Below are 71,636 nucleotides of genomic sequence, written 5' to 3'. Positions count from 1 at the left end.
GCTCCCTCAGCCTATAGAGCGAGATGAGCGCCACAACCCCAGAGTCGATCACGACTGGACCTAATGGTCAGGGGTCCCTTTACCTTTACCTTTATGACCTTCTGTATGACCTTCTGTATTCAGGGATTTGGACTAGATGCTCTTAGGGGTCTTTCCCAATGCTACAATTCTAAGAGTGACAGCCCCTACCACTTTGAGTCTTCAGTTTCCAACAAAAATCCTATACAACTGATTTACACATTACCCTGCAACCATTCTGGCTTTACCCCTGAATGCAGCTGCAGCTAATTCCTGTTCTTTGATGGGCAAACCCGTTCTATAACCCAAGGGTGGGAGACCTGCACCCCCTGCAACCACTTTCTGGACTCTCACCTCCCATCAGCCCTGACCAGCATTGCCAACAATCAAGGAGGATGGGAGCTGTAGTCCAGCTTCTCCAGTGCCACAGATCCCCCATGCCTGCCATAACCTAAACTGGCATTCATATGGACTTCTTTGCAACTTATGCATTTGAGGTGTAACAAACTGGTGAGTCAGACACTTGCTTGTCACCCTCTTAAAAGCGCAGTGTGGGACGTCTCAAACAACACCTGAGATGATGGGAACCATCCACAGAGTACGGAGGTTTGGGTGCATTTACAGAGTTAAAGTCAGCAAGGCCAATTTTTGTATTGTGACTCATGCAGAGTTTATTATTATTATTTATTTATTTAGGTCAGGTGGAGTGCTGAACAACGGCCAAAAAGACTGGATAGAAATTGCAAATCAGAATGGAAAAATAATTACATCTTGCATGATCCATAAAGTTACAGGAGAAGCCTCCTAGCTACCACTTCCTTTAAAGTCTTTTTTTATTATTATTTCCTTTTATTGTGAGGAGTATTTGTTTCCTGGCAAGGGATCAAGCTAGTCAGTTTCATCCTTCTGCGCAATTGTGCTGGATTCCCAATGAGAAGACACCCTGCCTCCCTTTTCCCAAACGGCTGAGCGTGTCACCCAAAAGGGAGGCTAGATTTCCTCCCAAATTACATTTCATTAATAACTGCCGTTGTTATTGCAAACCGGGATTCCGCGAGGGATTATTTCTTAATCTGGAAAAGCAACATTTCAGAAGCAGTGGAAAAGTTCCCCATTATCAGCCCTGAGGAGGTTCAGAGAGGAGAGATTAGCCTGAACAACACAGAGATCTTTTGCTCGGGAAAGAAAAATAGAGAATCGCTAGACTGGAGTTATGCGAAACAGGCCCTGGAGGGGACAAAAAGAAAACAGTTGCATCTGGTTGAAAGATCAACAACAGTCAGGTGTTTATCTTGTAGTCAGTCCTGATATACTTTCATGTGAATTCTTAAAAAGAAATCAGCTGAATCTTTTTCTCAACAAGCCATCATTGGACTAGCACATATTTATATCTAAATATGATGTGCATCAGTCTACAAGGCAGAACTCTTTCCTAAAGTTTGGAATCCAAGCAAAACACTGACAAAAAGAGGAATGTGGGGGGTGGGCAGGCTCACATTGTTTTGCACGCAGGAGGTCCCAGATTCAGTCCCTGGCAGCTCCAGGTAGGACTGGGTGAAATCTCTCTCTGAAACCCTGAAGATTCACCTCCAATAATGATGCCCAATATTCAGCTAGATGGACCAACAAATAAACACAGTTGCTAGCTGACTGCTGGAGGGAGGAAACCCAAAAAAGTGTGCGGGAAGGCAGTGGTGGAGCTTCTTGCTCTGGCACCGGGGGGGGGCGGAGAGCAGGTGGGGGCGGGGCTGTCACGCATCCTGGGGGCGGGGCACACCACCTGCAGGGGTGGGGCACCCAGCACGGGTGTGGGGCAGCCGTGGTGGCACCCTACCGGGATTGCGCTGCCAGGGGCGGTGCACTCCCCTCCACACTCCTCTTCCTCCGCCAGTGCGGGAAGGAAGCATGGAGCAGAGGACTCTCAGAGGAGGCGCAGCTGAACAGGAGCGTTCCATGCTGCAACATTTTGTTGCTGGTTTCACTTGCGTCAATAACAACTCGTTTCAAGATGTAATCCCAAGCACTTCAGTAACATTTCAGTTCCAGTTTCTTGGCGGTGGGGTGGGGGAGACATCAGGCTGAAAATGTTATAGGCACTTTACAGGCACAGCCGAAATGTTATCCTCTTGGCCAGTTGCCAGATTTAGAGAATGGAAAGAATGGCTGCAATTTCAAGCCGGGCCATTCTTGAACTTGTGCGCGCTATGCTGTAGCTGAGCATGCTTGTGCACTGAGACATCGCCTGGGGTGAGGGGGTTGCACAGTGCGTTCATGTAATTCTATGGTTCCCAAATTAGCGGTACTGCCCCCTGGGAGGGCTGGGTTACCTAGGGGGACTCTAAGAGGCAAGGGGGCAGCAGGGGGGCACTGAAGATGCAAATGACGACCAGACCCTGAAAAGTTGGTATCACTGCATCAAGTTCACCCATTTTAGTTTTAATTGGATTTTGAATAAATGTGCAAATAATTGTTACTGGTTCCTCGCCCCACCCAAATAATTTTTATTGATTTTCATGTAAATACAAGAGCAATATATAACTACAATAACTTGTCCCATCTTATTCAGTTTCATATGCAGTACACAGTACACAAGCGATACATTTATTTATGCTCTATCAATTCAGCTACCCTCTCTGCAGATATTTTGGAATAAAAGTATCTTCTGACTCATTTCTAAAGGAAAAGACAGGAAGCCAAGTCTTGCCAAAAGTGTCTATCCTTCAATTACCCGTCTGTGGCGAATAAGGCATTCCAATGGAGCCACATTCCAAATATTATTCAACCAGATTTCAATGGGGATTTCTATAGGTTGTTTCCAGTATCGGGCTATTGTTAATTGGGCTGCTGATAATAGAAGAAATACTAAATCTCTGCATTTAAAGTAATTGTTTAAATTTGAGTCTAATGATAACAAGGCAAGAGCCAAATTGGGATTGCTGTGGAATTTTAGAAATAACGTGAAACACCTTTTTCCCAAAAGGAGTATATTTTTACAGTTTTGAATCTTGCTGTGTTTTTTTAGATTTAAAGAATCTTCTTTAACCACAATTCTGAATGGTGGTTTTGATAGGGTAGGAGGCCCTTGGGATGGGGAAAATGCCCAGAAAAGGCCTGGGAACCAATGAGCTCATGGCCTGCCATCCCGGTCCCTCCCCTCCTACCTCCTGACAGCAGCTACTGGCAAAGATGTGGTACAGACACTTAGGCCACAAGCACACCATGCATTTAAAGCACTACAGTCTACTTACAATAGACTTAGCAGGCACACAGGTCACTTGGTCACAGTCTTCCCCACTATGGTGAAATGTATCAGATTGCTACTTAATTCTGCACCTAGGAATTAGGATATGCATTCTGTTTTGACCTGTTTTAGACTAGGGCTTGCCAATCAGAAGGTCAGCGGTTCGAATCCCTGCAATGGGGTGAGCTCCCGTTGCTCTATCCCTGCTCCTGCCAACCTAGCAGTTCAAAAGCACGTCAAACTGCAAGTCGATAAATAGGTACTGCTCCAGCAGAAAGGTAAATGGTGTTTCCGTGCGCTGCTCTGGTTCGCCAGAAGCAGCTTAGTCATGCTGACCACATGACCCAGAGGCTGTACGCCGGCACCCTTGGCCAATAAAGCGAGATGAGCGCAGCAACCCCAGAGTCGTCCGCAACTGGACCTAATGGTCAGGGGTCCCTTTACCTTTACCTTTTAGGACAATGCAGAAGAGCTTGCCCAGGATGCTCTGCTTAGGTCCATCAGTATTTTTTGTAATAATTTCTTTCCCTTTGAGCAAAGCAACTCTGCAAATGCTCAGAGGCCCTTTGTCCTAGGTGTGCAAGTTTCTTTAAAGCAAGAGAGTAGGTGGCAGATTGTTGAATCTTCAGAAAAGGAGAGCGGGAAGGCCAAGTCTCATGCATCTTTGTAGATCACACATCATAGGTGTCCTTACAGTCTCTGCTTCCTGTTCTCCCCAAGACATTCGCCACCATCTCCATCTGCCTTTCCTTGACTTTGCCATACCCAGGGGTGGAGGAAGGGGGGCTGGTGGGGGTGGTCCACCCCGAGTGTCACCACTGAGGGGGGGTGTCACTCATTGTGGGGCCTGCAGCGTGCCCGAGCCACACGTCTCTCCTGGGAGAGAGGCAGTGGCTTGGGCGCGTGTAGGCTCCACGCTGCCCAAACGGTCCACCCGCTGCCTCCCCCGCAGCTGTAGGGCGGCTGAGTGGGAGGAGGCAGGCAGATTCCAGAGGCCCTGTGGTGCACCCCGCCCCATGGCTTCCTCCAAACGGCTTCCTCCACCACTGGCCATACCCTGGAAGACCAAGGGATTTTTTTTTTTTGACCTCATTGCATGCAGCACCGAAGGCTGGCAGGGAATGGAAGCACCCAGCTTCTTATTGCTTGCAACACTATGACGCAGCACAAGACGAGTGTTTTTGCAGATGCTAAGAGGCAAATCTGTTCAAGTGGCAGAAACAGATTGCATTTGGGCACTCTGCAAAGTGCGGAGACTCCCTTACATACCCAGCCCGCCTCCTCGACTTTCCCCAACACCGCACCAGTCCTTTCCAATCTGCTAAACCACTGAATTGCACTTGATAGCTATTACATGTGCAGCCCTGCCAAAACTAGCTCCCGAGGGTGACCAATTACACACACTTTCTCAGACTCGCAGAAACTTTTTATCGGTTTGACCTCGCTTTAACAGGCATGGCCCAACCTTTCCCTTGATTCTCCAGAGTTTTCCTCAACCTCCTGTATCCCCTTTCCCCCAGACCTACATGTTCCTCCTCTCAACAAGACTCCCAGTTTGGGCCCCCTTCAGCCCCCGGGAAAAGCCTGCGCCTTTGGCCCGCTGAACGCACGAAGGGTCTCTCCTCCCTTGTAAAACAGCTTCCTCCACCCTCTCATTACTCATTCCGAGCTGTCTCAGGCGTCACCACTGAGGCCATTTAACTGCTCCCAGTTGAAAGCAAATTAGTCAACCCAAAGTAGCTGGACTTTCTGACACCCACAACAAGGTCAGCACAGCCTACAAATCCTTACATGTGAGACACTCTTCCTGGAGCTTAGATTTTGGAGGGTTTTTGTTTTAAAAAGGTGGGTCTCACCTTTCATGGGGTGGTCGTGTGTCCTGCTTTGCAGGGGACATTCCTCTGTCTGAAGGGCTGCCCAGTGTCCAAGTCCAGTTTAAGGTTAATGAGCCCTGTGAGGATGAGAGAGAAAAGGTAGGAGCCTTGAAGTTGCCCAGGTGAGCAGCACCTGGGCAGGAGACCCAGCATGTTTCTAGGGACAGACGTGTTTGCCACCATGGCGAGATGCGTTTTTATTTAAATGGCAGTCATTATTTCCAAAAACTGACATCTATTTATTAGATTTGCATCCCAGCCTTCGTCCCAAAGGAGACCAGGACAGCACCTCTACACCTGGTTGCGTCTGTACAATTTCCAGAGTGTTTTAACAATCAATCTCTCTTCTCAAGAAACTCTGGGAAATTTAGCTCTGTGAGAGGGGAATCTGCATCTCCTAGCCATTCTCAGCATGCTTAACAAACTACAATTCCCAAGATTCTTTGGGGGGGGGATCATAGCTGTTGATATTGGTATGGCACTGCTTTAAACATATGGTGGATCAGGCTACCAGTGGCTCCCAACCACAATGGCTATGTTCTAAAGTGGTATAATAGTCTTGTTTTGTTTTTAATATTTTTTATTTGCTTCTCAAAAAGAAATAACAGAAAAAAGAAAAAAGATTATATATATATACATCCAAAACCATATCAAATAAAAAAAATTGAGATTCTATGAATCTCACAACTTTCCCCCGTCTTGTCCCTGGGTCCTTCAAATTTTATTTTCAACTGCATATCAATACTATTCCAGTTTTTCACAATCCATATTATCTATAAATCCTCCTTAAATTACAAGTGTTCCTAAAATCCTACTAATGTTTCAACAGGTTTACAATAATTTTGTAAATACATAATAAACATTTCCCATTCTTTTTTGTTGTCATCTTGATTTCTGAGCTTCCCAGTTAATTTTGCCATTTCAGCATAGTCCATTAACTTGGTTTGCCATTCTTCTTTTGTCTGGACTGCTTCTTCCTTCCGTTTCTGGGCTAAAAGCATCCAGGCGGCTGTTGCAACATACATAAACAGCTTCCTTTGATCTTTTGGGATCTCTGTACCTATAATTCCTAACAGAAAACCTTCTGGGGTTTTTTAAAATAAAAGTTACTTTAAGCATTTTCCCCCCATTTCATTATAAATCATTTCCCAGAATGTTTTGACTACCTTACATTTCCACCACATGTGGTAAAAGGTTCCTTCTGTCTCTTTACATTTCCAACATATATTCTATATATTTTTGCTAACTTAAATGGGGTCAAGTGTCACCGGCACATCATTTTCATGTAATTTTCTTTCAGTAAAGTACATGCCGTAAATTTCAGATCTGTCTTCTCTAGCCTTTCCCAGTCTATCATTTGAATATCTAAAGCGGTATAATAGTGATTTACATCTATGGTGCAGATGTGGCCAGATCTGAGCTTTCTGGACGCATCCCATATCATAAACTCCCATTGCTTTTCTGGTTGTTTTGGCCTTTTGCCCTTCTGGTATCTGTCACAGGAGTCTGAAAGATTTCTGTTTGCCTCGTTGATCATGCCTGGATTTTTGCTTTATTCTCTTTATCACCGGTTCCTTTGTGTCTTGCACAGGCCATGTGGGAAACCGTGGCTTTGAGTCTTATCTGCTCTCTGCATTCACTTGTGTTTGCTGAGATAGTTGCCAGATGGATATGGGATGCCAGTGCTGAGATTCCTGCAGGCCACTTCCGGGAGGTGTTGGGTGTTCCCATACGGCAACAGGCGATCAGAGCCCCTCACGTGTGCACTGCAAATATGCAGTGAAAAGCTTCTCCATAGAGAAATCCATCTCTGGTAAGTGTCTGGAGCTGTATATAAGCCAGCCTTCATAGCAAGGTGATATGAGGTCAACACACTTTTACAGGAATCAGATAGCATTGTATGACCTCCCTATTTCCTTCAGAGGCAGGTAGCTCCAGCTTTTCTACAATCTTTCCCCTTGCAATTCTTTTCCTATCAGCCAGGCAACAGGCGAGTATCCAGAACAGGTTCAGAAAAGGTCAACCCAAATGATGAAAGGGATGGGACAGCTCCCCAGAAGGAAAGGTTGCTGTTTCTGGGGCTTGAGAGCGGGGCAAGTAAGAGGTCAACCAGGCCATCTGCTTGGCCACTGTGAGAATAGGATGCTGAACTAGGTGGGCCACTGGCCTGATCCAGAAGGCTCTTCATATGTTCAGTCCATGCAGACAGTACTCATCAATAGTATGACTGAGTAAAAGGTGGCTTCCTGTGGCTTTTAAAAAAAAAACTTTTGTTGATAAATGCAATACTTACAAACAGAAACCAGAACACTAAACACACGCATTATACATAGATACATTCCTGTGGCTAGGTTGCAATTAGGCCATCCCAACTGCTTAGCAGAGGGCTATTGTGTTAACTCGGTGGTGCAAAAGCAAGACTTCATCCTCCACTTCCTATCTTTTTCTTTTCTAAACAATTGACAACATGGGGGGGGCTATTTCAGTGGCATGGGGGGGGGCTGGTGCAAATTTATGAGGTGGAGCAACCAGGTGCTCGCATGACAGGCTCCCTCACTGACACCAGAACCGCAGGGAGGCAAGCTGCATCTGGGCCGGGCCTTTGGGGCTGGGGAGCTACCACCTCCTTCTTCTCTTTGTGGCCAGCGAAGGGATGCCCATGTTTGCCCCTCCCCTGGGCTGGCCGAGAGGGAGGGAGGCTGAGGCCATTGCCCCCCCATGGACAGAGGGAGGAAGAAGAAGGTAGGAAAGCACTGCTGGAGCCACATGCATCGCCAAAGCACCTTGCTGCAAGGACAGGAAGCTGAGACAACACCACGGCTCTCCTGGCTTGGTGTTTCCCTGTTTTATCTCTGCTCCCAAGTTTGAGCTGTTTTGGAAGGAGAGACTCCCTTGATTAGATGCTGGTCCCAGTGAAAGGACTGACTACTGCCCAGTCCCCTTGCCCCGCCCTGGGCACAGGCAACCCACGCTATGCCCCAGAGCTGGCTGCTTGCTGGTTCAGATGCCCATCTACCATCAAAGATTCCAGGTCTCATTTATGCTCCAGGCCTCCCTGATTCTTTGTAGCCTTCCGTCTGGCACCTCTTGGGAGTGCTGAATTCATTTACACTCTCTCTCTTTATCTTCCCCCTCCCAATATCAAACATTTCAAAAATAAATGGCTGAACCAAAATTAAATTACTCTCACGCCTCCTTTACATGCATTTAACAGCCTCGAGGGCTCGGCATCTCTCTGCTGAGGTCAGTGTTAATTACACTAAATGGAAACCCCTGGCAACCACATGGCAATGGGGGCGTCCATCAAAAAACCTACCACAGTCAGCCTTGACCACAACAGCAGGAAGATTTACCTAGCTAAAAGAGTTATAATCTTTCACAGCTGTTTGCTTTTCTCCAGTCCTTTGATTCCCCCAATATGCGGAGATTCAGACATAAACTTTGGAAGCATGTAATAATCTCTTATCATGACAACAGTCACTTGTTGATCAAATCCTGGTCAACAAACCAGGTGGTTTAGTAGTAGAGCACGTGTTTTGCATATAGAAGGTAACCTTTCAACAGTTTGTTTTCAGCCCCAAAGGCACATTCCTCCTGTGATGGGACGATGAGCTGCTTGTGTGTAAAATCCTAGTCCCTCAGAGTTTGGTCAAGTTTGCAAACCTCTGTCTGTAACGGAGCCCCTTAAACATGGCTCCGTCAGTCGCTGGCAGATTCCGACAGTGGTTGCTTTCGGAATCGCTTCCAACATAAAAGCTCCTTAACGGAAACACGTCTTCTGGACTCTCTGCGTGACAGTTTCCGGCGAGGAGTGGGTGTCCCTACAGGAGGTCCTGAAACCTCCCCACTGTTTTCGCTGGAAGTGTCTCTGAGCCATCCCTCCAGCTCCCTTTCCCTCAGCCCAGCTCCTCTCCCCCTACTGGTTCCCTCTTCAGCTGCTGAGTCTCTCCCAACCTGTGTGAGCCCTTTCACTTCCCTTCCTTCCGATGGCAGTTCCCTGACATCCACCTCCCCTCCAGGGCCCCCTTCATCCCCTCTCGCCCCCTCCTCTACGGGCGGTGAGGAGGCAAAACCCCGGAATGAACTTCCTTCATCTTCCGATGTCCCGAACACTTCTCTCCACCTGTTGCGGTTCCTGGTCTCGAAGTACTCCTCCTCCTCAGAGTCCATCTCCCCTTCCCCTTCCGATTCCGAGAATCCTTCCAACTCCTCCTCCTCATCGGTGGTCCCAAAGTATTCCCTCCGGAACCTCTCCACAGGCTGAGGTTTCCTTGGGAACCTTTGATGGAACGTTTCTATCAATACCTCGTCATTGATATCTTCTGCCATTACCCAAGTGTTTTCTGACTCCGGTTCTCCTTCCCACGCTACCAAATACTCCACCTGATCCCCCTTCCATCTGGCGTCGAGGATTTCTGCCACATGGCTGCTGCATTCCCTTTCTTCTATGACCGGTCCCCGAGTGGCCATCCCTTCTCGTCCCCCCTCATACGGTGACAGTAACGACCTGTGAAATACTGGGTGCAGTTTCATGTGGTTGGGTAACCGGAGCCTGAAAGCCACTGGGTTGACCTGTTGAATGACCTCAAAGGGACCCAATCTCCTGGGTCTTAATTTCTTACACCCTCCTTTGAACGGCAACCCTTGGGTTGACAGCCACACCCTATCTCCCACCCTTATGGTTTCACCTTCCCTTCGGTTCTTGTCTGCCTGCCTCTTGTATTCTTCCTTCGCCCTTTCTAAGTTGAGTTGGAGCTGACGATGGATTGCTTCCATTTCTTCTACAAAATGCTCGGCTGCCGGGACACCCCATCTCTCCCCTTCTCCCCCTGGGAAAGCCCTGGGATGACACCCATAATTAGCCAAGAAGGGGCTCATCCCTGTGGACACATTCTCGGCATTGTTGTAGGCAAATTCCGCCAGCGCCAACTTTTCTACCCAGTCATTCTCTCTGTCATTGACATAACACCTCAGGTATTGCTGGAGGACCCCGTTTGCTCTTTCCGCCTGCCCGTTGGTTTCAGGGTGCCGGGCAGTCGAAAAGTTGACCTCCACCTGCAGTAAGCTCATGAGCTTCCTCCAGAACCTGGAAGTAAATTGTTTTCCTCGGTCTGAGACCACCCTCAATGGCACCCCGTGCAACCTAAAAATGTGTTCTACAAATAACTTCGCTGTCTCTTCCGCCGTGACTGCATGCGAGCAGGCTACAAAGTGGCACATCTTTGTTAGTAGGTCTACCACCACCATGATGGCTGTTTTCCCCTTGGACTTCGGCAGATCAGTCATAAAATCTATCGACACTGCCTCCCAAGGTCGTTCTGGGGTTGGTAAGGGTTCTAATAGCCCCGCCGGTGCCCGCCTCTCCCCTTTGGCTCGCTGGCATTGCTCACACCCTCTTACATACTCCCGTACATCTTCCCTCACCTTAGGCCACCAAAATTCCCTGGTGACCAACCACATGGTTTTGTGTTGTCCAAAATGCCCCGCCGTGGGGCTGTCGTGCAACTGCTTGAGTACCCTCCCCCTTAAGTCTCCTTCAGGGATATACAGTGCCCCTTTGTAATACAAAGCTCCATTTCTTTCCTCGAAACCCCCTGGTTCCTCTCCCTCACCCCTAAGACCTCTGAGCTTATTCTGGGCGTATTCATCATTCTCTGTTTCCTCTACCAGTTCTCTTTGTCCCACCAATGCCGCCCCACACACCCAGCGGTCCTCTGGAATGACATGTCTCTCTTCGGGTGCTCCCTCCTCCTCCAAATATTCAGGTTTGCGTGAGAGAGCGTCCGCCCTAATGTTCTCTGGGCCTGGCACGTAACAAATCTCAAAGTTAAATTTGGAGAACTCCTGGGCCCATCTCACTTGCCGTTGGTTGAGCACTCGTGCCGTCCTCCAATACTCTAGGTTCTTGTGGTCAGTGCACACTTGCACCTTATGTTGTGCGCCAATTAGCAGGTGCCTCCATCTCCGGAACGCCTCATGAATGGCTAGTAGTTCTCGGTCATACACCGTGTAGTTCCTCTCGGATTTGTTCAGCTTTCGCGAAAAAAAGGCACACGGTCTCCACTCTGACTCCTCCTTCCCTGGCTGCAGAAGCACCGCCCCAATCGCTCTGTCTGATGCGTCAGTTTCCACTCTCATCGGTTTTTGTAAATCCACATGCAGGAGTTGTTGTTCCGAGGCGAAGGCCCTTTTTAGTTCCTCAAATGCTCGCTCCGCCTCCTCAGTCCAAACGAACTTCTTCTTACTGCTGAGACAGTCCGTAATGGGCGCCGTCAGGTGGGCAAAGTTTCGGATGAACTTACGATAGAAGTTCCCAAATCCTAGGAACCTCTGCACATCCTTCCTTGTTTTGGGTGTTTTCCATTCCAGCACCGCCTGGACCTTGCCGGGATCCATGGCCAATCCCTTGTCTGACAGGCGATACCCCAGGAATTCCACCTCCTTGGTATGAAACTGACACTTCTCCAGTTTCACCCACAGCTGGTTGGCTTGCAGCCTGCTCAACACTTCTCTGACGTCTCTCACATGCTGCTCCTCATTCTCAGAATACACCAACACGTCGTCTAAGAAGGCCACACAATTCTTGTAAAGCAAAGGCCCCAGGACGTGGTTCATAAACGATTGAAAGCACGCGGAGCCTCCTTGTAGGCCGAAAGGCATAACTAAATATTCAAATGCCCCCAAAGGGGTGAACATGGTGGTTTTCCATTCATCCCCCTTCCTTATTCGTATCAGGTTGTACGCCCCCCTTAGGTCCAGTTTAGTAAAAATCTTTCCCTTCCTGACCCTTGTCAAAATGTCGTCAATCCTGGGCATAGGGAAAGCCACTGGTTCTGACACTGCATTTAAGGCCCTGAAGTCACACACAAGCCTCGGCTTGTTCGTGTTTTTTTTATCCACAAAAAACACTGGGCTGCCCCCCACCGCCCTGGACTCTCTGATGAACCCTCTCTTCAGGTTCTTGTCAATGAACTCTCTTAGCTCCTGCATCTCTCTGTCTGACATGGCGTACAGCTTGCCTACAGGGAGCTGTGCCCCAGGGAGTAAATTGATTTGACAGTCAAAGGGTCTATGCGGGGGTAATTGGTCAGCTTCCCTTTCGCTGAAGACGTCGCGGAGATCTGCGTATTGTCGTGGTACCTTCACGTTCTCCGTTACTTCAGTCCCTGCTAGTGTGGCTTGGGCCCCTGCCAAACCCTTTCCCTCTTTGCAGTGTTCTAAGCAATGTGCTGAACCAAAAGAAACCACTCTCTGATGCCAGCCCACCAGCGGATCATGTAACGCTAGCCAGCTCATCCCCAATATAATGGGAGCTCCTCCCAAGGTGGCCACATTAAACGCTATCAGTTCTGTGTGCCTTGCCACCTTCATTATCATTGGGACGGTCTGCAAGCTGACTTCTCCTCCCAACAGCTCCCTGCCATCGATCGTGGTCACCTGCAGGGGGTTGCTTAAAGGGATCGTCTGTATCTGGTGTTCAGCTGCAAACTCTTTGCTCATGAAATTGCAGGAGCTGCCTGAGTCCAACAGCGCCTTTATCTTTAGAGGGTGTCCGTTTGGCAGCTCTAGCGCCACTTCTATCACTAGGGCGGGTTTAGGAGGTTCTGGCGTGGGCACTTTCACTGCTCTTTGGCCTGACTGCTGTGCCCCGACGGTGGCAGCCAGGCGTTGGCTTTTACTTGCTTCGGTATTTCTTCCTCTCTTCCCTCCACAGCTCCTACCATCCCTTGCCATTCCTTCCTCTGGGGGCAGACTCTGGCAAAGTGACCTGGCTGTTGGCAGAGATAGCATTTCCGGGCGCCTTTTCCCTCCTTCTTTCCCCCCTCACTGGGCTTTGAAACTGCGCGCGCGCGCGCTGTTCCGATTTCCATCGGCTCTGCCGGCGGGAAAGTTGGCTCTGGAATGTCTGGAATGCGGAACTCCTTCCAACGTTCCCCCTTCCCTTCCCGCCTCTCCAATGCTCTCGCCTCCTGGCGCGCTCCTATGGTCAGCGCTGATTTGGTCAGCTGGTCCATAGACTCCGCCCTGGGCGCCCGGGAAAGTTCGTCTTTCACAGCCGAAGAAAGCCCTTCTTCAAAAAGCATTTGAATGGGTTCCGCCGATAGATCCCACCCCAATTTATGGATCAACATGGTGAATTCAGTCCAGTACTCACGGACAGATCGGCTACCCTGTTTGCAAGCCATTAACTGTCTGCGGACCACTCCCTGTTCAATATCGCTGGAAAACATCAGATCCATGGCGCGAAAGAACTTCATCGTGTCCTTTAGGACGTCACTATTCGCTGCCATCAGGGGTCTAACCCAGTCTCTCGCCCCCTTTTCAAGATGCCCAATCACGAAAGCCACTCTTGATTCCTCGTCAGGGAATTCATCAAACTGCAGATTGAGGGCATATTGCATCTCTGTCCGAAAGCCATGATAGTCTTTGGGCTCCCCCCCAAACTTCTGCACCAATCCTGGTACCTTTCTGACGAGCTGGGTGTCTTTCCCCTTTTTGTCTGCATCCTGAGCCCTCCTCTCCTCAAGCCTCGCCGTCTGCAGCGCTAGCTGGACCTCCAACACCCGGTACCTTTCTTCCAGGCTTGGACCCGCTCCAGCTCCTGCTTCTCCGGTTCCGGCTGGGTTGCTCATGATGCCTTCTCCTGCACAAGCTGCTCACGAAGACTGTCGGAATGCTGTGATGGGACGATGAGCTGCTTGTGTGTAAAATCCTAGTCCCTCAGAGTTTGGTCAAGTTTGCAAACCTCTGTCTGTAACGGAGCCCCTTAAACATGGCTCCGTCAGTCGCTGGCAGATTCCGACAGTGGTTGCTTTCGGAATCGCTTCCAACATAAAAGCTCCTTAACGGAAACACGTCTTCTGGACTCTCTGCGTGACAGTTTCCGGCGAGGAGTGGGTGTCCCTACAGGAGGTCCTGAAACCTCCCCACTGTTTTCGCTGGAAGTGTCTCTGAGCCATCCCTCCAGCTCCCTTTCCCTCAGCCCAGCTCCTCTCCCCCTACTGGTTCCCTCTTCAGCTGCTGAGTCTCTCCCAACCTGTGTGAGCCCTTTCACTTCCCTTCCTTCCGATGGCAGTTCCCTGACACCTCCATTGTCTCCCGAGACAGGCAGATGCCAACAGTACACCAACAGGATCACAGGATCATAGAACTGTAGAGTTGGACGGTACCATGAGGATCATCTAGTCTAACCCCCTGCAATGCAGGAATCTTTTCACCCTACATGGGACTCAAACCCACAACCCTGAGATTAAGAGTCTCATGCTTTATCAGCTGAGCTATCCATAGACCACTTGATTGTAATAAAAACTTCAAAGAGGTTTACATAAAAAAATAAAACAATGAAATTATTGGTAAAAACAGTTAAAACAACTACAGTGGACCCTCTAGTTACGTACCGCTCTGTATATGAAACTTTCAGGTTATGAACGTGTATACTTCTGGGTTTTGCCACGTGCTCGTGCGCAGAAGCACTCAATAGCACCATGCACATGCGCAGAAGCGGCGCCTCTGCCTACAGACTTTTCAGGTTGCGGACGGACCCCCGGAATGAATATAATTCGTATCCGGGGGGTACACTGTATTTAAAACATGCTGAATACTTAAAATCAGCAATAAACAAAAAAAATCAACACAACATCATCAGACTTAGGAAAAATACATCAGCACGATATCATTTAAAACACACACATACATATTCATATTACAAGACAATGGTGGAGTCCCCAAGAGTGAGAAAGAAGATGTTAAAGACTGGTCCTCGGAAACAACCTTTGCAGCTTCTAGCATTGTCCAAAAGACCACGGTCAAATTACTTAAACATTCCAGAGTGACCAGTAATGAATGAGAATAGGAAATGAGAGTTGAGGGGGAGCTGGGGGCACTCAGCGTCTTGGTGACTCCTATGAATTGGGCCCAGTTTGCTTCCCATTTCAACTTGAAGTGTTTTCTCCTCCTTACAGCTCAGCAGGGGTTACATTGGACGGATGGGTGGGATTCAGGCCAGATCCTGTTGTGACATTCCCCCTTCAAACACCACCACAATCGCCAACCATTAATAGCTTTCTTGGCTGCTTCAAGGCCAAGTCTTGTGCAGGCCAAGAAGAGGTCATCTTTCTTGCCCAACGTCAGGTTTTTCCAGGTCATGAACTAAGCTGCCTTGTATGTAGGGACATCCAACTCACTATTGTCTACTACACTGACCAGCAGCATCTCTGCAGGGTTTCAGAAAGGGCGTCTCTCACAGCCCTACCAGGAGATGCAGGAACCTGGGGCCTTCTGCATGTGAAGCTGATGCTCCCCCACTGAGGAAATGCAAAACTCCCCCTGAGGAAAGTAATGGGGTTGATTTTGGAACACTTTTCGCTTCAGTTATTCCATATTTGTGTCAGTGATTCACTTGATGCAAAAACCATTGACAACCTGAGACTTTGTGGACAGTCCTTCTCTACCCACCCAGGAAATTTCACCAGGCAAGTGGAAACTCTTTCAACTACCCTTGAAGTTCCTCACATGCTTCCCTTACAGTGCACTTCCTTAAACTTCCTCCTTCCATGAGGCTCATATTTTAGTGGTGATTTGTCCTTATTCATAGTCTGTTTTACTGAATGAACATTTTTTTTCTTCTGATTTTAAATTGCTTCAGTTTCTTGCATTTTACCTTGTCAAGTCACTATAATACTTTTTCTTTCATAAATGGTAAATGTAATCAGTATTAATAATTTTATTTTTTTAAAAAAAAATCCAATACATATACGATTGCAATCTAAATTTTCACATTTTGCTTTGAAATTCGTGTTATGCAAACTTTCAGTGACAACTCTTTGATACTTACAGGGAGGTTTCCTGTCATGGATGAGAATACAGCTGGAAGGTATGAGGCACTGCAAGGGGATAAATCTGAATATATTCTGTAGCATGGGGTTACTTGGGCCAATGTTTTATTTTTTGGTGTGAAATTTAGAATAAGTGCACTGAAATTCTCTGCATCTGGTTGTGCCATGTGGAAATCATGGCAAGGGGGAGATCAGCCTGGCTTCATCCATTGACCAGTGAAGGAGTAGCTGCTCCTCTGCTTGCTTTCCTCTTCCCTCCTCAGTCCCCTTTTCCTTTTGTGTCATGTCTAATCAATTGCAAGCCTGCATGTCAACAAGAAATGACTAAATTTGCACTTCTTGAAGCAATGTGAGAACTAAAAAAAAGCTGCCCTTTGAAATTTTTATTTTTTAAAAAATGCAATGCAGTTCTGCAACCAGTATGCACCAAAATAAATATATTAGGGGAAAGTGTACATAGAAATGCATATATCAGTGAAAATAATATACAAAGCTGCATCATATTAGGGGGAAACCCTTGCAAAAATGTGTTTATTATTCAAAATTGCATTAAAAATGTGCTGATTTGATGAAATCAGTTCTAAAATGCTGGTGAGTTTTCATGGGGATTTTAAAACCGATGGAAAATTGCTGCAGAACAGTGGAGAACTGAATTTAATATTTTTTTTAAAAAAAGGAAGAGAAAAGTGAAATTTACAGATCATCGCTCCCTAGTCTATCGACAGCCCATTTGACTTTCACGGCATCCATTCCCATTTTTTGAGATGCCTGAAGGCCTAATGTGCAAAGTAATCAAATTATGGTGCTGTAGGTATATAATAATAACAATAATAGTAATAGTAATTTATACCCTGCCCATCTGGCTGGGTTTCCCCAGCCACTCTGGGCGGCTCCCAACCAAATATTAAAAACACAGTACAGCATTAAACATTAAAAACTTCCCTAAACAGGGACATCATATTTTTTATTTTAAAAATTGTTTAAATAGAAAGGTTTATAGCTGCCAGCAGTGGCCTCTCCTTGCTGTGTTTTGCCTCCAGTTTGCTGAACTATTCAAGTGAAATAAAACAGCAGAATAAGAAAGCTGGCCAGACAAATATGGCCACCCGAGCTTGGCCTGGGTAACAGCAGCACAAACCTTTGGGGTTACTCTGACCTTGGAATGGAAGAGCAGTAGAAGAGGTTCTGCTTTTTATGATAAACAGATTGCATTTGCAAAATTTGCTCCACCCAGAGGAATTGCAGCAACAAGTTTGACTCTGGGAGAGAGAGGGGGGCGAGATAAGGCTTTCTGAAGATATGCACGCACATAGAGAATTTTAGGAAGGGGCAGAGAAGTGAGAACCATGGCCGCCCCAAGGCATTTTGATGCCTGAGGCAGAATATTCCCCCTGGCAACCCTTTCTAGTGGGAGCTGGACCTCCCCCCAGACCAAATGGAGCGCAAATGATGTGACAAAGCACACTATTCAAAGTAACTTGTTGTGTGGCCTTTCTGTTCATTAACCACCACCCCCAAGCTTGTTTAAACATCTTGATTCATTATGTTTAGCAAGAATGGTTGCAGCAGCATCTATGGAAGATCTTAAAAGGAGTATTAGATAAAGGTAAAGGGACCCCTGACCATTAGGTCCAGTCGTGGCCGACTCTGGGGTTGCGGCGCTCATCTCGCTTTATTGGCCAAGGGAGCCAGCGTACAGCTTCCGGGTCATGTGGCCAGCATGACTAAGCTGCTTTTGGCAAACCAGAGCAGCGCACGGAAACACCATTTACCTTCCTGCCAGAGTGGTCCCTATTTATCTACTTATACTTTGAGGTGCTTTCGAACTACTAGGTTGGCAGGAGCAGGGACCGAGCAACGGGAGCTCACCCCGTTGCATGGATTCGAACCGCCGACCTTCTGATCAGCAAGTCCTAGGCTCTGTGGTTTACCCACAGCGCCACCTGCGTCATAAACTAGAAGCCAGTTGAAGATCAACCTCTATGCATGTTCCAAGACAAAGTGATCAGACTGAGGGTGGAAGGAAGCTCCCCTCCTGACCCCATCATCAACACCACCTTTGTCACTTGTCATTCCCTCTGTTCATTCCTTATCCCAAGGCCCCTTTCCCCATCTCTCCTAACTAAGGCTGTGAGACCACTCCCATGGCTCACCTGAAGACTCCAGGTTTCCTTGCCCCTCCCCTAGTTGGTAGGGGGAGTGTTTGAATCTGAAGGGGGGGAGATAACCTTACAATTATTGGTGGTGGTGAGGATGATGATGCCTGCAGCTTGCAAATTATTGCAAAGCCACTCTGAGGTTCCTGATGGTGGTTAATGCTTGATGTGTTGTGATTAATGACATCAATGGGACCTACGCCTGTGACATCACCAAAGGCCACTTGTAGGTCTCAGGTTTAGGCTCTGAAATCTTTGGGATGCTCCTGACCTGGGAATCCTATACCTAACCTCAGACCCCATCATCCTATGCCCTCTCCCATCCTGCAAACAGCCCCCCCCCCGGCGACAATGTTCCATGAAAATATACTTTCTCTTGCACCTCTCTCATTGCTCTCTCAGATACGTATACTGTTTGAGCCTCAATAAATAGAATAAAATACAAAACTCCAGCCTGTAATAACAGCCAAATTCTGCTGCTAGAGGCCTCTGCTTCATATTGCCTCTTGTTAGGGCCGGCCCCTGTACAAGAAAGCTCAAAAGGCACAATGCAGAAGCAGTGACACGGTCTCCTGCTGATACATGATCACGGCCAAGTTGGCAATCAGCGAAACAGGGAAAATTCTCAGTCGGAGGAAATGGCAGTTTGGGGACCACATCACATGCTTCATCCATTGACAACAATGCCTACTGAAAATAGCCACTCTCACTTGAGTCATTCATAATCCCCATTGTTTCACAGGAACACTGAACACACCGGCTTCCCAAAACCATGGGCAGCTGAGTCACATGTGCCACACACAGGCAATCCGTTCTCCTTGCTCTTGCTGGTAAATTTCCTCATTGGCACCATCCTTTTCCTTGACCCCCAACCTCTGTGGAGATTCGGGCTTCCTGTACATGATTGTTTATTATCCTTGCAGCCCACCCTTCCTCTAAGGAGTTCTGCCTGGCACAAAACAATTTCTCCCTTTCCATTTCTGGATTGTTCCCCAGTTTGCTTTGCCCAGTGTCTTCCAAGATCATCCCTCTGGTTTAACTAGGAGAATTTTTCCAAATTCCAAATTCACTTTGAAAGTGGAGCGTTTCACTCCTGCAAGTTCATTTGCAACTTCGCTTTTCCCTGCAATGAAACACTACAAAAGGAGGTATTCTTTGGTGACTTTACAGAAGAGTGCACCAAGATTCTTTCAGTGCAATGTTTTCTCTAATTGCAAATGCTCACCACTCCCCTCCCTATGTGTTGGTAAAACACCACACAAAAGGCATCTTATTTAGGATGCCATTGCAAGGAAGCCTTGTTCAAACTGTCTTCAAGGGCACCCCTTACAAAGCGCATTACAGTAATGAAACCTGTAATCAAGGCACATATCACTTGCAATCATCAGTACAATCGCACCAGATGTTGCCTAGCAACCACTGAGATTGGCATGATCCTTGCAAGTAACTCAAGCGCTGATTGGCTGTGTGGTTCTGAGGGACTTCCCCCCGCATGTTTAGTTGTTTAATATCTTCTTGCAATGAATGAGGCATGAATCCTGTAAGAATGACAAAACCTCTTTATTTTTTTCTCCTCGCATTATGTCCTCATTTTGTTCAGCCTATCCAGTATTATCCTTTCCTCTCTGGACTCCACCTGCATTGTTTAAGTGAATACAAATGATCCCATAGGCTTGTGAAAGAGTAAGCTCATTGTTATTTGGAGGGAACCTCACAGAAAAAAAGTGGGAAATTACCCACTGATATTCTCATGACACAAAGAAGTGCAGAAACCACCAGAGATTGGCTGAGCTGCTCTGATGTCATGGAACAGAAGGCAACAGTGCCTCTTGTGTCATTGGCTGAGCTGCATACGTCCCTTTGTGGGCTGGATGCAGGTGGCACTGTGGGTTAAACCACAGAGCCTAGGGCTTGCTGATCAGAAGGTCGGCGGTTTGAATCCCCACGACGGGGTGAGCTCCCGTTGTTTGGTCCCAGCTCCTGCCAACCTAGCAGTTCAAAAGCACGTCAAAGTGCAAGTAGATAAATAGGTACCGCTCCGGCAGGAAGGTAAACGGCATTTCTGTGCACTGCTCTGGTTCACTAGAAGTAGCTTAGTCATGCTGGCCCATGACCAGGGAGCTATACACCGGCTCCCTTGGCCAATAAAGCGAGATGAGCGCCCCAACCCCAGAGTCGGTCACGACTGGACCTAATGGTCAGGGGTCCCTTTACCTAAGCCTAGGAAAGATGGGGCAAACAAAGTCCAAGCACAAGAAGGCAGACGGAAAAAAAGAAACAAACTGAGAAACTTAAGAAATTAATAGTGGGGATTTGAAAAGCGAAAACTCCAGGGGGAAAAGCTGGAAAGAAGGGTCTGGGAAAAGAAGGAATACAGAGAGGAGAGTTGTGCATGGCCAGGACAGCTGCTGAAGAACTGAGGAATGTTCAGGTTCCATACTGACTAGGGGTGGTAGCCAACTATCACACCCCATCAGCACAAGGATTTCTGGTCGTGCAACAGGACCTCCCCCCTGCGCACTCCCCACACCCTCCCCATATCTGCTCCAGAGGATTGGGGGAACCCCAGAACTGATAAAGGGGACATATAGGGGAGGAGAGGGGGAGGCAGTCCCACTGTGCAAGCAGAAAGCCATGTACTGGTGGAAGTCTAGTGCTCCTTCAGAGACAACCCTCAAGAACCCAGCTAAATCTTTGACTGCAAGCCTCTGCTGATATATATTATGCTGCCTGAGGATGAATTCCAGTGTCACATTTTTCCCACCACAGAGGAACACCCGTGGAGGAATGCATGGGAAGAAACAATGTTGACAAATGCAGAAATCCATGTGCTCAACCACACACACAACAGGGTGCAGACATCTAATCTCCTGCCCACAGATCTTTCCGTCCCTGTCTTGATGTTGCATCTGAATGTAAGATTTATCCATGAAGGGAGAGGAAAACGTCTCATTAGATCCAGCTTTGGAATAGTTAGAACCAAGCTTGCATTTTTCTTGCTGAACTTTGCTCAGCAGAAAAATGAGGGCTGCTTTTGAGATTCTCCTCATCCAAATTTCTCATTTCACTGTCCTTTTGAATAACCTGGTCTTCTTTCCAAAATGGAACAGATGTATCTGTATTTTCCTGAACTATGCTGACAGATGCAGTTTGCTTTCAGATTTTTATAGAATTGTAGAGTTGGAAGTATCCCAAGGGTCATCTAGTCCAACCCCTTGCAGCGCAGGAACCACAGCTAAAGAATCCTGACAGATGGCCATCCAACCTCTGTTTAAAAGCCTCCATCAAAGTTCACCACCATCCGAGTTAGTCCGTTCCACTGTTTAACAGTTCTTACCATCAAAAAGTTGTTCCTAATGTTTCATCAGAATCTCCTTTCTTGCAACTTGAACACATTGGCTCAGGTCCTATCCTCAGGAGCAGTAGAAAAGATATTTGCTCCATTTTCCAGTTGACAGCCGTTCATATATTTGACTGACTATCATATCTCCTCTCAATCTCCTTTTCTTCAGGCTAAATATTCCCAACTCCCTCAAATGTTCCTCATAAGGCTTGGCTTCCAGACCCTTGATCATCTTGGTCTCTCTCCTCTGCACAAGTTTCAGCTTGTCAATATCCTTCTTAAATTGTGGTACCTAGAACTGGACACAATATTCCAGGTGTGGGCTGACCAAGGCAAAACAGAGTGGTACTGTTAGTTCCCTTGACCTGGACCCTATTCTGTTGATGCAACCTAGAATTACGTTAGCAATTCTGTTTCTTTATTAACTGCCTTTCTTATGCAATGAATAAAACAATCAATGTATGCAATGATAAAACACTGCAAAAAAAGGTAATCCTGATGCAGTTGTACATACATTGAGGCTATTTTTGGAGAGACACCTGCCTCATCTGACTAACATTGGCCCTCCACAGACTTTCCAAGCCTTGTAATGGGCAACACCACGGGCTTCTACATGCAAGGCACATGTCCTGTCACCATGCAGGAGTCTTTCTGCCTAATGGTTTGCTAGAAGAGAAGGCCATATGTTCTTGATAAAGCTTGTTTGTCACAACAAAATGGAACATATGCAAGACCTTTTTTGGCTGAAGACAAAATTATCAATCATTTTCCGTGAATGGTTTAAAGAGGATTTTGGTAGAGGGTGTTGCTATTGGAAAAGGATAGTGGTTTTCCCACCCCCATCTTTACGCAAATAAACCTTTCTGTCTCTGCCACAAAATTGAGAGGCCCTCTAAATTTGCCAAATTTTGCAATAAAAAAAGAGAGAGTCTCATTTATTTTGGAGCGGAGTACTTTTTTTCCTAAGAGAGAGGAGGAGGAACAGACTCCCCCTCCCCTTGTTCTGTTTCAGATAAACCTCTCATCACAAACACATTCTGAGGAGAAATGTGATGGGGCTGAAGCCCTTATCACAAGGCTGGAGCCAATTTTGTTTCCCAAGAATAGACTGTTTCATCCAGGATATGCTGGGGGGAAAGGTGGCAAGAAGCTGGTTGAGTCATCTTCCATACCTTCCAAGTGTTATGAATTTCCAGAGACTATCCCAGAATTACAGAAGCCATCCCGGTTTCTGATTTGATCTCGGAATGTTTTCCTTTTTCCTCTCCTCCACATTTCGAAGAACAATTAAAAGTGGGGTGTGTGTGTGTGTGTGTGTGTGAGAGAGAGAGAGAGAGAGAGAGAGAGAGAGAGAGAGAGAGAGAGAGCAGGTGCAAAAATGGAGCTCTGTTTATACTAACAGTAAAATACCTGCACCAGACAAAGCCCTTCCTATAATTTTGAAGGCAGATGTCACCAATCCGCTTTAATTGCAATGCTTTTGCCTGGCTAGAATGTATCCTCGAAGCATGATGATGTCACCTTGATTATCTGATGGGAAAAACATGGGTGGGTGGGTAGGTGGGGCTGGCACCTTCATTCTGCAGTTTCTGTCGTTTGCTGAAGGCACATCGGTTTACACTGGCCTTTGACACTTGAGAGAGATTTTTTAGAACCTACCTTATTCTTGTGACTAACTGGTTTACAACTGCTTTTAATATTGTATTTTAATCTGATGTGGGCTGCCATGGGGCCTTATGGTGGCGGAAGAATGAATGGTGGCCTCCAATGACATTTCAAATGTTGCATCTCTCTCAGAGATGGCATTCAAACCTCTGAATCTTGCATGGCTAGCAAGTCGTCTGCAAAGTTAAGAGCAGCATCCATTGATGCAGCCAGTTGCCAGTGGCACCCAGAATGTTATGCAGCAGGGAGTGAAGAAATCTTGCTCTTGCATGGAAAAAGGTTCCTCAACCCAGCATGTAAAAACCACAGGGCTAATGTTTATGGGGACAGAATTATGCCAGCATGTAACTCCAGTGCTTCAAAGACTGTGCAGGCTGCCCACACTACTGGGACAGATTCAAGGTTCTTGTATTGATTTGTAAGACCCTTAACAATTTGGGCTCAGTATACCTCAAGGGCCACCTAATCCCTTATATCCCTTCCTGGTCACTGTTAGTGGTTCCATAGTAGGGACGCGGATGGCACTGTGGTCTAAACCACTGAGCCTCTTGGGCTTGCCGATTGGAAGGTCAGTGGTTCTATTCCACGTGTTGATGGTGTGCTCCCATTGCTCTGTCCCAGCTACTGCCAACCTAGTGTTCGAAAGCATACCAGTGCAAGTAGATAAAGAGGTACCACTGTGGCAGGAAGGTAAATGGTGTTTCTGTGCGCTCTTGTTTCCGTCACAGTGTCCCATTGCACCAGAAGCCACGTGACTCAGAAAAGCCTGTCTGTGGACAAACGCTGGTTCCCTTGGCCTTTGACTGGACTTAACCATCCAGGGGTCCTTTACCTTTTTTTTTCGTGGTCCCCCATGGCTCAGACGCACAACCCATATCCACCGGAAGCCATGCACGTTCAGTCTTGTGAGTCGAATTTAGTGCAACTCCCAGCCAGCTCAAGTTGTTGAACTTCCAGTGCCCATATTTTATTCCACCAAACATTTTAATTGACGTTACAATGTTGGACTAGCATCTAGGTGAGAACAAGGTTCAAATCCCCACCCCCTTGGGCATGATGGTCACTGGCTGACCCGGGGCCAATCCTTGCCTCCCAGCCTTACCCTACTTCATAGGACTGTTGTGGGGATTTAAAAAAGGGGGAGAAAACCATGTACTGCACCTTGAACCCCTTGGAGGAAAAGGTGGGGTAGAAATGCAATGAATAAATAAATAAATAACTGGGTCTGATTTTAGAGTTTTGACCATTTTTTACCTTTTCTGTAGTCCGTGTCATGCACACCACTTGTAGGAAATCAGAATATAAACAGTATAGATAAATAAAATACAAACTTTTTGAAATCTGAAAGTTCGTAATATAGATTATAGAAGATGCAATGTGCCCTTCCGTGATTATATGTGCACCAGGACCCAAAAAACTGCGCAACAGCCAAATTGTTTAAATACTTAACAGTTTTATTTTAGGTTTGCTATCCACACACAAACAGCAGAGACCAACACATAGTATACATGGTATACACAAAGCAGCCAGTACAATAGGCATTTCCATCCTTTTGCTGTATATCTTGCAAAAGAATCATATCTTTAACAAAAATTAAAAGCCCCTCCCTTCCCAAACACACTGCAATGGGCAAGGATGTCAGTGCTGCATAGTTGATGGAAACCAACCGTTTTGATAAAGGGAAGCCTCTGAAGCCATCAAAGGCTGGATTACTGGGCATGGCAGAAGACAACAGTTAAAAAAAAACCCCAACACAAATTAAAATGCATTTTCAGAGAAGTCAGAAAGTCAGTTTGAAGTCTGTACAAGTCACAGATGTGATATCTGCATTACAGAATTAAGAGCAGGTCCTTCTGTCTCCCCTGGAGAGCTGTAGTTCTGCAAAAGGGTGGGATTTCTATTCGAGGCTCCTCCACGCCAAACTACACCACTGCAAGTAAATTTGCAAGGTGTACTAACCCATCATACCACATGTAACTCTGCTACCCCTTTGTGGTTCTTTTCCTTACTCTTCACTGGCAGATAAGGCAAGCAACTACTTGCAAACCTGGTAAAACTGGTATAAATGCAATGTACACCTGTGGTGTACAAAGACCTAAAGGTACATTTGGCCTCTAGATGTTATTGGCCCCTATCTGTGATTATCCTTGGCCACTGGCTAAGCTGGCTGGGACTGATAGAGTCCATCAACATCTGGAGAACTACAGGTTCCCCATCTCTGTCATCTAGAGCTCCACTAATACGTTTTGACAGGTGTAACTGGTTGCCCAGAGGAACTGCCAGGTCTAGAATTTTGAAGGCATGGATCTAGAACTTTGGCCACATGGTGCTTTTAGAGAAGAATGTCAACTGGGACCATTTTGCCCCACCCAGTGACTTTCCCAATGTCCTCCATGTTGTAAATATAGATATATCTATCAACTTGATACCTTCACAATTTTTTTGTTCTCACCATCTATAGAAGAAAATAAATAAACCCAGAAGTACTGATTCCATTCTCAAGTTCTTCAAATATCGCTGCAGATCTCTTGGTTTCAATGGAACACACCAAGCGTGGGTGGACAAGCAGAATATCAGGCCCAGCGACCTGAATTCACAACCTCTCTTAATATATAATTCCATTTTACAACCTTGTAAACAATCGGTTAAGGAAGAAGTGGGAATGCCACTGTTTTTAGTCAACAGAAATCCCCATCCCCAAATACCATAGAATCAGCACCATTTTGAAATCAAGAGTGCCTCTATTTGCTACATGTGGCAGAGAAACAAACAAAGTGGAAAGGACTCTATCAAGATGATGAAGGGTATGGAAATGAAGCCTTATGAGGAACACTCCCATGAGGGAGTTGAGCATGTTTAACTTGGAGGTGACTGAGAGGTGATATGATAGCCATCTTCAAATATCTAAACGGCTATCACATGGGAGAGGGAGGCAGCTAATTTTCTGCTGCTCCAGAGAGGAGGACCTGACCCAATTGATTCAAATGATAAGAAAGGTGATTCCAACTAAACCTCTGGTGCTAAGAGCTGTTCAGCAGTGGAATGGGCCATATGGGAACATGGTGGATTCTCCTTCATTGAAGGTTCTTAAACAGAGGTGGAGGTGGGGCTATCTGTCAGATCCTTTCACTGTGGTTGCTGCATTGCAACAGGCTGGACTAGATGAACTTTGGGGGTCCCTTCCAACTCTACAATGCTATGAAAGCTATTGACCACCTTACATCCAATGAAAATAACTTGGAGAGAAAGGTGGTGTTGATTCACCCATTTGCAGACACATGAAAAGGCACTAGCAGAGTTGAACTGAAGGGCATAGGGGCACTAAGACATGGGTGGGCAAAAGGCAGATTGACTGGGAGATCTCTGGCTGATTTGCTGTTTAACAGCAGCAACATTTTTTTATTGGGGGGGGGGGGACTGCCATTCCATAGAATTTCAAACCAGGGCTTCTCCCAGTCCAATTTGGAGTTGCCAGGGATTGAACCTGGGACCTTCCGCATGCCAAGCAGATGCTCTACCACTAAGCTATGGCCTCTCGTCGCATGGTGGGAACAAGCACGCGATTCTCACTATAAGGGAACAACCATAGCATTCCAGCCTGGAGAGTTAAAGACGAAAACCTTAAGGTGCAATATCACACTAATAAGCTCCAGATATCAGAAGTGGAGTAATGGGGACCACCTCTTCAGTATATCCTTAGTATAATGGTTGACTTAGCCCCAGGCATCAGAGCAGCCGTAAATATCCACCTGACCGTATGATTTCCCCCTTCCCTGCAAATTGTTCAAGTAGCACACAAGGATGGCTGCAGGAAACTCAATTTGGCCCTTAAAGATTTTTCATGCACAGTACAAAGTCAGCTTGGCAAATATCCAGAGCACTTCAGAGAAAGAGGCGTTCAGATTCACAGGTATTTTGCAGAGGCTTACTGCAATCTCTGGAAATACTCATAATACAGCAATGAATTTGGAAGAGGTGTGGCTTATGAATAACTCCTAAGAAGAGAAGAGAAGAATCTGGGTTTTCTCACTCCCTTGTGCATGTGTTGGAGAGATAAAATGCCCCCTCAAACTGCTATAGGGGTTGTTCCAAGGGAAATAGGCAACAAACAAATGGTTTACTTCAACCAAGAAAGACAAAAAAGAAAAGAAAAAGAGGTCAAGCACCATTTAAACCTACACGTTTGGCCCGTAAACATGAACAGAAGTAAAGCAACCCATCCATCGTCAGCCCTGCACAGAAGCCGGAAAGCAACAAGGGGGTGGGAATTTCTAGAGACCCACAACGCATGTTCGGCCTTGGAGGTACCATACTGTACCGGTTGGAAAGCCTTGCATTTTGCTGTGGGTGCAATGGTAATCCCTTACGGTCCTTTACAACGGGAGGGTGTTGGGGTGATGGGTCCCCAATAGGAGATGACCCCTTTGTATTTCGGAATAGGCTGGGGCCATGACTCTAAGGAACGGCCGCCATTGTCTCTGGTCCATCTTGGACGGCAATTTCTCTCAATCTCCGATCTTGCCTTTCTACTTCATGACTGCAGGTTGTGCCATGCGAGGCAGAGATTGGGTGGTTTGGCAGCTTCGAGGTAGTTGTTTATTCCTGCTTCACCACTGAGCGCCCAGATCATCAAACCCTCCTACTCAGCCCCTTCTCATTGGCACTCTCCCTTGCTTGCTCTCATTCTCTCTCTCTTTTGGCCCATTCAGAATCCTTTAGTTCGTCCAAATGCACTATGTAACAGATCCCACTCCACTCAGTCGACTCCCTTTTCCCTCCTTCCCTCCCCCCGGAGGCTATTTTTGTTTCTTTTTTTTTACACTTTCAGCCACTTGATCATCAAGAGCCAGAATTTTGCTCATTAGGCCTTGGTCAATACGAGGGTCCAGCCCGGTCAGCACGGCCTCAGGGTGCAAAAGTCCAGCTCCTGTGGCTTCTTCCTGAGGTTGCAGCGGTCGCGGGGCAGCAGGACGGCCCCCCTGCCCATGCACTTCAGCATGCGTCGCTTGAAACCCCGGCCACATGTTTTCGAGCATGGCGACCAGGAGGAGGCCTCCCACACCGGGCAGGGGTCCCCACATATCCTGATGTCAGTGGGCCGCTGAGTGGCATCACACGCAGAGGCCGCCTGGCCAAGGGCATCGCGACACTGCACCATGCGCTTCTGCAGCCCATTGCCACAGGTGACCGAGCAGTCTTCCCAGCTGGTGGTGGCCCACTTGTAAGAGGGGCGTTTGTAATCCGGTCTGCCAGGATCAAGGCGGTTGGAGAGCGTGAGGATGCTGTTGGTGAGGACTGGCGGGCGCTTCCCATCTTTGCGATATGAGGACTTGTCCTCCCTGCTTTCTTTGGGCAAGTAGAAAGAGTATCGGACCCGAGGCGGGGTCATCTTCCCCACGGACAACACTTCCACCGTCAATGGTTCCTGGATGGGCATAAAGGCCTGGAGGCTCTCCACAGCTGTCCCGGTTCCACTGTAGCGCAACACGCTCCCCTTGACCATCAGGTCCCTCTCTACTGCTGAGACGATGAAATGCCCGTTCAGGAGGTATTTGCCGTGCCCGTTTTTCACAGCCAGGTAGTTGTCATCACTGACCAAGCCCTTGTAGCCCCGCTGCCGGATGTCAATGCTGGAAGCTCCAGCTGGGATGAGCACCACAAAGTTGTAGCCATGCCTGGATGAGAAGGGGGGGGGGAATTAGATGTGATACAAGTTAGCAAGTTTGCACATCATAGGGCTTGCATAGAGTGCAGAACTCAGTCTCAGAATATCTCAGGATGGAAGTTTTTGAGCCAGTTGGGCCAAGAATTAGCAACCGCATCCTCAAGCAGTTGATGGGAAGACTACATCCTAGCACCACCACCACCCCAGGCCTGCTGTGAGCCTTTGGTGTCAGGAGGCTGACATCACACATTTAGAGCACTATGATACTACTTTAAACAGTCATGACTCCTTCCCACCCAAAGTTTCCTTTAGGTGGGAACTGTCCTTAGTTAATGGTGTTGAGAGTTGTTCAGAGACCCCGTCACAGATCTGCCATTCCCAGAGTGGTTTAACAATCATTCCCTCTTTGCAGGGAACTCTGGGAACTGCAACTCTGGGAGGGAAATAGGGGTTTCATAAAAATGCCTAGCAAACCACATCTCCCAGAATTCCCTGAGGGAAGCCATGACTGTTTAAAGTAGTATCATAGCACATTAAATGTATAGTATGACTGTCATTCTAGGGCATTGTGGGAAATTTAAATGGAGGCTTACCTTCCAGTGCTAATCAGAGGGCCACTGCCTGCCCTCCAAGAGCCCCATAAGAGGGCATCAGCTGAAACTGGCCTTGAAACCAGCATTTCCATTCTAAACTAGATGCCGATAGTCATTCTGCAACATAAATTGCGCCCTCTCTAAGAAAGCTTAAAATAAACATACAGAAGATGTCTTGAGCTGGGCAGCAATAGTAGCCAATGTGGCTTTGCAACTCCCACCATCCCTGACTGGATGCAGCTGGTGGAAATTGGAGTCCAACAGCATCTCCCCACCACCACCACCCCACTCTAAATGTTGATGCTTATTCCCCATTATTCCAATCTAGCCTCCTATGGACTGGATCAGACATTTGTTGGGTGTAGCTCTGTAATGTCTACAGAAAGCCCCCCAGGATCTCAAGCAGGGCTCTTTCCCAACACTGTCCCACAGCTCAGGGACAGAGCATCTGCTTTGCATGCAGAAGGTCTCAGATTCAATCCCTGGCATCTCTGGGTAGGGCTTGGACAGCTGCTGCCAGTAAGTGTTGACATCCCTGAGCTAGATGGACCTATGGTGAGACGTGACATAAGGTGGTTTTCTACATTGCACGTCAGAGATCTGACCTCAGGCTTTCTGGACGCAAACTGGGTGCTGCCTCACTTAGCTGTGTCTGCATTCCTCTCCATGGAAGCAGGCAGAGGTTTTTTAAAAAGAAGCTCACTCACATGGGTTTGGTGAACAAGCCAGAGACCTTCTTGCAGGTCTTGTTGTCTCCGCCACACACGCCACATTTGTCATACTTCTTTTTGGAGCCCAGTCTCCCATCGCATCCAGCCTTGATACATTTGCCCTGGACGCACAGCGAGGTGGAATCTGGAGAACATGGCGTGCCATCCACCACCTGGGCAGATAAAAGTACATACTTATTCGTGCAACACATAGTTAAACAGGAGGCAGTAGTGGCCACCAACCTAGGTACTACCTAGTACTAGCCATGCTCTACTTCCTGGTTGGGGGCACCAATGCTTCTGAAGACCAGTTGCTGGAAATCACAGGAGGGGAGAGAGCTCTTGTGCTCTGGTCCTACATGTGGGTTTCCCACAGACATCTGGTTGGAAGGCAGGTATGCTATTATACTCCCCTTGAAAGAATGGCACCATGACCAGAACTAGTCCTGAACAATAGCAGAGCACAATGCACACTTGTACTGGAATGCAGAATGCCGATCTTCCACCCATGAAGATGGAATGGTTTGGGACACACCCTTTATGTTGTGTTTGCATTCCACTCCAGCTGTACCAAATGTGTGGGGTTAAGGGCAAGTGAAGCATCGCTAGGTTGTAGGTAAGGTAAAGGTAAAGGTACCCCTGACTATTAGGTCCAGTCGGAAACGACTCTGGGGTTGTGCGCTCATCTCGCTCTATAGGCCGAGGGAGCTGGCGTTTGACTGCAGACAGCTTCCAGGTCATGTGGCCAGCATGACTAAGCCGCTTCTGGTGAACCAGAGCAGTGCACGGAAATGCTGTTTACCTCCCCGCCGGAGCAGTACCTATTTATCTACTTGCACTTTGACATGCTTTCGAACTGCTAGTGAGCAGGAGCTGGGACCGAACAACGGGAGCTCACCCCGTTGCGGGGATTCGAACCGCTGACCTTCTGATCGGCAAGCCCTAGGCTCTGTGGTTTAGACCACAGTGCATGATTCACGCTAATCCAGATTACGATCCACATCATTCAGGTGATTCCAGAGCATCTCCATTTAGCTCAACGGGGGAAATTTTATTTCTATTTCAAGTAACATTTAATTAAAACAACTTCATATGTTCTTTCTCTGATGAAAGTTCTTTCCAGTTATTAATTCTCATTGGTTCTTAGTTGAAAGTTTGCAGAAACACATTATCGCTGATTAAATTTTGCACTGCATATAATTCCCCTTCTGCAAACAGCCATTGCCTCCACATCAGCCTTCCTCTCCCAATTTACCAAAGAGACCACGGTTTGGGATCCCAACTCACCTTAGGAGCCAAGACGTAGAAGTACCCGGTTCCATTCGCTCTGCAGATCAGCTTACACTTGTCGCGAGGAGACACTCCGGAATACTTGGGGACCCAAGAGACTGTGGCCGTGAGCCGGTTTGTGCTGTGGTTGTAGCCATTGAAAGCCTCACACTGTTCTTCCCGAAAGCTCTTCCCGGGGACTGTGTGAAAACAATTTCATGCAGTTAAAAAAAGAAAAAGAAACAACCCTTTGGGGCTGATTCACACATGCAAACAAGTTATCAGGTTATGCCATCATGTAGCGACTCTCCGCTGAGTGTCAGAGCCATCCGCAGTGTTTGACCTGCCATGTCTATTTCACACATGCTCACGATAGTAGGCAGTGGTTGAGAAAAATCTTTGAGGCCTGTGGCCCTCCAGATGTGGTTGAACTACAATACCCATCATCTCTGGCTATTGCTGTTGCTTGCTTGGGCTGATGGGAGCTGGAGTTGTCCAAAGGAACAAAGGAAGCTTGCCTTATATTAACTCAGACTGTTGGTCTATTGGGTTTAGTATTGCCTACACGGCTCTCCAGGGTTCAGACAGAAGTGTTTCCAGCCCAGCCTGGAGTCTCCAGGCGTTGAACCTGGGTCCTTCTGCATGCAAAGCAGATGCTCCGTCACCTTCCCTGCCCCTGATTTAGGGTCTCCTCCAAGTGACCATTGTTTTGAAGAAGGCAGGTCACTTTGCTGCATGCATTATATGATGCAGGTTACACTTGAAGGAGGGCCAAAGTCTCATAAAAGAAGCATGTCGTATAAATGAGTTTACATAGGCAGAGCAGGGATACAAGAACCTGTTGCCCTCCAGGTGAAGTTGGATTCCAGCTCCCATCAGCCCCAGAGAGCGTGGCCCAATGGTCAGAGTCTGGTATTTAAGGTACAGTTTGGAATGACTGCAGGGGACCAACAAAGTACAGTGGTGCCTCGGGTTACATAAACTTCAGGTTACAGACTCCGCTAACCCAGAAATAGTGCTTCAGGTTAAGAACTTTGCTTCAGGATGAGAACAGAAATCGTGCTCTGGGGCACAGCAGCAGGAGGAGGCCCCATTAGCTAAAGTGGTGCTTCAGGTTAAGAACAGTTTCAGGTTAAGAGCGGACCTCCGGAACGAATTAAGTACTCAACCCGAGGTACCACTGTACTGAGTTTTGACATTGTTATAATTCGGCTACTGTTGGGGGAATATTGGAAAACTAATAAAAATTTATTTGGAAAAAAATGCACTGAGTTTCATTTCCCATATATTTTTAATATGAGAAATCATATACTATATGTTTGCTTTTACTATATCCTGCTCTTGTGATTTATTTCCCCCCAGAAGTCTCTCATCCAGGATTTGCCTGTCTCATCATGTGCTTAGATTCATCGGTGCTTCAGCCTCAGATATTTATTAATTATTATTATTATTACTGAATCACTCTTCTTCAAACATAGCACAGGGCAATGTACAACAAAATTAAATAAGTAATTAAAACAACTGCAAAATTAAAATATGCATAAAGCAACAGTCACAAAAAGTTCAGTCCACACATTGCTGTCCAGTGACAGGTATTGTCAATCATCTGGTGGTGGTGGTGGCAGCAGAAGCTGGTGCAGGTGGCAAGAAGATGCTCCGAAACCATTCACTGGCTCCACCCAAGCTGCAGCCTCAGGTGGTCTCAGACCATTCGCTGGCTCTCAGCCAGGCCCACCCCTTTGCAAAGCTCACCTGAATCAGAGCAGGGGTCCAGACTGCAGGAGCGGTACTTCACTCTCACTCCTTCGCAGTACTTCCCTTCATTGGCAGGGGGCGGGTTGTTGCATTCCCGCTTTGCCAGCTGGACTCCTCCGCCACAGGTCCGAGAGCACTGGCCATAGGGCGCCCATTTCCCCCAGTTGCCATCCACCTGCCAAGGCACACCGCAGAGAGGCAGACGTGAAACCCACAGCCAATACCACAGCTTAATTATATTCATCACATTTCTACTTAGAATTTTTCACTAGCCTTGATAAAAACAACAACAACAGCAACATGAACTTTGTATGCCATGGTTTGCTCAAGCCATGTTAAGCAAGAAAAGGCTATCTTTTGAGCATGTGCAAAACGCCCTTCTATGTAGTCAGTAGCTTCAATAATATTATCTCCTGCTCTGCAAGCAAAGGACAAGAAAGCAAGCCAGCAAGCAATTAATCAAGTCAGTTGCTCATGCAGTGCCCAACAATTCAATCTTGCATTGCATTGATGGGTAACCAGTGGCCCCCTTCAGATGTCAGACTCCAACTCCCAACAGACACAGCCAGCACAACCAATGACCAGGGGATGATGGGAGTTGTAGTCTAGCAACACCTGGAGAGCCACAGGTTCCCCATCCCTGGTCCAGATATGGCCACACTTGTAGATGACATGACATGCAGTGCTATTTTTCTTGAAAAAGAGGTGCCAGAACTCATCATGAACACCTGACAGGTGCCGGAACTGAGTGAAAAAGCCCTGATGACATGCAATTATGAAAATTCATTATGTAATTAAATCAATATGTAATTAATTTAAACCCTTGCGATGGGCTAAAATAGTACCCTGGTACTCCGGATGATGGTGCTGATGCAATCATTGTACAGTGGTACCTTGGTTTATGAACTTAATCCGTTCCGGAAGTCCGTTCTTAAACCAAAGCGTTCTTAAACCAAGGCATGCTTTCCCAAAGCAGCAGGGGACTCAATTTACAAATGGAACACACTCAACAGGAAGCAGAACATGTTCTGCTTCCAAGGCAAAGTTCACAAACCAAAATACCTACTTCCAGGTTTGCAGTGTTCTTAATCCAAGTTGTTCATAAACTAAGCTGTTCTTAAACCAACGTACCACTGTAAAAGTCTGCAGATGGCAAGCATCCTCTCCAGTAGCACCCCTTCTTCTTCACACAAGAGGCAATGCCTCTTCTGATGCCTGCCTGCTAAGGCACAAGCATGCAACACCGCTTTCTGCTTGGAAGCTGTTTTTATTCCAATGCAAATGTGATCAATTGATCCATCGACCAATCCACTTCAACCTTAATTGTGTGCCCCTCCAACAAATATCAGGCACATGCAACGTGGAGCAAGGATTGAGATCAGCACTGCACAAATTGCAATCTGCTCTCGCTGCTAAGCATCCCAAACATACAATGGCAAAAAAATAAATAAATAAAAATCAGTGGAAAGAAAAGGGATAGGTTTCTAGCATCACTACCTCTGGGGAACCCCTTCATGCAGAACTTGTGAACTCCTTGATTCTGTGCAAGCATGCAGTTAATACTGGGTGGAGAATTCAGCGTTTTGAGAAGCTCAGCTTTTAGGGTTTGTTTGTTTTTGTTTGTTTGTTTGTTTGTTTAAAGCAAGTTTCTAGCTGTTACGCCTGTAAAAGAGGAAGCGTGTCAGTGATGGCCAGTGAAATCTCAGAAGCCTGTCAAAGATTCAAATTCTCTAAAGCCCTCGGTTTAGTCAATGGAAGAGGCTAAGATGTGTTTCACACATCTGTTTCATTTACATGATTTAGAGCTTTGTAACACATAAGTCTAGACCAGGGGTCAGCAAACTTTTTCAGCAGGGGGCCGGTCCACTGTCCCTCAGACCTTGTGGGGGGCCGGACTATATTCTGAAGGAAAAAAATGAACGAATTCCTATGCCCCAGAAATAACCTAGAGATGCATTTTAAATAAAGTCACACATTCTACTCATGTAAAAACACCAGGCAGGCCCCACAAATAACCCAGAGATGCATTTTAAATAAAAAGGACACATTCTACTCATGTAAAAACACACTGATTCCCAGACCGTCCGCAGGCCGGATTTAGAAGGCGATTGGGCCGGATCTGGCCCCCGAGCCTTAGTTTGCCTACCCAGGTCTAGACCTCCACAGATATCAGCCCTCCCCAAACCACATCCTCAGTACGGAGCCAACAGGTACTCACCCGGTACTTACTGATGTTATGCCTCTCGACACAGACACCCTTCAGGCAGAACCTCCCTTCTCCACAGCTGGTGCCATCCGCCCAAGGGAAATGGCGAGTCTGGCACATGATGTGTCCCCGTGCCTTCCCTGTGCACCACAGCTTGGTGCAATACTGCATGTATGGGCAGGGCTTGGAGCCCGTGCCAAAGGCCAGCTCACACTGCTGGTTGAGGTTGTAGTTGGAACCAGGGAGGTCTTCAGGCAGTGGGATGGGCTTGGTGGGTTCATCCAAGAGGCAGTCGCCTGGAAGAGGGAGGGAGAGGAGGGGAACGGGGAGGGAGTCAGCAAAAGAGAGACTTCATAGATTTTGACAGCTTCCCCAAGAAAATAATTTACCACGTTCCTAAACAGTCTGGCTTTCTGCTGAACTCTGCTAACGCCTGCACACAGCTCCATTGGATGTATGTCGCAGATGTCGTACAGAACGGCTCCCAGAGGGACTGTACAGAAAATCAGATCACTTTCAACATGATTATGAGACCTGCGGTATATAAATTCAACAAATAATGATGATGTTGATGATGATGATCAAGGGCACTGCTCTATACTACCTTGGTCAGAATACCTGAACACCTGAAATACTATGTCCTGTTCTGGCGCCACAGTTTAAGAAGGATGTTGACAAGCTGGAAGCTGTGCAGAGGAGGGTGACCAAGATGGTCAAGGGTCTGGAAACTGGATATGTTTAGCCTGGATGAGAGGAGATATGTATAGCCATATTCCGATATCTCAAAGGCCGTCACGTGGAGGATGAAGCAAGCTTATTTTCTCCTGCTCTGGAGGCTAGGACCTGAAGCAATGTATTCAAGTTACAAGAAAGGAGATTCTGGCTAAACATCAGAAAGAACTTTCTGACAGTAAGAGCTGTTCAGTAGCAGAATGGACTCCCTCAGAAGGTTGTGGACTTTCCTTCCTTGGAGGTTGATAAGCAGAGGGTCCCTTCCAACTCTGCAATTCTGTGAAAAGAAGCCAGTGAGACATTCAAGACCAGTGAATGTAAGTCAAAGGCTTTGTATCCAAATATGGCAAGAGTGGCTAATCTGTGGCCCTTCAGATGCTTTTGGACTCCAGCTCCCATCAACCCCAGCCAGCCTGGCCAGTGGCCAGGAGTGGTGGGAATTGCATCTGGAGGTTCCCCAGCTCTGCTCTGTGGATGTCGTTCCAGGATGTGGTCTCAAGTCACATGAAACTAAGGCGGGGGTTCCCACATGAGGAACCACCTAAGAACTCTAGGAACCTCTCCTTGAATTCCAGTAAAGATGAGCTACAAAGGAAATAAATTAAGTGCATTTTAAAGGTGACAGTCCATATGGAACTTGCAGTCTCAGTCGAGGGAACTCTGCCCTAAATTGCAATACTAGCTCAAATAAATAGATTGCTCAATCCAGAGATGGCCAGTTCCATCTTGGGATGAGTCTGTTTCTATAAAATAAAAAAAAAGGCCCCGATTTGTTTTTATTTTTTTAAATGGCAAACCTCGCATCGTCAAGAAGTTGTTTTGGGATTGTATGTCTCTCTGATGCAACAAAGTCTCATGTTTTGAATCATCATCTACAAAATGGAGGTGGTACAGACCTCGAAGGACTATACCATCTTACACCTGCAAACATGAATCGGAGCTGGCAGGAAAAGAGTCAGGGGAACCAGCTCCCCATTCCCACTCACATGCACCAAAGCCCAGTAAGGCCTTCCTTCCAGGAGCAGGTAAGACCTTCCTTTACTGCAGCGCTTTCAACCAACTGGGTCTGCTAAAATGCTTTCCCCCATCTGCTGATTGCTTACTTGTCCATTTTACTTTTATAACATTTTAAAAAATAAATAAATAGATTATTAGTTGATCTGGTGTTTCTGACTTGCAGTATTATATAGTATACTGCTATGGACATCTGTATTGGAAGGGGATGTAAAAATCTCACGAATTAAATTAATATAGGAAGGCTTCAAAAACCAGTGAAACAGAACTTCAGCTGAGCTGTCGTAACACAATTCTGGTAACACAGCTGTTTCAAGCAGCATTCAGGTTTTACATTTTTAAAGACTTGCAGCCCTCCCGGTATAAACTGTTTAACAAAACCAGAGGAGCAGGCCAAGTCATCTGGGTCAGTGCTTGATGACTCCAACCTTGGAGGCAGTTGGACTGAAGCCTCTCTGACGTCCCTTGTTCTCTAGGTCCATCATTTGCTGAGGCCTCATGCCTCACACTCATTAAAAGCAGAGCCACACCACCATTTTGACTGCACAATAACATGGTAGTGATGTACAGAACTCACTGGAGAAGTTCCCCTAACCTTGATAAAAGGTTTTGATTGACCAGCAATGTCTCAGATTTTTTTTCTCAAGCAAGCACCTTCAGATTCACTTTAGGCAAAATCCTTTGGCAATTCTAAGCCCAGGTCCCAGCAACTTTGTGCAATAAATAAAGGCTTCCTTCACCAGCTCTTCGATCCCCAGCAGTGCTGGCAAGGGACAAAGGATGGCACGCAAAGTGTACTGTTTGACCAATAATACGCATTCATATTTTCTGTGGGCCAAAGTCTGTAGAGATCTGCAGAACCTTACTGAAATGGTTGGGTGCTCCACCTGAGCAGGAGACTTCAAAATCCACCAGGGGCTTTACCTGAGGAGGAACCTCCAATATCCACCTTAAAATTACACTTTGGGCAAAATTCAGCGGCAGCTCTATAGAAAGGTGGTGCCTTATATGTCAATCTTCCCAGCAGCTTCTGACCAAACGGTGGTCTGGAGGCAGGAGGCGGGGAGAGACTTGCACTCATATCAAATGCCATGACTGGATGACAACCAAGAGGCAAGGAGGACTCAGTTCACTGGCGGTGGAAGAAAACAAATGCTGCACTCAGTAGCCTCCATATGTTTTCTCTTCATAAGCTCCTGCCTTCATTATTGCCAGGAAGAAGAATGGGAACTGCAGAGCAGAAGCTTTGGCCTAACCAATCTCCTTGGTCTTCCAGACGTGCCATTCCATTGCTATCCTTCAGGCCTGGAAGAACGCTCCTATAAGCTCCCCTTTGCCTCCATGTTTGTGACTGAAACTATTTAGCATTCGCTGCTATGGACGCCCAGCAAATTTCAAAGTAAGGTACCTCCTAATTCTGGCTAGCTTTGACAACAAAGCAATACACAGGGTGGCACCCAGTCCTGGCACCCAAATGCCTCCTTCGCTCGCCCCTTTTCACCTACCTACTCCCTATCCCCTGCTCACCATGTCCGCTGTCCAGGAAGTCAGTGATGATGGCAGCGCTGCAAGCCGACCAAGGGCTGATGCGGTCAATCTGGATAAGAGTGGGCGACATCATGTGGTTGGTCCTCAGCCTTCCAAAGACCTCCTCACAGACCTTCACGTTGTCATGGGGCATGTTGAACACGTGTCCTAGAAGGAGAAACAGTTGTCGTTTGAAAACCACAGAGAGTATTTCCAACAGCCTTTGGGCAACAAAGTTCACAGTGAACCAAGGTGTCCAACCAATCACCTCTCCAATGATTTCATGGGGGGCTGAGTGTGGAATCTAAATTATTTGGTCAGCCATAGGGATGGAAGGATCTGGCAATTTCAGTTCTCTCCGTTTCTCATGTTTCCATTCTTAAAGTCCCATGCTTCTACAGCAAGTTTTTAAACTTAAAAAAATTATTACATTTTAGTGCAAATGTCTCCTAATAAACAATTATTTATTTATTTATATTTTTATTTATATTTTATTTGTAATAAAAATGTCAAAGCGGTTACAGCATGTTAAAATCAATCAATCAATAAAACATTAGCCGGGTGATGTTCCTCTGACCTCATGAGGAGCCTCTTCAGTGGGGCTGGTGAGTGTGGGCCCAGCCCCCTAGGTCAGGTGGAAAGGGCCTTGCAGGGAGCAGCCTTCACGCCTCACAGCTGGGCAGTGTTCCTCCAGCCTCAAACATATTTTTGTATGCAATTTTGAACACATTTTGCCTGCACTTTTGCATGCTATTTTCACTAATATATTCCTATTTAAGCACACTTCCTTTAAATATATGTGTTTTTGTAAACACTGTTTGGTTGGGGAACTGCATCATAAAATCCAGATGAGTGCATGTTTTGAAGGATGTCTGTGTTTCGGCTTTCATATTGTTTCAGAGCATGTGAATTGAATAGATTTGGCTTTAAATGTAAACTGTATCAATTTGCTCCTCCATCCCTAAAAAGGTAAAGGGACCCCTGCCCATTAGGTCCAGTTGTGACCGACTCTGGGGTTGTGGCGCTCATCTCGCTTTATTGGCCGAGGGAGCCGGCGTCCCTAGTCAGTCACCAAACTCCATACAGAAATTTGCTGTGGGTTTGCACTTCAGACTGATGATAGCAGACGTTGGAGAGGCACCCAGCACATTCCAGGGCCACGGCCACCCTAAACCTAGGAGTGGAAGGAGACCAAGTCATTCCAGGGGCATTATTTGCAAAGAAGATATGGCTGTCATGGCAGCAAAAAGCCTTTAGGAAAAGAAACAGGGAGGATAGATGCCTCATCAGTTTCTCCTCATATAATGCTTTTCAGTAATGTATGCATTTATATGAGTACTTTACAGCAATATATGCATTTTGAATGTATTGCTTTCCTGGCGAGCTGCATTGCAAGATTCAGAGAAGTGCAAATGTCAAAGGATGGCTCTGTTTCGGTTTGTGTATGGATTGGGACAAAGCAGATCAGGGAGGGTCATCTTTCGCTTGGAACTGAATCCAATTTCTCTCCAGCCTGACCAAAGGTGGGTCACAACAGCAGCCCTATAACCATAAAGACAGACTGTAAGGAATTAAGAAGTGGGTCCCCAAACACATGTATGGGCAAAAGGTGGGTCCTGGGTCTGCAAAGGTTGAGCACAATTAGACTACAGTAGTCTACACTGTGGGATATTTACACTGCAGTCAAACCAACAATGCATGTTTGCTAGATAGACACATGATAGGAGCTGAACCTCAGAGTTTTCCTGTAAGTCTGCTAGAGAGGACTCTGAGAGCCACTCTCACTGTGCCCTGACAGCGGGAGGGTGTAGCCGTGTAGCCACGTATTACACATCCTTAAAATTTCATGCAGGGGTCTCTGCCAACCCTACTGGAAATTGCCCCTGGCACCTTCTGCATGCAAGACTGTTGCTGTACCATTGAGCTATGATCCTTAGACACGAGAGATGCCAGAAAGCCACTGCCCATCATAGTAAACAATACTAGGCTAATATAACATTCAGAACAAGGCAGCTTCAGGTGTTCATTGACGTTCCTTGACGCTTCCCATCACACACCCCAGATCAGATTTCCCCAAGCCTGTCCGGGATGCTCATTGCACATCCCCTTTTGACTTGCATCTTGCGGCGGATGCCTGCACAATGTCTGGTCAAACACAGCTCATCAACAGCGTACTGCGGCCCACGAGGGGCTTGATAAACCTCTCCTCTTTGTCCTGGATGCGTGGGCTAGCAGAAAACAGTCTGAAGAGCAGCGCCAATGGCTTGGCAGGCCCCCGAACACACAGCTGGTAGACTGTGGCTTGGCCTGGTGGGTCACAAGTGGTGTCTTCGCTTCTTCCATCACCCTCCCTGCATAATGCATAAAAGAGGCATCTCGGTCGCTCCTGGGACTCCCGGCTCTCTGCAAAAGCCTGCAAGCAAAGCCTTTGCTCCGTTGGATCCGCTTCCTGGCTCTGCGTTGTTTCTCGCTTCTCGCATTCTAATCAGATTGCCCCCCAAAGGCAGGGGGAAAGCTACACCAGATGCATGTAACCCTGCCAGGGTCGAGCCTGCAAGCCAGCCACATCCTGGCCAAGGTTCACACCATCTGCTTTGTGTGTGGACACTCGCCCTTGCAGAAGGCAGGAGGAGGAAACCTGAGAATCCGAGGGAGGAGAGGGGGAGACAAGAAATGATTTCCTCCTTCCAACTCCCCAGCTACCCGGAGAGGAAGGTCCTGCCACAACTGCCCATTTCCCCTGGACGTCTGAAAGCAGATGCCTCCTATGATTGGGAAAGCTGTTAAAATCAGGGCTACGTGTTTTGTTTTGTTTAAAAACAACAACCCACAAACCCCTCTAAATTTGACACTTGCCAAAACCTTAACATTAAAACCAGGCAGCAAACTTGCAATGTGAAGATTTGATTCATCCTGCAGGCACCTGCATCCCTGGGCATCTGTGTTAAACATACAAATACATTCATGGGGAAGGGCCAGAACTCAGTGGCAGAGCATCTGCTGGGCATGCTTAAGGTTCCAGGTTTGGTCCTCAATGGCACCTCCAGGTAAAGGTGGGAGAGACTCCCCTGCTTGAAGAGCTGCTTGCAATACTAAGCTAGATGGACCAATAGTCTGACTCGGTATAAGGCAGATTCCTGTGCCTTACTGGACCAGCATCCTGTTTTCTGCAGTAGGTGAATTGATGGCTTTGGGAACACCATGAGCAGGGCCTGAAGGCAATAGCCCCTTCCTGTTGTCAGTGGCATAACACAGGTTGCCAGTGCCAGGGGCATGGCAGGGGTGGGTGGCAGGGAACAAAACAGAGCACGCATGTGCATTCAACTGCACATCACCCAGGAGATTGCAGCCAGAGATAAGAAAAGAAGAGTAATTCTGTCGTCTGGGGAGGTCACTTGCTGGTTCACTGGTTTTCAACAGAGCTCTTGAAGTGCACAGCTGTATTGAGGCAGCCCCAGCTGTTGAAATTTTGCACCCCTAAGAATTTTGTGCCTGGTGCAACTGCTCTTGTGCCCCCCTCACTATGCCACTGCCTGCTGTTGCTCCCCAGCGACTGATAATCTGTGGCCTCTGATCTGGGAGGATTGCATATTGACATCATGGCAAGCAGCCATTGGCAGGCTTTCCCTCCATGATTTTCCTCCCTAATCCCTCTTTTAAGCCACCCAGACAACTGGGCATCACCACCCACAACCTTGTGGGCAGCAGATTCCACAAATGAGTTATGCACTGTAGTGGGAAGATGAACTTCCTTTTGCCTGCTTCTGCATCTCCCGCTGTTCAGCTTTATTAGGTGACTCCCAGTTCTAGCATTCTAAGAGAGGGAGGAAAACTGCCTCTCGGTCCTCCACACTAGAGATAGGGAACCCTTTTTCAGCCTGAGGGTCACAACCCCTCATGGGGAAGCTTCCAAGGAACACATGCCCTTGGATGACCACCAACCTGGGTAGATTTAAGAGAGAAATGGACAAATTAATGGAGCAGGAGAGAGCTTTTGATGATTACTAGCCACTATGTCTCTGCCCTGCCACTACAGCTGGAGAGAGCAATGCTTCTACGTACTGGCTGCTGGAAACCACAGGAGAGGAGAGTTCTCTTGTGCTCAGGTCCTGCTTGGGGGTTTCCCTTTATGGCATCTGGTTGGCCACTGTGAGAAACAGGATGCTATTATAGATGGGTCATTGGCCTGATCCATCCCAGGCTCTTCTTTTGCCCATGGTGTCCAGAGACAAAAGTGGGCAGGGCAATAGATGTGGCTTTTCCCCTTTGTACAATATGCTCCAGTATGCACAAGAGACCAAGGTTTCTATAGAGCAAACAGTCAGGCAATGTGGCTTTATGCATCCAGGCTTCCAGCAGAAGCATCACTTCCACTTACCAGAACAGGGCAGGGTGGTGAGATCCAGGCAACAAAGTGTGCCACTCCGTCCTGACTGCCACCCTGCCCCACCCCATCCTGGTGAGTTTTAGAGCTGCTGCTTCAGGGAGGCTGGCTCTGTCACGGCATCATGCCAGCCGCTCCTGATCCTCAGACATGTCTCTCCATCCTCCATCGAGGCAACAAAGAGGCGTTATCACCAGCCAGGTGCTGTTAAGAACACAAGAAGAGCCTGTGGGTCGGGCCAATGGTCCTTCTCTAGGTGTGGCTCAGAGACAGTCCCAAGACCAGGTGGAGAAGCCTGGAGAGCCCACATCCAAATCCCTGCTCTAAACCATACATAATTTTATAAACTTTGATACAACCCACGGCTGGGAGGCAACCTGAACCGGGGGCTGCTCATTTGCACAGCTGAACGTGTGTGAACCAGCCCATTCCCACCAGGGAAATCTGATTCCTGGCAGTTCCATTTCCGGCTGTACAACGGAGTCCAAATCAAAATTGCGGATGCAGAATTTGTTGTGGCACTAATTTAAAAAAAAGTAACAAAAAAAGCAGAGCCTTTTCCTGTTATCCAAATGAGAGTCTAGCAATTTGGCTACGAATCCTGTTGACAATCTGGCATTCCACTTCTCCGGATCTAGGTGTGTGTCGAATGTGTCCTGGCCATGACATGTTATTTCAGGATTTCTAAAGCCTGGGAAACGAGGTAGTGACCAAGCCAGAGCAGGCGAATTTGTGGCTTGGGCTCCCTTGTCTTCCCAACAGCTGCTTTCCCAACAGTTTAACTCAAACCTCCCTGCCCCTTTGGGAATAAACTTGGCGTTTCTCTCTCTCTCTCTCTCTCTCTCTCTCTCTCTGACACACACACAGGGAACAAGGCTGCAGTCTCACTCGCTTTCTTTTTCTCTCTCACACACACATGTGGAGTTTCCCAAGAAAGCTATTCTGGAAGCTTTGCTATTGTCTAAACTTCCTGAGCAAAGTAGTCATAGGTTTTTGTTTTTTGTTTTAAAATCAGGCTCATCTCCAAATTATGGATTAAGACTGACTCTGACTGTCTCTCTCTCTCCATGTATACACGTGCACACATGCGCACACACACACACACACATATATATATATACATAAATGGGTCCAATCCTGTGTCTCCACTTCCCCCTGGTCTAAATCTGCTTCCCAGGTGGAAACCACAGACAGGGGCTCTGCCTCTTTGCTGTGGCTTTGGTTTAAGTGGCCACTTCCTAAGCCACAGGATGATGAATGGAGGCTTCGAGCCAAGAACGGTCTGGCGAATATTTGAAGGAGAGCCGGCAAAACCAGACAGATGCAATAGCTCAGGCAGCAAAAGACGCTACGCTTTTCTGTGGCGCTGGATTGATAGCAATATTCTGGGGGATCCCAGCTCTGAGCATGTTTACGCATGTGCCCCCTTCCTGGCACCTGAGTTTGCTTTCTTCTTCCTCTGCCCTCCTCCCTTTTTCCATGTGTGTTGTGTCTTTTAGATAGAAAGCCTAAGTTCATGAGTTATCTTGTTTGCTTGTTTCTATTGAACTGCAAGCTGCCCTAGGAACCCTTTTGGCAGAAGATGTGGGGTCAATAGTATAATTATATCATATCATATAAGAAATGGCAATAAGTAAATGATGTTGAATGCATTTTCAGACCAAATCTCGTACTTTGCCAAAGCTACTACTTACCTAGCTCGTGAGCTGTAGTAAAAGCAGAGGGGAGGCCATCGTCCTCAATGACAGAGCAGCTACGTTTGGGGTCACACATGGTGCCGACATCTGCCATGCCCAAGGTGTCGCAGGTTGTAGCACCACACAAATCCTGCCAAGAACAAAAGGATGCTCTTTAATCTCATGGCAAGAAAGGTACCCGGGATTGTTGGCTGCTGAAGCCAAGGTGGTTACAAAAGAGAAACTTTGCTTGGGTTGAGTTTGGCCCAGAACATGCACTTTCATGGCAACCACAATTTATCTCTTTTATTCGATATACAATCTTTCCAAGGCAGTTTACAACAGGACAAATAGTTGCGATTTGTGCATCACTGAGGGTTGGACTAGACGACCCTTTGAGTCGCTTCCAACTCCACAGTTCCATGAAATAAAAACAACAGCAAAGAACGAAAAGGTATGTCGGCAAGCATTTCAGCAGAAGAACCTAAAAACTGAATCAACATACAGTCAAGAAGCCTTGCACACAGAAAGCCTTGTGGAACACAGAGACCTTCAATGCATGTCTAGAGAAGGTGAAAAGAGGGAGTCCATTGGGAAGGGAGTTCCACAGCTGTGGAGACACCACTAAACAGGCCTTGCCGCTGCCAAGTTTATACTAACTAATAATAGCAACAAGCGAGACAGCAGGGTCTCTGAAGCTGATCACAGGCATGGGGATCAATGGTAGGTTCAACTGACCATACCAAAGCTCTGCATCCATAGAAGGGAAATGTTTTGCCAATAAGAGTCATAACTAGGGATGGGAGGATCAGTCTATTTTGGGTCTGTGTCGTTCTCACACACGTTGACTCAAATGCCCATTCTCTAGCGTTTTCCGCCATTGCTTTTAAAACACATAAAGTCTGCATTTAAGTGGTATGCCTTTCCTCCAAGTATATACATTTTTGCATGTGTGTCCCCCCCCCCCCATAAAGCACAATCATTTACACATTTTTGCAAAATTCTGAGAAATGCTCTGTCTGCAGGATAACTGCATTCCAATCCACATATTAGTCTGGGAAGTAAAAATTAGACCAGTTCACTTTAAAATGCAATCCAGATGAAATTCTACAGCACCTCCCATCTTAACTTCCTCTATCAGCTAATTATTGTGAGTAGAAAAATAATATCCCTGAGCCAACCGACTCTCAAACTTTGGGATTGTTGAAATAGATGCAGGGGGAAAGTAATCAATTTGAGTTGTGTGATTCAAATTTGGTCTACTAGATGCAAAAAAAAATTAAAGCAATGTGGACTAAAGTCTGGGGATTAGGAGCCCCAAATCTTAAGCTTATTAGTTTCATAATAGATCTGACCCTGACTACAGCAGTCAGGCTATCCCTGTCCAGGAACAGCCATTGTTGGTGAACCAGACAAGCTGGGAAAAGGCACGCCAAGCCACGGAGGACACCTGCGATTGCTAACCCCTGCATGTCACATTCACACTTTAAAATCCAAACCTGGGTGTATGCCTTGTGGAGCAGCTCAGGTTAGTCAACCTGCCATTCTGAGAATCCCTTGTACCTGTGGAGCAGCTGGAAAATGGGGCTCTCAGCGGCTGGACCTGGCTACCTTCTGTAGCATAGGAGCCAAGTCTTAGGGGCCAAGGTTCCTTCAGGCCCCCAAATAAAATATTTGAAGTTGCTGGGGCCTCCCAAAATTGATGGGCATTGCCCATTCAAAGGGTGTGTGCATGCTGTATCTTGTGATCAATTATGCAAGGTGGGGCTTACCTCCCCCCCCCCAATATTTTATTCAAGTTGGCACCCCTGTTCTGTAGCACAAGAGCAGGGCAGGAAGGATTATGGGCATCAAGGCGTGGAAGCAGGAGATAGGTCTCAAAAAGCATCGGAAGAACTGGGCAAGGGATGGAAAACCCCCAGGGCCAAAAAGGGAAGCAAGACGGTTTTGCTTTCAAAGCTTGGAAGCGCTCCTTCCACAATAGAGGAGGCCGTCCCTCCTGCTCTTGACAAGGTGCTGCTGATAGACTTTCCAGCTTTCTTTGCAGCCAAGGAAGCAGGCGAAAAAAGGCCTCTGTGGTGCGCACATGTGTGCGAGAGATGCTCTCGCGATCGGCAAAGGGCAAGCAAAGAGGAAAGGGTTTCGGCTCCCCGGCTGCAAGCCTGGAGGTTAGCTACTTCCTTGCAGCTCTCGTCCTCTCATCTCGCAAGCATGAAAGCCCCAGGCCATGACCTGCCCAGCTGGAAAAGACAAGAGCATCAGCCTCCAGCGTCAGAGGCACGGTGGGGGATTTCTGCCACATCCTCATCTTAAGCGATAAGCCCCCTTGCTGCTGTCAGGAGCCAGGGCTGACATCATGGCTTGCAGATGTTGCCTGCCGAGGCCAGCGCGTGAGCTTCAGTTAGGGCAGTGCCGGCATGAGCGTTCTTACAAATTGCTTCCATATCCTCCGGTCGCAAGAGCAGAGCGAACAGATTCAAGGCATACCCTCAGGAACAACGTTAAACTAAAACAACAATGGGAACGCGTGCTGTCATGTTCCGCGATCACAGTGTGGAGCCCGAAGGAGAGGGTGCAGAGTGCAGCAGGTTATGGCAGGGTGGAGAACACCTTACCCAAACGCAGCATAGCATATCCTCTTGGGGTTACACCAAGGGCATGGGTCCCACCTCCTCTTGTGATCAGTTTGGATTTTGGAAAGGGGGGGAATGAAAGAAAAACCTTGCTGCATCAGGCCAATGGCCCATCCGGTCCAGCATCCTATTCTCACAGTGGCTGACCAGTTGCTCACAAGCAAAACCTGAGGCCCAAACCCTTCTGTGGTTTCCAGCCACTGGCATTCAGAAGCAGTGCTGCCTCCATCAGTGGCCACCATGGCAAGTAGCACTGATAATCCTTCTCCTCTACAAATTTGTCTAGCCTTCTAGGTCAGGGATAGGCAAACTCGGCCCTCCAGGTGTTCTGGGACTGCAACTCCCATCATCCCTGACCACTGGTCCTGTTAGCTAGGGATCATGGGAGTTGTAGTCCCAAAACATCTGGAGGGCCGAGTTTGCCTATGCCTGATCTAGCTTGTTGGCCATCCCTGTCTCCCGAGAGAGCAAGTTTAACTCAGTGCTGCCTGAAGAAGGCCTTTCTTTTGTCTGTCCCGAACCTTCCAACATTCACTGAGTCCCTGTGTTACGAGAGGAGGAAACAACTTTCCTCTAATCATCATTTCGGTTGCCCTTTTTCAACTCTATCGCATCCTTTTTGAGGTGAGACAACCAGAACACTACTCTGTATTCCAAATGCGGCCGCAGCACAGATTTGTCATAATGATACTGGCAGTTTTGTTTTCGTTTTCTGAAAACAGGTGACCTAACTCTACATCGCCACGTCTTTTGGCGATTTTGCCTATTTGTGAAGAGGGCCTTTCTTCTGTCAAGTCCGGAACGCCCTGAGAATCAGCGCCATGCCTCTGCACCAGCAGCGCACAGTCAGCTGACGGGATGATCCCGCCAGGAGAGCATTCCTTTCCAAACATCACAGAGGTGGCTGACCTCCAGGACTGGGCTTGCATCCTGAGTCATCCAATCCCACTCAGGTCCCTGCGTGTGCTTCTCCTTCTCAGAGGCAAATGCAGCCTCCTCCTTTCCTGTGTGGATCATTTCCCTTTGAAGTGCTCCCACACAAGAGAGTGAGGTGGGGAGAGAGAGGAGGAAGATAAATGGCTGCATGGAATTCACACATGGGCATTCTTCAACCTTTGGGGAAGATGCATCGTATTTCAACGCTATCGTCTTCTGCAATCTCGCCGACAGCTGAAGGAATCCAGGATGAAGATGCTCGGGATGTGAGCCACCAGGAGCCAGCCGTGATAAGTCATAAATATTACACAAAAGAATCAGGACTGGAAGAGATGGGATACCAGTGGACTAACTAATGCTCGTGGGGAATGGTTGGGTGGGAAAGCAGGGAGCTCAACAGTAGGTGGCGCCAGAGCCAATGACAGGTAGGGCCAACTAATCAGAGCAGGCATAGGCAAACTCGGTCCTCCAGATGTTTTGGGACTACAACACCCATCATCCCTAGCTAACAGGACCAGTGGTCAGGGATGATGGGAGTTGTAGTCCCAAAACATCTGGAGGGCTGAGTTTGCCTATACCTGAATTAGAGCTTCATTCCTATCCTCTGACTTGCTGAGATCTACAAGGGCAACACCAAAACCAGGCATCTCCAAGCCCTCCAGATGTTTTGGACTACAATTCCCATCATCCCTGACCACTGGTCCTGTTAGCTAGGGATGATGGGAGTTGTAGGCCAAAACATCTGGAGGGCAGCAGGTTGGGGATGCCTGACCAGGTGGAAGAAGGTGGAACCAGGCAGAGGGCCTTCTCGGTAGTGGCGCCTGACCTGTGGAACACCCTCCTATCAGATGTCAAGGAAATAAACAACACCTGACTTTTAGAAGACATCTGAAGGTAGCCCTGTTTAGGGAAGTTTTTAATGTTTGATCTTTTATCCTGCTTTGGGAGCCACCGAGAATGGCTGGGGAAACCCAGCCAGATGGGTGGGGTATAATTTATTTACTTACTTACTTACTTAACTTATTACAGCCCATGCTAGCGCCCTGGACTGCGGCTGGTGGAATGGTGCCCCCATTCGCCCAAATGATTAGCATCCACTGGGATACTAGTGCACAAACAATACAGCTGTTTATCTTAAGGGTGCCATAAGACACTCCCTCTCCCTCTGGAATTTGCTTCTGCCAAGGTAGCCAAGATTCCTCTCCATGCTGGATGCTAACCAGAGAAGCCCTTCATCATTGTGACCCAGAGAGAGCTTTCCATTGTGTCTGCGCAAACTGCCTCTCCCTAGCCAGCTCACGCTCCTCTCTGTGGCAGATGATGGTCAACGGAGCAGATAATCTGGCACTGGCTTTAACCAAAAAAATAAAAGAAAGGAATAAAGGAAAGTGAATGGAGAGCAATGAGCCAAAAACTCTCTCTCTCCTGTTAGGCAATCACTGGTCCTTAACAGCAATCTGATAATGCAGCTCACTGGTGGGTCTAGAGCCACTACATGTAGCTTTTGGCCCTTATGCAAGAGAGGGACACGAGATTTCTTGCCCCAGTAAGAGCCTCAAGATGACTGCAGGGCTGGCTTTAAAGGCCACATCCACACCATGCAGCCAAAGCATGATGATCCCACCCTGAACAGTCAGAGTGCCTTCCCCCAAGGAATCATGGGAGCTGTAGTTCAAGGGTCCTGAGAGTTGTTAGGAGACTCCTATTCCTCTTGGTGGGATGCGGGTGGCGCTGTGGGTTAAACCACAGAGCCTAGGGCTTGCCAATCAGAAGGTCAGCGGTTCAAATCCCCACGACGGCGTGAGCTCCCATTACTCGGTCCCTGCTCCTGCCAACCTAGTAGTTCGAAAGCACGTCTGAGTGCAAGTAGATCAATAGGTACCGCTCCGGTGGGAAGGTAAACGGTGTTTCCATGCGCTGCTATGGTTCGCCAGAAGCAGCTTAGTCATGCTGGCCACATGACCCGGAAGCTGTACGCCGGCTCCCTCGGCGAATAAAGCAAGATGAGCACCGCAACCACAGAGTCAGCCACGACTGGACCTAATGGTCAGGGGTCCCTTTACCCTTTACCCTTTTATTCCTCTTGGAGAGCTCTAATTCCCAAAGTGGTTTCACAATCAAGCCCTTTTCCCAGGGAACTGTGTGAATTGCAGCTGAGGGAAGGGAAACGGGGAATCTCCGTAACAACTCTCAGCACCCTTAACAAATCACAGCTCCCAGAATTATTTGCGGTGGAGCCATAACTGCTTAAAGTGAAATTGCAGTGGTTTCAATGTATGGTGTGAATGTGGCCCTGGTACCCCTCAAGGCACAATGGAGCCCCAGGGCTTTTTCTGCTGAGTCCCAGGACTCAGCTACATTAGTCAAGAAACAGCGTTTTGAATGCATTATAAACATGCAACACCAGATGGCGCCAGAGAGCAAAAAGAAATTTCTAAGCAATTTTCCATAGCGCTTCTTTTTTCTTTTGTTACCTTGATTTAATTTCTGGCTTATTTATAGCATTTTTTCCTGTGTGTAGATCCACCCCCAGGGGCTAAAAGGGATCACATGAGGTCAAGGTGAGGCAAGACCCCAGCTGGCACATCTTTGCAGAGTATGAGGAGTATCAATTGCATCTTGATGACAGGCCACTTACAGGCTTGCACTAAGGAGCTCTGACAGGCATTTTGAAGCAAGAGATTGGAGGGGGGGAGTTCCCCAGGGGCTGTTTTCCTGCAGCCACAGGGGATGGGAATCACATTCATCTCACTGTGATAGATGGACTTCAGGAGGAAGCTAAGCTCATCCATCAGCAGGATTGTCGTGTCCTGATTCTCAGGAGATCAAGATGAGAATCTACCAAATTCCTTGGTCAGCACCCATCTGCACCCATTTTCTGGAACGATTCAGGCAGGGTGGCAGCTAGCAGAAGAGGAACATGGGTGGGTGGGAATAAACTCTCAGCTCACAAGACAGCTCTGTTGATCACACTTTGCAATGACCCATGTTAATATAATTTCCAAGTCAACCTGCCAACTCCACAGAAGGTTCACAGCCAAGGCCATCATGCTGAATACATCCCCTTGCAGAGTGAGGAGTGTTGTTGGACTTCAGCTCCCATCAGCCCTGGCTGGCATAGCCAATTGTCAGAAATGGTGGGAGTTGTAGTTCTGCAACATCTGGAGAACCACAGATATTCCCCCACCCCTAACATACTGCTTAAAAGCATGGTTGTTTGTGGTTATTTTGGAATCTCACGCTGAAGAATCTAAGCTTTTGAGATTTTGTTAGTTTAAGGACAATGTTCAAGCCGTTGAACATGCAAAGATAACATCTGAGAACACACAGTAACTTCCTGTGAGAGGCTCCAAGTTCAGGGTCCCTGGACCTGTGCCCTGCGTGGCTAGCAGGCTAGCCGTTCCTCCCTCATGGTATCCAGCTACGTTGCGCTCTCTGTTCATCCTCTAGTCGCTTTCACCATTTACTCCCACTCTGAAATACAACATGCCTTGCCAGAGAAACTCCAAACCCTGCAAAATAACTTAGCCACCAGATTCAGATTGAAAGTTAATCTTTACGTTTCAGAAAAAATGTACGCGACAACATTCTTTAGGGATTATTGGTGTAGGATTGCTTGCTTTGGGTTATAAGGCACACTTACCTAGGAGTAAGCCCCACTGACCACAGTTGGAGTCACTGCTGAGTAAACATGCATAAGATTGCAATGCAAATATCACCCCATTTTTAAAACAAAAAGGTGTCTTTGCATGCAGAAATCTAGCACACAAGAGAAAGGACCAGGGTAGAAGCTTCCTTCTGTAAGTGTTAGCTTTCTAAGTGCAGGGAGTTTGGGCTTGTTTGCTTGTCACTTTTCTATAAAGGGGGGCATTTTAAGCATGTCATTCACCCCCTCTCTCAGGCTGATGTGGCCACCTCATTATGCTGAATGTATAAATAGGTTTGTAAGCAGGACCCAGAAAGTTTGGGGTTGGCTGTCTCAAGCATCATGTCCTGCTTGTGGCCTTCTCAAAGGCATATGGATAGCTTCAGCTGAGAACGTAAGGAAAAGCTAGCTGGACCCCCTTGCTCTGATCCAGGAAGGTAGATCTTAATGCTCACAGATCTTCCCTGCAAAGTCTATGCAGATTCTCACCAATCTCCAGAAAGGTTTTCTGCATATACTCTTCTACACCTCTTCTTGTGTTGGAGAAATGCAGCCCACAACAATGAAGCCAGGGCTGGTGGAGCTGTGGACCCACAGGTGCTGTGGGATGATAACTCCCATCACCCCTGGCCATTGGCTATGTTGCTTGGGGCTGGTGGGGGTTGGAGTCCAGTGGCATCTGTTGAGGAAAAGATGCCAACTGGGGACACAATCCTAGCTTGCCCCTGCTCCTTGTCCAAACGTCCAGAGGAAGCAGAGCATGGTGGGTCTTTAGTTCCTGAATAGCTTCTAGCTTCAGAAAGTACGGTCTACAAGTTGTACCTTGGTTAATTGGAGAGGGAGAAATGCTGCTTTATGGGAACAGCAGAAGAGCTCCGCTGACAGTGGCCCATCTAGAGAGGCATCCTGTTCTCAGGTGCCCCAATGGGGAAGCCCTCATTCAGGACACCCAAACACAAGAGCACCCTCCCTTTCCTGTGGCTTCATCAACTGGTATTCAGAAGCATTATTGCCTCTGACCAAAAAATGGGACTTGGTTGTTTCTTTTGCCTTACTCATTCCTTTTTTCTTCATTTTAGTTCTCCTTGCCTTGCAAGCTGAAAGGATCTCTTGGCTTTTTGCCTAAGACTTGCACTGACATACTGACCCACTTTCTCTAGTGAGCCTTGCCTCCTGGTTGCAAGCAGAGATTAACAAGGAGATTTTAACAGGCCCTCCTTTAATGCCCCCTTGCCCCGCCCCAGGTCACCCAAAGTCATTTTTCCTTGGAGATCATACGACCCTCATTGACCTAGCATGCAGCTTATGAGGACAGGCCCTGGATCCGGTCTAGTAGCATCGCTTGAGGTCGCTGATGGATAGTAAGAGGTTAAAGGAAAGCCTTTTTTTTTTTTTCAGAAAAGGTGCCTTTCTGTAAACAAACTGTAAGTGAATTGTGTAGTGCTATGACAGAAGGTGCCTACAGTAGCTTTAAGTCAGCTGCTATTTTCAGCCAGACCACTCCCTGCCCTGCTCACATTTGCAGTATGGAAAGAATAAGACTGGCCTGCCTCACAGGCAGAGAGATGGGCAGATCACTCTATTTCCTGACCACGTCTGTTTTGCACATGTTTGCACATGTTTGCACATTCCCCATCCCATTTCCGTATCGACCTGCCCATTTGAAGATGTAAATCAGGTCAATCAGAATTTATGAATGCTGAGTTTCTCAGGCATCCCAAGCTAGGAGGAGTCCTGGGATAATGTATATGAAGTGCCTTTACCTCTATATCTGGCCTGTCCAACAGGTCGATCATGATCTATTGCGGGACCCCCCCCCCAAAAAAAAAGCTCAACAACTTTGTTTCCCAGCTGACCCTCACTAAAGAAACCTCAACAACTTTGATCAATACAATGGGTAGATCACTGCCAGTGTGAGTAGATCACAGTCTCTTGGAAGATGGATGTGTCTGCTCTATATAAATGCTAAATATTGTTGATTGCATTTACACCATGTTTTCCTCTGTTCTCCTCTGTATAGAGAACAAACCACAGAACTGGACCTCACCAAGACGGCATTCTGATGTGCCTTCAAGGTCCTGCACATGGGGATCTTTCTAATATCACTTTAAAAGTCACTGTTGGTGCATTTTCCCAAGTTTCATCATGCAACCAAGCACCTTCTAATTAGAGTAGTGAATCATATGGATTGGTGCCCTCTTTTGAGTGAGCTGAGTGTTTTGCAAACATTATCTTGCTGCAATCCTAGCACCCATCCTGTAAAGTAGGCTCAGTATTATTATCCCCAAACTGCAAGTATGAAAGGGTGGCTTAAGATCACCCAGAGAGATCTGGGAGATTTCTGCAGGAGAGGACTGTTGTGCTCACATCCTGCTTGTGAGCTTCCCATGGGCACATGGTTGGGCAGTGTGTGAAACAGGATGCTGGGCTCTGTTCTGATCCGACAGGGCTCATCCTATGGGGCAGAGTTGCAGCTGCTGGGCTACACCATTACCACCAAAGAAGGAGACTTCCAATTCATACCTGCTTAGAAGATCAGGATGAAACAAGTGGAGAATAAAGTCAATTGCAGCTGCCTCCACAGTAATGTAATAAGCTGCCTAACCCTGAGTCAAACTATTGGTCCATCTAGCTCTGCACTGTTTACACTGACTGGCAGCAGCTGCCTCCAGGATTTTAGACAAGCTGTGTCTCCCAGTCCTAGCTGGAGATTCCAGAGATTGAACCAGAGATCTTCCGCCTGCAAAACAGATGTTCCGCTACTGAAGTGCAGCCATTCTCAAGTTTGGTGCTACTCCTGAACTGAGTAACCTGCCTTTTCCAGAACTTCCTGATACCAGAATGAGAAAGCAAATACCCCAACCCGCCCGCCAGCTGCTCTGCACGGGACTTGTTGACTGCCACTGCAAACTGCCTATCAATTAGCTTGTCGCCCTCCCTCCTTTTTTAATGAAACAAGAGCTCAGGGTTTACGCAACAGCCTTTTTGGCAGGCAGATACATTTTGCGGTATCAAGAGACCACAGATGGAGGAGTTCAAGAAAGGCAGATGTCTCCATTGATCCAGTGCCCTCACATTGGGGTTTGAGGAATGCGCGGCTCAGTAATGCGCAAAAAATGCAAGCTGGCTATTATTCGGAAGATGGGACAAGGCCCCAGGAACGCTGCAGCACAAACTCTCCCCAAACATAACCCCGTAGGCTGCCTTTTTCATACTTGTGAGCTGCGTACCAGCTACACCTTTAAGGCACATTCAAGGGACAGTCTTTCCTTCAAAGAATCCTGGGCACTGTAGTTCGCCCTTGCAGTGTTACGGTTCCCAACAGCACTTATCAAACTACAGTGCCCAGAATTCTTTGAGGCAGAAAATGTGCTCCAGATGTGCTTTAAAGGGACAGTGTGCACACAATCTACATCTTCTTAAATCAGGCAGGTTCTGATCCAAAAAACTGTAACCCCATTCCTGGGAAGCATCCCCAATAGATGCAAGGTACCGTATTTTTCGCACCATAGGACGCACTTTTTCCCCTCCAAAAATGAAGGGGAAATGTGTGTGCGTCCTATGGTGCGAATGCAGGCTGCCACCATGCCGAAGCCTGCGCGCGCTGAGAGCAGCGCGCCCAGGCTTCGCGCACCTCTCCGCAAGCAGCGGGACCGCTCCCGCTGCTTGCGGGGAGCTGCCAGCATGCCGAAGCCTGCACGCGCTGAGAGCAGCGCGCCCAGGCTTCGCGCACCTCTCCGCAAGCAGCGGGACCGCTCCCGCTGCTTGCGGGGAGCTGCCACCATGCTGAAGCCTACGCGCGCTGAGAGCAGCGCGCCCAGGCTTCGCGCACCTCTCCGCAAGCAGCGGGACCGCTCCCGCTGCTTGCGGGGAGCTGCCACCATGCCGAAGCCTGCGCGCGCTGAGAGCAGCGCGCCCAGGCTTCGCGCACCTCTCCGCAAGCAGCGGGACCGCTCCCGCTGCTTGCGGGGAGCTGCCAGCATGCCGAAGCCTGCGCGCGCTGAGAGCAGCGCGCCCAGGCTTCGCGCACCTCTCCGCAAGCAGCGGGAGCGGTCCCGCTGCTTGCGGGGAGCTGCCAGCATGCCGAAGCCTGCGCGCGCTGAGAGCAGCGCGCCCAGGCTTCGCGCACCTCTCCGCAAGCAGCGGGAGCGCTCCCGCGGCTTGCAGAGAGCTGCCTGTTTGGGGGCTGGGGTCGGGGGAAGCTCGAGCTTCCCCCACCCCAGCCCCGCGCCTGGGGGGGGGGAAATAATTTTTTTCCTTTATTTCCCCCCAAAAAAACTGGGTGCGCCCTATGGTCCGGTGCGCCCTATGGTGCGAAAAATATGGTATTTGGTTGCCTCCTTCTCAGAGGAGACCTGCTGAAGTTAGCAGACATGGCTCATTCATTTCAAAGGGCCTGCTCTTGAGTAGGACTAGCATTGGACACAATCCACAGATGCAAAGAGGAGAAGCCACCTACTCTTTTGTTGTCATTGCTCACAACCGAACCAGTGGGAGGGCCTTGGATTCAATGGCACACAACTCAAACCCAACAGAGTAGAAATGGTTCTGGATTCTACCATTGTAGTCTGCAGTGTGAGGTGGAGAGAATCACAGAGCTGAAAGCTCCTGCTTCCGCAAAAACAAAACACAAAAAAACCCGGCAACGGATATCAAGGGAGGAAGCGTTCTAGTCACACCTTCTCCCTGACATGTTAGTTTTCTGGATGCAATGATTTTTGTTTTATTTAAGTCTGGCTTAAATAAATCTTGCATTGCAGGGTGTGGACTAGATGACCAGTGGCACCCCTTCCAACTCTACAAATTCTATTCTATGATTCTATGTTTCCTTCCAGCCTCCCTCCCCCATCAGTCTGAAGTCGCATGACTCTGCACCCACGTTTATCTTCTCCATCTGATGTTTGTAAGGATCAGGACACGCAGCTCAGGTTGAACTGAAGGTCAACACTAAATCCAAGCCTTGTAGTCATCACATTGCCTAAATAGCTACAAACTCGTGGAGCCCAATTTCCTGCGATTCCAAAAAAGTGTTTTATTTTGGAACCTACTCAGTGGAAACCCTCATCCTGAAAAGAAAAGGGGAAAGGGAGTTACTCATCTGCTCCAGGATAGAATTCCACAGAATCGGGAGGAAAATGAAAATCTAAGACACCTTGCTTTATCTATTAAAAATATGTTTTCTTCCTCTCCCCTCCCCCCTTTTTCTTTTTACTGTTCCCTTGGCAGTTGCGAGGCTGAATCACTCTTTCGGATTCCTAACATGCAGAAACTGTTCTTTTCTCTCCCCCTTTTCCATAATGGCAGCTTTTTGACAATACAGCAAATAATATCGCGTTTGTCACATTCACTTCCGTCGTCACACTGCTGGGATGCAGCAGCTGGGGGAAGCCTTGGCTCCCTCCTTCCAAAGTTGGTGGAAAAGTTCCAGGTCTTGTTTTCAACAAGGCAAGGGTCTCATGCTCCTGAGCCACATCCTGCTCTAATGCATTCCATCTGAGGCTCCTGCAGTCCCAACTCAATAGACCAGCAGAGGAGCAACAGCCAAACCTGGCTTGTTCCAGCCTGATATCATGGGAGGAATTGAGGGGACAAGGGAAGGAGGGTTTGTCACAGGGCGGAGTCCCACGTTCACTCACCGCCTCAAAGTCTGCGTCTCTTTCTAGGAGTTTTACAGTCCAATCCCACACATGTTTACTCCCAGTGGTGCAGCAGAGGAAGGATGTGAGGGAGCACAGTTTGGGGACCTTTTTCAAAGCATGAGCAATGACATCATCCACTGCAACACCAGAGGAATTGATTGACTCTATTTTCTCCAGCAACTGAATGAGGTTTCAAGGTTGCCATTTCCCCCACCTCCAGGATTTGTGGGATGTTAGCATTGAGGAAGTCAGAGAACAAGAAAAATAATCAAGGCTAGGTACTTCCTTCCATTTCTTGGATGAGGTACCTGCTTCACACCAGTCAGATAGGAGCCTTGTTGTTGTCATCATCCACAACATGTCTTTGCAAGATATTAGCATTTCTAATGGAAAAGGCTGCCATTGCAGCTGGTAGAAAAACTTGTTCTTGAAGCTCAGTATGTTTTCCAAGTTGAACCTCTACAGTCAGAAGTACCACGGAACTCAGCTTACTCCCAGAAAGTGATGCACGGGATTGCAGTCAATGCCATGAATGATGGTCTTAACTTGTGAGTATGTCTTTGGTCTGGCTAGGGACTAAAGGAACACACAGTCCCTATAGCTTTACTGCAGGGGTGACACATGCAGGGGCCAGATACAAAATTGGGAGGAGCAATGGATGTGACTCTTACTTTTTTACAATAAGCTGCATACTAGCCAGGCAGAAATCAGAGGTTTGACACACCTGCACCTGTCTTGTCCTCCATCCAGGCAAGCAAGGAGCAGGATCGCAGTTCAAATCCAACCAGGCAAAAGCACTCAAAGATGCCATAGAACAGGCTCGTTTTGTGCTTCGAAAGGGGAGATCCTTGGGAACCAAACAGAAAGACCTGGGTGGAGGCGCATTTAGCACCCAGGCCTGAGGTTCCCCATCCCTGCCATAGGAGTTGCCATAACAATGCATTCCCGCACTTCAGAATTTGCCATCGCACCAATGTCTCCTCTCAAACAAGTTCCACTGAATTGCATGGGACCCTTCTCCAGGTGAGAGTGCAAACGATTGCAGCCTCTGCCATGTGACATGAGTAAAAGCAACAGGCCACCCCAAAACATCTCTGGGTCTGCTTCTCCATCCCCCTTGTCCTCGACCCCTTCTCTGAGATTTGCACAAACAGAAGTGCCTATGGAAGTTTGCAGAATGGCTCAAAGCTTTAGAGGGGCTGTGCCTATCCAAAAAAACCAACCCAAGTCTAGGTGTGAGTCATGCAGGTAGCTGTGGTCATTTGGCTGTAGTCATGGAAGGGATGAAGAGGGATGGAGTAGTCTCTGAGATATTTCACACACATGAGTGGTCATGTGTGTTGTGCTGGTTCCTTACACACACAAATACACAATCACGATGCCTTTCATTCCTAGCAAAAGGTTTGTTCTAATCTTTCTCCATCAGCAAATAGAGATGTGGCCCTCCCTATATTCATTGCATCACTGTGATCATTGAGTCATCTAGTCCAATGCCTTGCAATGGAGGAATCGCAGCTATTGTTGGGAGCTGTTGTCCAACAGCAATTCAAGGGCCAGACTATGGCCATATATCTGGGGTTAAGATGGTGAGGCATTTTTTTGCCTGAGACCCAAGGCAAGAAGCGCCTCCTTAATCTTGCCTATCACAGCAGCCGGCCGCACAGAGTAGAAAGCCTTCACTTAGGCAACAGAACCCTGGAGGAGGAGGAGGAAGGCGACAAGCAAATGGTAGAAATGGAAACAGAACGGTCAGAACGTTTCCCGGTACAAGTTTGGCCAAAGCTCCTGCCGTGTCAAATGAGAAATCCCAGTTGGATGCATACAAATGTTTCCTGCGAGCAAAACTGGGAAGGCTGCCATGGATCAGAACAGTGTGTGTAGCCAAGGTTCAGCCCGAGGATGACAAGGGATTCCTTGAGGAGATTTCCAAGTCAATCACCTGCCTGAAGCCCGTCCAGGTGTAGGGAAGCAAAAACCACTCGTTCTTAGGCGATGATGGCTGCTTAGCGACCGGGTCTAGAGGGAGCAGTTGCATTCCTGTCGGGCATGAAGCCCACAGCATCGAGGAGCAATCGCAGAGGATGCTCAGGCTGTCAGCATCAACATGGAGATGCAGGAGCCCAGGGGCTACAGAGGGGAGGAGCTAGGAACAGGCCCAGCCAGATTTCAGGATGAGAGCCAGTGTGGTGCAGCGGAAAGAGTGCCCGACTAGGACCTTGGAGACCAGGGATCTAATCCCCACTTGGTCACAAAGCTCACTGGGCGACCTTGAGGGCCAGGCATTGCCACTCAGCCTGACCTACCTCACAGGGTTGTTGTGAAGATGAAATGGGAACTAGAACCTTGGAAGTTTAGAGAGTGTGTGTGTACGCGCGCACACACAGAGAGAGATATAAAATATTGGAAGATCAGGGTTCCAGTGTAGTGGTTAGAGTTTTGGACTAGCATTGTGGAGAACTGGGTTCAAATTCCCACTCAGCCACAAAGTTTACTGGGTGACCCTAGGGGGCAGTCCCTGCCTCTCACCCTAACCTACCCCGCAGGGTTGTTTTGAGGATTAAATTAGGATGGGCAGAACCTTGATCCCCCTGGAGAACAAAGTGAGAAATAAATGCAATAAGTAATAGATTCCAGTCAGCAGAGATTGGTCCATTAGGGCAAATTGGGCATTGTCCACCAACCTTAGGCTGCCCCCACCTGCCTGCCTTCCCACTTACACCCTGTCCGGGGGTGGCACTGCCTGTCATCTTCCTCCTCCATTGTCTCAGAGTTGCCCTTGTATAACTCAGCAGGAAGGAGGAGGACAAGGACCAAGCTAGAATGAATTTGCTGTTTGGCATTGGCTTTGGCGCCACCTACTGTTGGGCTCCCGGACTTCTACCCCACCAGTCCCCATGGACAGCAGCCACCACTGATCTGACATCCCTGACTGCCGTGAGATTTCCACTGACAAACTAAGGACTTAGCTTTACTCTCTCCACTGGATTTCACAAACACCACCCCAAACAAAAAAGGAACAGCAGGAAAGGAAGTAGCAAATCCTTCTAATTAAGCAGGGAAATCGCAGGAATGTTTATTTAAGGGCAAAGTCGTGCAGCCAGACAAACTTAACTTGTTTACGTCCACTGTAAACGGATGTTGACATGAAAAATTACTCTGGGGGAATAAATCCCACTTCACACATGAGGCAGTGAGAGTTAACAATTTCTAAGGAAAGACAGTAGATTAGTGGTGGGGGAGACACCCCAATTGGTCTCAAGTTTCCAAAACCTCATGCAATAGAGGGTTCTGCAAGAGATTTCAGAAAGAGATTGGTGCTCTGCCCAGCTGTTTGGGGGGGGGGAGTTCAGAAAACAAATCAAATCCCTGGCTCTGTGTGACCAACAAGAACATGAGAAGAGCTGGATGAAACCAAGAGTCCATTGATCCTAACTTCCTTTTCATAGGACTTCCCTTGCAGCAGAGATAGGAGTTTATGGCCCTCAATATGTTTTTGGATTACAGCTCCTATCATCCCAGACCAATAGGTCATGCCAGCTTGGGTGGAGAGAAGCTGGAATCCAACAGCATCAAAGGTTCCCACTGCAACCACATCCCACAACAACAACTATGCTGTAGGTAGACTTCCTCTGAATATGGAGGGTCTCCATTTAGCTATCAGGACTTATGTCAGCAGCCATAACCATTTCGTGGTGCAAGGAAAACCTATGAATTCACTATGCAGGGAAGAAGGAAAGAGATTTCTTTTCTTCTGTCTGCTGAATCTGCTGCCAGTTAATTTCAGAGGGTGATCCCAAGTCAGGAGCAGAACTTCCGATGCTCCAGGGGCAATTGGACTTCCAGGTTCCCCATCCCTGCTCTACATTTTATCACCCTAAGGGTCAGGGTGGGGGGGAGTGGATGCATCTCTATCCACTTTCTCCGCAAGTTTTCCTACAATTTTTGTATCTCCTACTATGTAAAAAAAATGATAAGATTTGAAGCTGAACGTTGGAAGATTTAGGACAGATTTTAAAAAGTACTTCTTTATGGAGTGCAGACTTAAACTGTGGAACTCCCTCCCACAGGAGGCAGTGGGGACCACCAATGTGGACGGCTTGAAAAGAGGATTGGATAAATTCATGGAGGAGGAGAGGGCTATCAGTGGCTATGAGCCAAGATGGCTACGCTCTCCCTCCACAGTTGGAGGCAGCAATGATTCCGCATACCAGCTGCTGAAAACCACAGGGCTCTTGTGCTCAAATCTTGCTTACAGGTGTTCCATAAGGGGCATCTGCTTAGCCACTGTGAGAACAGGATACTGGACTAGATGGGCCATTGGCCTGATCCAGCAGGCTCTTCGTATATTCTCAATCACCTCTATTAATTGCCTTTTTACTCTTGAAGTTTTTTTAATTACTCTTAAGGTGCAACTACAAATGCACCCTGCAATGGTTTTCTCAGCCACATCATGGCAGGCAAACCGAGACACTGCATCGGGTAATTGGCAGCTGTGGCCCAGTTGGCAGAGGCAGGAAGGAGAGAAGGAGGGAGAGACAGAAGGAGGAGAGAGGAGGAGCATCGTGGCTCCGCCCCGCCCAGCGAGATGCTCCACTGGCAAAGGGCAGCTTCTTGTCACAAATGACTCTTCCTGAAGAATGTCTCTCTCTTGACCCATTTACTGGCCTCGCAAAAAAACTGTGCCAACGGGTGTTTTTTCTCTACCCTCTTTTTTTATTTCTTTCTGGGCTGCTGTTCAAAAGGAATTCCATGTATGCCAAGCTCACAACCCACGTGCTCCCCTCTGAGCTACAACCAAGCAATTGGGGTGGTGGTGGTGGTGGCAGAGAGCAAGGCTGGACTGCATGCATCCCACACAGAAGGTCCCAAACCCACGTCCCCCTGGCAGCTTCAGCAAAAAGATCAGAACATAAAAAGTGAGCCCTGCTTGCTCAGGGAACTTGGCAATCTAGTCCAGCATCTGGTTCAGTGGCCAGCGGGATTCTTATCTGGGGAAACCTGAACGCTGGAGGCAGAGTGCAGCCATCATAACTAGGAGCTTCCTTAAGACATCAGGGCTGGACCTGCCAAGGACCCACAAAAGACACTGCCAATCCAAGCAGGCAGCAGTGTAGTGGGCTAAACAAAGGAGAACAACATCAAAGCAGCTTCCCTGGTTCCCTGCACTTCTCTGGAAAAATCAGCAGAGCCGAAAGTGACTGGCCAAGTAAGCACTGTTGCTTTTCATTTGGGCAGGCACCTTCTCATGGATCATAGGGGGCAGGTGCAACCTAATCCTGAATTAATTTGGGAAGAAGTCTCCACCCGTTGAAAACAAATGGGGCTTATTCCTAAGTAAGTGTGTACTGGACGTGGTAGCCTGAAGGTCACTGAGGCCACAGCAGCCTTCCTCAACGTGATGCCCTAGAAACACTGGACTAAAACTCCTATCGGCCCCTGCCCTGCATGACCAAGGGTGAGGAGGTGATGAAAGCTGTAATCTGACAACATCTGAAGGGCCCCAGACTGGACTAAGGGAAAGGGGACTAATGGGGCTTCAGGAGGAGTCAAGAGTGGTGCAGTGGTTAGTGTGTCAAGCCAGCACCTTGGGAGATCAGGGTTCAAATTCTCACTCAGCACATGAAGCTCACTGAGAGACCGTAAGCCAGTCACTGTCTCTCAGCCTGGCGTTGTGAAGATTACAGTGTCAGACTAGGACCTGGGAGAGATCAAGATTCAACCACACATTTACAGGAGCGCACATACACAAGTCATGAAGCTCAGTGCCTGACCTTGGGCCAGTCACCTCACAGCAACCCTACCTCGCAGGGTGGTTGTGGGGATTAAATGATGGAGGGGAGAACCACACTCGCCACCTTGAGCTCCTTGGAGGAAAAGGCCGGATACAGATGCAATAAACCAGAACCCCGTACCATACACACAGAGAATGTTGGATTAGTAAAAACCATCATCGTTACAACGCCTCCTGCTGGCCAAGGAGGGGAATCGGCCTCACCCGCGCTGCCGTCCAACCTCGAAGTCTCTTCCCTAGAAAGACCCATTCGACTCCCCTGCAGGGACCACTAGGGTGGAGGCGAGACGCACCCACCCCGCTTGGCAGCACCTCCTGGTCCTCCTGCCCTGGAGGACGAGCCGGAGGAGCCATGAGGCAACCCGTCAACCCACCCCGTCAGATCGCCCCCACCCACCTGCTTCGTGAAGAGGATGGCGGTGTCCCAGTACTCGGGGTGCTTGTCGTTGCCCTTGTTCAGTTTCTTCTGCCAGGCGCAGAAGTTGCGCAGGCTGAGGGCGGCGTTGCTCGTCACCTTGGGCCCCTTGTCGTCCTGCCCGATGACCAGGAACTTGACCACGGCCAGCTGGATGGGGTTCTGGATGCTGGGGTGCCGGTAGAGGCGCGCCGCCGTGGCCATGAGGGTCAGCAGGTAGTGCTGCAAGTCGCCGCCATGGAACTTGGCCATGGACTCGTCCGCCACCACCAGCGTCTCCACGTAGCGTGGGATGGAGACGAAGCGCTTGGCCCGGGGCGGTGGAGGCTGCGGCGCGTGGCCCGTCCCGTTGCGGGGGCCCCGTCGGGCCCCGGGGGCCCCCTTGTACTTCTCCAGGGCTTGCAGGATGGCCGGGTTCCAGCCCGAGCCGACGCCGCAGCGGGAAGTCGGGACGGCGGGACCTGGCGCGCTCCGGCGCTGCAGCAGGTGCTCCCCGGGGCCGCTCCACAGCGCCCGGTTCCCGCCGCTGTTCTCGACGGGGCGGATGAGGTACTCGGCGCCGCGGTAGCCGAAAGCCCCAGTCAGCCCTCCGCAGAGGCTCAGAGCCGCGAAAGAGTCTGCGTCCGCATTGACGTCCCCGGAGTAGAAGCAGCGGCGCAGGTCTCCCTCCTGCTCGGCCGCCCCCGCCGTCGGGGCGCTGCCCAGGTACTGCGTGGCGAAGGCGGGCGCCAGGAACTGGGCGTCGGGGCGCAGGTGCAGGTAGAAATCCTGGTGGAAAGCCGTGATCTGGAAGGTGGCTCCTTGCCCGACAGGGGTGCCCTCGGGGGGGCCATGGAAATACGGCCGGCCGCCCTCCGGGGACGGGTCCAGGCGGATGGGGGTGACCAGCTCCGTCTCCGCCGGGGCGCACAACCCTCGCAGGACGGTCAGGCAGAGCAAGAGGGCACCCCGACGGAGGAGGAGCAGGAGGAGCGGCATGGCGCGGCGGGGAGGGCGCGGACCGGGCCGGCCGGGGCAACTGCAGGTCCTCCGCGTCGGGGAGCAGCCCGCTGCCCGTTCGCTCACTCACTCAGCGAGGCATCGCGGCCGGCGCGCTGCTGCTACCACCCCCCTCGACGGTGCCTGGCTTTGCAAACAGGCAGCGCGCTTGCTAGGAGAGCTTTATATACATCGCCGCCGTGTGCCAATTTCTGTCCCTTTTCTTTTCTTTTTTTTTATCAAGGCTTCGGAGCCAGAGTTGCTTTTCCTTCGCCTGCTGCTTTTTTCTCCGAGGGGAGGTGCTGAAGGCGCTTATTGGGCCTGCCCTCAGCCACTTGCAGCCCGCCCGGTGCCTCCTAGTAGCGCGCTGCGGCGCGCTCGCCTCGCGTTTTAAAGAGCCAGAGCGAGTTTAGCTGACTTTTGCAATTATGGGGCTTCCTCTCTCTCTCTCTCTCTCTCTCTCTCTCTCTCTCTCGCTCAGAGAGTGAGACCATCTGCAGCGTTTGCTGTTCTTTTTCCTGCCTCCTCTGCAGCCCCTTCGCCCCTCTTCAGCTCAGCCCCTCTCTCATTGAAGTTCCTCAGTTCCACTGACTCTGCTTTTTTTCACAGGGCTGTTGTGTTGTGTTTGTGGCCAGATCTTCTGCGTTTTCCTGAACCCCAGGAAAGCCTTGACAAGCCAAAACAGCCAGCCAAAAGGATGTTTGTGTGTGCGTATATGTGTTTTTCTAAAGAAAGATGCACTCTGAATGTGCCAAAAAGTGCCTTGGGCTGCTGCATTCCGTCTCCCTTCTCTTCATTAGCCTTCGCCTTATCATTTCCTACTTGGAAAGCACTCTGTGTGCACTTCTGAGCACAGCCTGTTACCGGCCGCTTGCGATTGAACAAATAACCTTTTCCATTGTCCTCCTTCCTTCGTCCGCAGATATTCCTTCTTTATTTTCACACTCCTGTTCGCACACACCTTGCAGCCTGGAGCCCAAATACCTTGCAGGTGTAGCTCAGAACAGTGTGACCACCATGGACCTGTCAGAGAGGAGGGTTCAGATCCCCCCATGTGGCCACGAAGCTCACTGGGTGACCTTGGGCCAGTCACTGCCTCTTGGCCTAACCTACCTCACAGGGTTGTTGTGGGGATTAAATGAGGGGGGAGAATCACTTTGTACCCCACCTTGAGCTCCGTGGAGAAGAAGGTGGGTTAACAACAGCCAGTGTGGAGTCACGAAGCAATAGGCAAACTCTTGAGTCTCAAAGGCCTGGGTCTTGACTGTCTCCTCGCCTACAAAGTCCAGAGACGGACTTAGAAAAACCTCTCTTGCTCACACAGCCTCAGCCCCTCATCCGAAAAATGGGCGTAATTTTCTGCTGATCAGACTTTCACGGACTGTTGTGAGGATTGTGACAATATTCCTGCCTGTCAGGGTTTGGAGGGTGCTTCCCGATGGGTGTTGATGATGGTATTCCCTCGGCAAAGAGTTGTGTCCGGCACCTTCATGAGGCAGTTGTTTGCCTTTATCCTGGCCCTTGGTTCTATTTACCTGCCTACCTATCCATCTGTTTCCATGAGCAAGCCAATGCAGAGCTTGTCTAAGGCCCAGGGGAGGAGTCTTGCTAGAAGAAAGTTATAAACTCGCAGTGCATTCCTGGCATGGTGGTGTAAGTCTGGCTAGGCCCTTGGCAGGGGCCTCCAGTCACCCGGCCTACAATATTGCCATAACCCACTCAACCACTTCTGTCAGTGAAAGGACGCTGTTGCAGCTGCCACCCAATACTTATTTTGCGTTTGTAAGAACTCAATCATTTAGTGTGGCAGCTCCAGCTCTTTGGAACTCCTTGCCTATTGAGATCCAGCAGGTGTCTTCCATCTATACTTTTCAGCACCTGATAAAAACACTCTTCTTTAGACAAGCCAGCCCAGATGCTTAGAAAGTTGCGGTAATTTTAATCTGTTTCAGTGTTTCAACTTTTGTATGTTTCAAAGTACTGCTGTAATTTTTTCTTGTTTAATATCATTGCAAAACGCTTTGGTTTCTTGGGGGTTTTTAAAAAAACAAAAACAAAAAACAAGCAGTGTATAAATTTTATGAAACAAATATATATGGTACACACTATGTGATAATGTGTGTTCGGTTCTGCAGGCAAGCACCTTTCGGGGGTGCTGCACTCACGATGTCATTCCCTATGTTGTCCCTGTGCCACACTGTTTTGTCAACCTAAATCGCATTCCCCTGAGAAGTTATAATCCGTTTTGTGCCAGTGAGAAAGCCTTTCTCAAGCACTTGCTGCCTACGTGTGGACACAGAAAGCACTTTCTCAGGTCCCCTCTGATTGGGGCAGACCCACCGACGTTACAGGACTGTGCTGTACCCCCCCCCCCATGTTAAACTTGTGCATGAATGAAACAGCTTGTATTTCTCCTCCATTTCACCCAATGTTCTCTTCCTGGGGGAAATCCAATTGAAAAAACCTGCTGTTGCCAGTGCCACATCTGCAATATCTCAAGGACCCATTTGCAGTAAGAAACCCTCTCCCCACCTGAAGGCACCCCCCAGAACACTGGGGAACTAGTGCTATATGAATGCTCAGTATTATTTTCAAGTTGTCTGCAACAAATTGTAAGGGAAGCGTCCATGTGGATGTGAAAAAGTCTCCATGGGATTCGCAACCCTCCAGTAACCTCTTCTTATCACTAGCAACATCATATGAGCTTTGTATGCTGACATCAGCAGAGGAATGAGAGGATGCTGTCTGTTGCTTTTCCTTGCAAAACAGAGCAGAGAGAGCTGGCCAAAGCATAAACAGAAAGAAATGCAAGACTGAAAATGGTTAACTCCCATCCATAGTTGAAACAGACACAAAGGTCAGCCATTTGAAAACTGCAAAGGAGGCGTTTATTAAGCAATCTGAAATAATTAAGAACGTCCCTTCAAAAAATACAAGACGTCTGCATCTTGGGATTATACCATGTGATGCAATCCTATATATAAACCATATTGAGTTCAGTGGCGCAAACCCCCATGTTGTTTGTAGGACCGCAGCCTTTTCGGAAGATGTAAAGTATTTCCTAAACACTGACAACAGCTGGTTATAGATCAGGCTTATTTAGTGTTTTTAAATTGTTTGTTTCTGCACTCAGGATAGTTAAAGACATGATAAAAAGAGGGGCCGGTTAATAGGTATTGTTTTATTGGTGGTTGATGTCTTATTGCGTATATTGCTGTACATTCCCTCGATAGTTTATCTGAGCTGGTGTGCATGGTCAATTAAATAAAGTTATGGATATGCAGCAGAGAGCAGGGAGGAGGAAAAGGCAGGTTTTGACAGTCTGCTGGACAGGCACGCAAGATGGAAGAGGAGACTATAAGGTTCCATCATCAAAGGGATGTAAACATGACCGCTTTGGGCACTGCATCCTGCCCAGGTCTCCCCTGTGACTTGCTGTTCCATCCCTGTGCCCTGATCAAAGCAGGATTATTCCTTCATGAAGATGAATCATTCATTCATCTTAAATATTATTCTAGTCACATGGTTGAAAGGCTTTCTGCTAGGAGAGGTGATTTATTTTTATTGATTTATTTTCAAAAGTTCCATCCCACCTACTTTACCAAAGAGACTTGAGGCGGCTAATGAAAAGTAATAAAAACAGAATAAAACATACACAGTCCCCTTATATGATTATTATTATTATTATTATCAAATATTTATTTACACCCCACCTTTTTCCTGGACAAGGACTCAAAGTGGCTTACAGATCAAATAAGACCAGCTAAAAACACATGGAAATAACAAAAGGTCTTTTACCTTAACCTTTAATAGATTTTAATGTATTTATGTAGTTTTAATGCTATCAGTGTTTTATTGTTTTTTTAAAGCTACATAAATACATTAAAATCTATTAAAGGTAAAGGTAAAGGGCCCCTGGACAGTTAAGTCCAGTCAAAGGTGACTATGGGGTTGTGGTGCTCATCTCGCTTTTCAGGCTGAGGGAGTTGACATTTATCCACAGACAGCTTTCCAGGTGATGTCTAAACTGCTGTTGGCACACGGAGAAACATGACGAGTGCCAGAGCGAACAGAAATGCCGTTTACTTTCCCACCACAGTGGTACCTATTTATCTATTTGCTTTGGTATGCCATTGAACTGCTAGGTTGGCAGAAGCTGGGACAGAGCAATGGGAGCTAACCCCATCATGAAGATTCGAACTGCCGACCTTAAAATCTATTAAAACCATACCAGTAATTACCCTACAATAAAAACAGCACGGCACCAACCATTTCATTAAAAGTACAGTGGTGCCTCGAGTTACAAACGCCTCAGGTTACAAACGCTTCAGGTTGCAAACTCCGCTAACCTGGAAGAGTTACCTCGAGTTGAGAACTTTGCCCCAGGATGAGAATGGAAATTGTGTGCCGGTGGCACAGCGGCAGCAAGAGGCCCCATTAGCGAAAGCACACCTCTAGTTAAGAACAGCTTCAGGTTAAGAACGGACCTCCAGAACGAATTCAGTTTGTAACTAGAGGTACCACTGTAGTTATTTTCCAAAAGCCTGTTGGAACAAGAACATATTCACCTGCCGGCAGGAGGACAAGGAGGGGTCCCATCTAGTTTCTCTAGGGAAGGAGTTCCATTATATTGCCCTCTGATGAACAACTTATCAATATGCAGTGCATTTTAGCAAATTTCAGTAGCACAGAAAGAACATAAATAACAAAAGATCTTTTTTATAAAAAGAAAAAGAAAAATGCCAGGCCTTCTCTGATCATCTGAAGCAGCATAGCAATGGAACCTGACAAACCCCACTTGGCAAGGTAGGTGCCACAACGCAAAAGGCACTGCCACTGGTTGCTAACAGCAGCCTTCCACCCTGAGGCCAAGAGATTTGAAGCAGGGGCTCAGATAGCAATCAGAACATGCAAGGAAAAACATATGGGGAAAGCAGAACTGATCCATAAGCTGTCTGGACAGGCAGTTCAATGTGCCTTCAGCACTTGAGGTGGCACAGTGTCCTCTGTTGCTTCGGAAGGACCCGCATTGGGCTGTGTGGCAAACCCAGCTCTGTCCCCCAATAGAAACTACAGCCAGGGAGCTGTCCCTCAGCATCTGCCACCTGAGGCACTTGCCTCACTCTGCCTAATGGTGGCAAAAGCACTGGGGAAAAGATGCCCCAGGTCCCAAGCCCTTAAGGGTTTTCAAGGTGAACCACAGCACCTTGAATTGAGCCCAGAAATTAACTGGCAGCCGGTGCAAATCACATGGGAATAGTTTGATAAAATCAAGTTGGCCAGTTTCTGCCAGCAATCTGTGCCCCTTGACACCTGCCCCACTCTAACACACACACACCCTGTGGTGCCCGCCTTCCCCGCCCCTGTGCAACACATTTGCACATAAGTCACGTAGTCAAAACCAATGCTTGTTTTTATTGCCCTGAAATGGTTTAATGGTAAATGAAGCCGTCCTTGCAGACAAGCTGGTTTCTGCTTTGATTTAAAGATTTGGCAGGGAGACAGCTGCAGCTGAAGAATTTTATGCATTTCTGAAATCTAAACCAACGGGGCTGTCTACCAGGAGGTTGAGAGAGGGCTTTCCCTCCACCCCACAAGCCTGTCTTGCTAGCGCATAAAATTAGAGATCTGTTGCTAGCGCTCACATCAGCCATCATCAAGGCCTCTTTTGGGCCAAACCTGTGACCCACAAAAGCTTTCTGAGCAACTCAGAGCGAGTGAATGGGTGAATTTAGCTAATGAGCTCAGTTACTTGAATGAACAGTACTTTGCTTGCGGGTGAAAAGAGGGAATTTTATTCAGCTGCACTTACAGGGCTTAAGGACTTCAGAGACTTAACAGAACTTCCCCACCCAGAAGCACCTCACTCACTTAGAGAAAGTCAGATGTTCCTTGTTTGAAAAGATTCTCCCTTATTCTGGGACGTGACACTTTATTGCTGGAAAAGGAAAAGGGGGAAAAACGAATGAGTGTAGCTGAATGGGCTGATTCAGTAATTGCATATTTGACGTGTGGTTTTTTTAATTGGAACTGTCTCCTCCGAAAGAGTGCTGGGCCCTAATTGTGTGTACCTCTTGAGTTGCATGTCAGATGATCCTTCAGAGACAAAAATGACGTTCCCATCATTGGTGGAAGGGAGGGAGAATGGAGGCAAGTGGGGCTCCTCCGGGACCTTTCTCAGAATTAGAGTGATGATGTCATCTGCCAGAGCACCGGGGTCGTTGAGGGATCCTCATGGCTCCAGCATGTGAATGAGGGGATAACATGGCTTTCAAGTTTTATCATTTTTGGGTGGGAGGTTAGCATAGAGGAAAGCAGCAGATGAGGAGATGAATGAGCGAGAGGCTGGGCCTTTCTTTCTTTTGATGTAGAAAGGGAAACACAGTTTTGAATGAAGAGTTTCAGTGGTGGCTTCTTTGCAAAGTTGTCAATACAGTGGTACCTCGGCTTAAAAATTTAATTCATTCCGCAGGTCTGTTCTTAACCTGAAACTGTTCTTAACCTGTGACACCACTTTAGCTAATGGGGCCTCCCGCTGCTGCTGCTGCGCCGCTGCCGTGCAATTTCTGTTCTCATCCTGAAGCAAAGTTCTTAACCTGAGGTACTATTTCTGGGTTAGCAGAGTCTGTAACCTGAAGCGTCTGTAACCCGAGGTACCACTGTATTTCTAATTAAAGGCCAAAGGTAAGAGCTCAGGGTGTTTAACATACGAGGTCAGAAGGAAGCTCAATTGAGTTCAATGAAATTTACACCCAGAAAACTCTGCACAGAGTTGCAGTTATGCTGATCCCAGACCAGGGGTCAGCAAACCTTTTCAGCAGGGGGCCGGTCCACTGTCCCTCAGACCTTGTGGGGGGCCGGACTATATTTTGAAAAAAATATATGAACGAATTCCTATGCCCCACAAATAACCCAGAGATGCATTTTTAATAAAA

The 71,636-nt window shown here is 48.0% G+C and overlaps 1 protein-coding gene across 1 annotated transcript; it reads right to left on the bottom strand.

Annotated features, from left to right (window-relative positions):
* Nucleotides 1-24,565: 24,565 nt before the first annotated feature.
* On the bottom strand, nucleotides 24,566-66,602 carry ADAMTS15 (ADAM metallopeptidase with thrombospondin type 1 motif 15). Its single transcript, XM_080983421.1, has 8 exons — nucleotides 63,706-66,602; nucleotides 44,682-44,814; nucleotides 38,604-38,771; nucleotides 35,343-35,626; nucleotides 33,122-33,299; nucleotides 31,388-31,569; nucleotides 30,098-30,273; nucleotides 24,566-28,807 (listed from the first exon to the last, which is right to left on the bottom strand). The coding sequence occupies exons 1-8, from the start codon at nucleotides 64,699-64,701 to the stop codon at nucleotides 28,027-28,029; spliced, it is 2,898 nt and encodes a 965-aa protein (XP_080839547.1). The 5' UTR covers nucleotides 64,702-66,602; the 3' UTR covers nucleotides 24,566-28,026.
* Nucleotides 66,603-71,636: the final 5,034 nt, after the last annotated feature.

This window comes from Podarcis pityusensis, assembly GCF_964106645.2.
Source record: "Podarcis pityusensis genome assembly, chromosome: 15".
In the NCBI taxonomy this organism is placed as follows: domain Eukaryota; kingdom Metazoa; phylum Chordata; class Lepidosauria; order Squamata; family Lacertidae; genus Podarcis; species Podarcis pityusensis.
The sequence above is the reverse complement of the archived record's forward strand: the minus strand, read 5'-3'. Positions and strand labels throughout refer to the sequence as shown.

Bases quoted from the DNA above. Each gene is read 5' to 3' on its own strand.
- ADAMTS15 (XM_080983421.1), bottom strand. From the start codon at position 64,701: ATGCCGCTCCTCCTGCTCCTCCTCCGTCGGGGTGCCCTCTTGCTCTGC. The intron at 35,627-38,603 runs GTGAGCAGGGGA...TCCCTCTTCCAG, and splicing joins CTTCCTGGACAGCGGACATG to GCGACTGCCTCTTGGATGAA. The intron at 30,274-31,387 runs GTGAGTTGGGAT...TTATCTGCCCAG, and splicing joins TCTACGTCTTGGCTCCTAAG to GTGGTGGATGGCACGCCATG.